At 40.1% G+C, this 72,089-nt stretch overlaps 3 protein-coding genes and 1 long non-coding RNA gene across 5 annotated transcripts; 3 read left to right on the top strand and 1 right to left on the bottom strand.

Annotated features, from left to right (window-relative positions):
• The first annotated feature begins 9,672 nt into the window (after positions 1–9,672).
• Positions 9,673–13,384, top strand: LOC130718425 (uncharacterized). The gene is made up of 2 exons (XR_009012622.1): positions 9,673–9,778; positions 12,516–13,384. It is a non-coding gene; the product is annotated as an uncharacterized LOC130718425 (long non-coding RNA).
• A 19,834-nt stretch (positions 13,385–33,218) lies between these two features.
• Positions 33,219–35,396, bottom strand: LOC130719429 (uncharacterized). Its single transcript, XM_057570058.1, has 2 exons — positions 34,086–35,396; positions 33,219–33,962 (listed from the first exon to the last, which is right to left on the bottom strand). The coding sequence occupies exons 1-2, from the start codon at positions 35,394–35,396 to the stop codon at positions 33,219–33,221; spliced, it is 2,055 nt and encodes a 684-aa protein (XP_057426041.1).
• A 17,113-nt stretch (positions 35,397–52,509) lies between these two features.
• On the top strand, positions 52,510–55,114 carry LOC130719428 (telomere repeat-binding protein 4-like). Its single transcript, XM_057570056.1, has 4 exons — positions 52,510–52,641; positions 52,802–53,091; positions 53,171–53,237; positions 55,055–55,114. Exons 1-4 carry the CDS (start codon positions 52,618–52,620, stop codon positions 55,112–55,114), a joined length of 441 nt encoding a protein of 146 aa, XP_057426039.1. The 5' UTR covers positions 52,510–52,617.
• On the top strand, positions 54,642–60,065 carry LOC130716855 (uncharacterized). Of its 2 annotated transcripts, none has more exons than XM_057566873.1 (5): positions 54,642–54,793; positions 55,055–55,624; positions 55,717–57,039; positions 58,530–58,644; positions 59,673–60,065. In XM_057566873.1, exons 2-5 carry the CDS (start codon positions 55,163–55,165, stop codon positions 59,900–59,902), a joined length of 2,130 nt encoding a protein of 709 aa, XP_057422856.1. In that variant the 5' UTR covers positions 54,642–54,793; positions 55,055–55,162; the 3' UTR covers positions 59,903–60,065. The 2 variants fall into 2 exon arrangements, with proteins under 2 accessions (XP_057422856.1, XP_057422855.1); XM_057566872.1 differs by lacking the exon at positions 54,642–54,793 and adding an exon at positions 54,802–54,977.
• The last annotated feature ends 12,024 nt before the right edge of the window (positions 60,066–72,089 follow it).

The following is a 72,089-nucleotide window of genomic DNA, read 5'->3' as shown; positions in this document are numbered from 1 at the left end:
ACATCTGTTCGCGTGTGCCAGAATTTCAGGCCTCATGTTATTAATTTTTGTACCATGACTAGTCAAGGTTTCCAAGATCAAATCTCAGGACTATCTCACCAAGACTAAGAGCAAGTTTGTGAAAATGGTGGCAAGAAGAGCTTAGAAGAAATATTGGAGAGCTTCATCAACTGCACGGTGAGCAACTATAAGAACCAAGAGGTGGCTATCAAGAACTTGGAGAGTAAATTTGGCCAGCTGACCAAGCAAATAGCCGAGATACCTCAAGGTAAGTTTTCTCCCGATTCTTTAATCTTATGTAAACAAGAAAATTCTGCTGTGGTTACGACTAGGAGTGGGAGAGTGTTACTTGAGACAAAAAAACAAGTTAAGGGAGAGAAAAATGAGAAAGTGGAGCAAGAATATGAGGGTGCTACGGAGAAGAGAGTGAGTGAACCTGTGAAAGAAAGAGTTGTGAGCACTCCTTCTCCTGAACTTAGCAAGATTCCATTCCCCAAGGCTTTGTTTAAGAAAAATCTGGATAAACAGTTTTCTAAGTTTTTGGTGGTTCTTAAGAAACTCCACATCAATATTCCTTTTTCTGAAGCCTTGGCGCAAATGCCTATCTACGCTAAGTTCATGAAGGATATCCTAAGTAAAAGAAGGAAGTTGAGTGAGGTTGATGAAACTATCATGATGACCGAGGAGTGTAGTGTCATTTTGCAAAGAAAAATGCCTAAGAAGAGAACGGATCCTGGGAGTTTTACTATCCCAGTGGATATTGAGGGGTTGACTGTTGTTGAAGCCTTGTGCGACTTAGGAGCGAGCATCAACTTGATGCCGCTTAGCATGTTTAGGAGGTTGAACTTAGGTGAGGTTACCCCAACTATGATCTCTTTGCAAATGGCGAACCGATCCCTAAAAACACCATATGGGATTGTGGAAGATGTGATGGTTAAGGTTGATAAGTATGTGTTCCATGTGGAATTTGTGGTGCTGGACATGGAGGAGGATGCAAAGATTCCTCTCATTCTAGGATGACCCTTCTTATCCACTGGTAGGGCTAAGATTGATGTTGATAAGGGTCAGCTCATTCTCCGAGTTGGTAAGGACAAGGTATGTAACACCCCGATTTCGGTGGCGTCACTTTAGTAACCAAAATAAACTTAATGCGGAAAAAACGTGAATATTTTTTTTTTATAATAACTAAGACAAGACTGAATTAAATAAAACCCAAATGCGAAAAGTAATAAAACTAATATACAATATATAAACAGCCCCCGCTGTAAGTAACAACCTCGTCACGAGTAACCTCCAGTGACGGAAAGAAAACTGTAACGCCCGTAGGCAATATGTACAAACCAAATAAAAAGGTGAAGTGTCCGCAACACCATCCCTCAAAACTGAGAATAAGTCAGCCCAGATGGCCTAAAACAAGACCTCCTAAGTCCAACCAACTCCCTGTGATTCCCGTAAAGAAACCACACAAAAAGCTATAGGTGGGAAACTACCCTGTTCCCAAAGGAACAAATGATGTTCAGAGCTAGGACTCTACTCCTACACTAATCCCATCCCGAGGAGCTCACACTAACACTCAATCCTACATGCTAGCATGATCGTCGTCCGAATTCGAAATCCAGAACGACCTAGTCTACATACATCATCTGTCCTCCTCTCGCAACCGCGATACGCTCCAGTTCCTGCATCTCAACCCTAGTTCCTCCCGAAGGATGAACCATCATGAATCAGCCCGCCAAAGACATCTGACAAAGGGCGTTTGTTCGCCAAAGCACACACAGAAGACGCGAGGGTCAACTCCAAAGAATTATGTAAATAATAGCACCGATAGATACAGATAATAGAATAGCCACTTAGGCTTATAGCTAGGGATAACATCCTAGGGTTGCATATTTCACAATGAATATAAAAGACGATAATAACAATTAGCATGCATCAAATAGGATTAACAATTATCAATCACACTCAGCAACTAAGTCAGTATGCATGCTGCATGAAATGATATGGCGGTTAACCCAGTTAACCAAATGCATTCCGGAAAAGGGATGGACATCAAACGAATCAATCCTAGCACCAGCAACGGTGGGACCATTTCTGCCCGCGTGCCTCTTACACCACACAAAGGTAGCCAGATCTGCTACTAAGAGTAGCCTAACAGCGCTCTTACGCGGAAATCCGGGTCTTATGACCATTTTGGAATCCACCGAGGTCCGGTAATCACGCCGTGTATTAACCTCCTATGTGTGCATGAATGCAATGTGATTAGCCAAACAACGTCTCCGACCTCACTCGACACGTCGCCACGTGTTCTAGGTAAATTAATGTCTCTAAAAGCTTACCCTAAGGAAAAAGTCGATTCTGCGACAAAATACAATAATCATAAAATGAGTGCAACCACTCACGATAACTCTTCGAGTCATCAATGCTCTCACGAAGTCTCACGCTTCAGTGGAGTCTCACACATTCACAAAGTCTCACGCTTCAGTGAAGTTTTATGCTTTCACAAGGTCTCTCGCCTCAGTGAATTTACACACTTGCACGAAGTCTCACGCTTCAGTGAAGTTTCATGCTCATCACAAGGTCTCACGCCTTAGTGAAGATCACGCATTCACAAGGTCTCACGCCTCAGTGAAGCTCCATGCTGTTCACGAGGTCTCACGCCTCAGTGAAGATCCATGCTTTCCACAAGGTCTCACGCCTCAGTGGAGTATCCCGCATTCACAAGGTCTCACGCCTCAGTGAAGCTTCTCGGCTCATCCCTTGGATGGCTAAACCAACTGCTCCCAGAGCACAGGAGTATCAACATACTCACAACTTCTTAACATTCTCATTACTTGGGATCCGACGACACTTCTCGCTTTCCACAACTAAGATTTGCATCCAAAGCTTCCTTTCGAGGTTAACGCCATTACTTAAAGATTTAGAGGCTGTTTAATGTCTTATGAGTTTTCTTTTCAAAATAATATCCTTTTAGTCTTATCGCAAATCCTATAAGTTCTCGGGATCTCCAAATCCCCAAATGACTCCAGAGAATGTCTCGATCCATAAACATCATAACAAGGCCCGAATCTCATTCGTCCTATCAAGCTTCCTCCAAAACTCTCAAAATAAAATCGGCATGACCTGCCCGCTATCCTCACCATTCAGAATCTCAGTTTCTAGTGCAAAGCATATTTAAATCATCACAATCAACAACATGTCATATATCCATAAATCTCATCATAAACACTTAACACCTAGCGTATAAAGCATGCACCACACATCCAAGATTACCCACATAGCACATAGCATGTAAGTCAATCTCAAAAACATTCAGTAGATGAATCATCTACATTGTCAGCCGAAGCCTCAGAAAACATTTTCCAATCACACACAATCCAGTGCATAAACAATAAACAATGTCGAAAACATCGACCCTAAGCATTAACTAGAGATTCAGTGAGAAGCCCTCACCTGTAGATTCTCCAGGACGATCTCCTAACACTTGTTCACAATCAAAGGCTTGCTCCTCTGGGAATTCCTCAAAATCACCTTTAGAGCAAAACCACAGAAATACTATCAGAATCTATCGAAAACTAAGCTATCGATACTTACTAAGGTTACTCGAAGTAATCTATACTCTAAGGTACGATAATCTAGCGCGAAAAGACAAGTTTTCGGAAAAGGAAATTTCCTCCTCCCCTTTAATAGGTTCGGCCACTTTAGGTAATTAGGAGACTCGATTTTTCTTCGATCAAACTTGGTTCCTATACTATCATTAGCCGTAACTAAGGGTATTCTGAACTCGGAAAAATTATCGGATCAAAAACTGTCGCAGGGGTATTTTGGTCATGATTTTTAACTTAGAAATTTCAAAACTGAAATCCCAAAAACCAAATTTTGCAGGGACGTCACCAACGGCGTTTATGACAACTAATCCTACTAGCACTAAGCTAAGGCGATAGTTTTCAGCCTAAAGGTTGAAGCTTTACTCCAAAAACTCTAAAAATGGGTATTTTAGGCTAAAATTGATTCCGGCGGAATTCCGGCGACATAACGGAAAATCTAACCCGGCAGAAGTGATCTTGGGCACATAAGGAAGAGGTTTAGAATCAGAAATGAAAGATTCAGGATAGTTTTGCAAAAACCCATAAACTATCGGCTCAGAAAAGTCTACAGAAAAGCTATGGAAAAAGCGATCAGAGGTAAGGATTAGCGACTATACCTCGAAACCTTGAAGCAGCAACTAACGGATCAACGATCAAGCAAGTAATGAAGAGAATTCTTCTTCCTTCTTCCTTGGATGAACTCGCGGCCTTGAGGAGAGAAAATGGAGGAGTTTTGTGTTTTTTTCTCACTTGTTTGCTATATATAGAAGATGGAAATTCGCGGGAAAATGAAAGTTTCGCGAATCTGATTTTTCCGGCGTCATTCTCCGTGAATTCTAAGATAGGTTTTGGCGAAAGAATTCCAAAACTAAAATGAGGTCTCCTTATATTTTTGGCAACTAAAGCATAGTCGGTGTAAAACTATTTTACCCGATAAGTTGCTTTTTGCATCGAATGTCGGAATGGAAAACTTCCTTCTGAAGAAAGATTGAAATCATCAAGAGAAATGGGTGTACGCGTGTAGAATCTTCATTTGAAGCTCTGAATAGAAAAAGTCCCCATAGTCGGGTGATTCTAGGGTTTTGAAATACCAGGGATTCGGTTTCGGCAAACTTCCGATGATTGGAATCGGACGTTCGTAGATCCTAGAGTTTCGCCTCGAAACGATTTTGATATATGGAAAAAGAGAAGTTCTAACATTTCTCTGAAGATTTTTGGAATTAACTTCCATCGTGCCTAAAAGTGAAAATTAGCTATATACTAGGGTTTCTGACCTAGGTTAAGCGTATAACGATCGTACTATAACTTTTATCGATCATGATGTAATCCTTTGACTTTTCCTGAACTTTCTCCTTCATAAATTTATTTCATTTGGTAAACTCTAGTTCAGGTTTCCCTTCACAATACATCAACACTAATCGTAAATGGAAATCTCTTCCACTGATCCTAAGCTTAAAATCTTGGGTCTTACAAGGTAAGATTTTCGATTTTCAATTCTAATTTGCAAACTAACCTTAATGATGATTTTGTTTGTGATATGATCAAAAGCTTGTCCAGATCTTCAAAAGAGACCCCCAAAGTGTAGGAAAAAGATGTTGAGCCTAATCAAGCTCTCATCAAGCTTGTTAGTGAAAACAAGTATGGGGGGTCTAAAGATGAGAATTTCCAAGCCCACATGGCCCGATTCATTCAAGCTAGTCACCTTGTAAAGATGGAAGGTGTGACTAGTGATGAGCTCAAGATTAAGCTCTTCCCTCACTCCTTGGACGGGGGAGCAAGGATTTGGTACGATGGTTTAGATGATACCCTCTCTTGGGAGGAATTGTTTCAAAGGTTTTGTGCAAGGTTCCTACCTTGCAAATGTGGAAGAAAGATTTATGGTAAGGAATTTCCTTCCTAACACCAAAGGAAGGAGAGTCCACCTAGGACAATAACTTAGGGCTGCTTGGGAGACAACCCAAGTCTTGTTTTTTTTGGCTTGTTTGTTTGTTGCATTTTGAAGGGAGAGAGAGCATGCAACTCATTAGTGGGAGGCGGTTCTATAGCCTCTGTGCTTGACTTGGAGAGGAGGTGTATCTCTTTCCTTTAAGTTAATTCATGCATTTTTAGCATATTTTCTCTTTGTAGATCTTCATTTTTCTATTTGATCATGCATTGTTTAGTTAGAGTCGTTTTTTGGTCTTCACTTCCCTATACTCACATGTTTTTTCCCATAGTTATGCTCTCTAACATGTTGCTGGTTTTGAAAATGTTTTTGTGAATACTTGTGTTGTCTTTTGGGGATGAGTGATTGCCTGCTTTGGGGAAGAGAGGAGGAGACTTCGGTCTTCCGAGTGTTTCTTGAGGATAGAGTTGGTTTGAGTCCATAAGGGTCCATCTTTGACCCTTCACCATAAAATTTCCCTGGAGGATCCTGACTCACTCGTACTTCTTGGTTCTGTATGATTCCACTCTTTGCATGCTTTGTGATCCTTGTCTTATTCTTGAGACTTGTAGGATTTTGAGCTTCTGAGTTTGTTGGCTTGTACATTACCCTTAGCTGTCCCATTTGAGCCTTGTTGGAGAATTTGTTGTAGCCAAATGATTGGGACGGATGTTTGGTTGGAATTTGGGGAGTGTTGGTCATTGAATTGTTGTGGAGCTGAAAAAATTTGTGAAATAGACTCTTGCCCCAAGTGAAAAAATTGAAAAAGAAAAAAAAAGAACTTCTAAACAAAAGTTGAAGTTGCAAAAAGAAAAAAAGAGAAAAGAAAGTTGAAAGGTCAAGAAACTTGTGCTTAAAAAGATTGCTGTTGAAAGCTCCGGGTTACTTAATTTGGACCACACTCATTGTGCTTTAAAGCCTAGTCATCCTTAGGGACCAACCACCGTCATGTTTAACCAAGACAACATCTCAACCCTTTGAAGTTCTTTGAATTGTGCTTGCTTGATCTCTGTTGCTATTGAGTGAATGATATCCAGAGCCTATGAACTGCTTGTGTGCTCAGTGCACTAAATATATATCTCATCCTAGGAATTTTAGATCTATATGCTTCTCATGATGGACTCTACACTCTCCTTTGTCTAAAAGTTGCATGAAGTGGGTTGTTGGGTCTTTCTCTTGGAACCAGCTGTAGTTGCTTTATCCCCCAGTTTTGTGATAAGTATTCGTTGTTGGGCACTTGTTTTGGGAGCATTTCTTGCGCTTGAGGGCAAGCGAGTGTTGTTTACGCTCGAGGGCGAGCTGTCGTTGAGTATAGTGATGTGATGACCCTATTTTAGTAGTGTTTTTAAGGTCATTTCTTAGTTAGTTTTGAGTCTTTTTGTTGAGTCTCATGTAGTGTTTCATGCATTCTCATGCATTTTTATCTTTATTGGTGTTTTTACTTTGTTTTGGTAATTTTATAGTTTTATAGGGACCTTTATTGCATTTTAAGTAAGTTTAGGACTTGCATATCTTTTCTACTTGAATTGAGGGTCTTTTGTGCTAATAAACTCTTGGAAATCCTAGATATTTTCCTTGCTTTGTTCCCAAGGCATGCTCACCATTGTTCTTCACACACTTATATTTCAATTGCTTGTTAATTAATCACCTAAACAATCAACCTTAAAACTGAATTTTATTTACTTTCCAACCTTGAACTTGATTCTTAAACCGAATTTACATCCCAATTCCATGTGGTTCGATAAATCAAAACCGGGTAGATTCTGCGCACTTGCAGATTGACCAACACTCTGTTCCCTCCAGGAAAAGTTAGGATGATTCCTCCACCCTGAATTGTAGGTGTTGGAATAAGGATTACTTTGGGGATTGCCCAAAGCCTTGACTTCCTCATCAAAATTTGCTCTGCAATCTTCACTGGCATGAGGACAACCACCTTATCCACAATGGATACTATCCACATTAGATATATTGGCTGCCTGGAACTGTCGTTGCATAGCTGTCATTTGTTGAGATAATTGCTTGTTTGAAGCAATCATCCTATCATACGCTTCTATTTCCGGTACACCCCTTCTGTTTTGGCGGTCATTAGTAGAGTTCAATGCACTTGCAGTCATTTTCTTGATTAAGTTCCAACCTGATTGAGTTGAAAGAGCATCGAATTTGCCACTAGTTGCTGCTTCCAAGTTTGATCTGGCAGAATCAGCCAAGCCATCATAAAACCTCTCCACCTGCTCTCCCAAAGTGAGGTTGTGCTGAGGGAACTTCCTTAACAGTTTCTTGAACCGCTCTAGAGCTTCATAGAGATTCTCAGTATCTTGCTGTTTAAAAACCTGGATGTTGTTCTTCAGCTTCCTCAGCAAGGTATGAGGGAAAAACTTTTTAGTAAATTTCTTAGCTAAATCTTCCCAAGTTCTTATGCTACTTTGAGTTGGGAGTTGAGCCACTCCTCGGCTGTGTCCTGTAATGAAAAAGGAAAGAGGTTCAAACGGACAAGCTCGGCATTGGGAAGACGTGCAGTACTGCAGTTCCGAATGAACCGCTCTAGGTGAGCATGGGCATCTTCAGTAGCAGATCCTCCATATTGATGTTGACTGATAAGGTTGATGAGTGCAGGTCTGAGTTCAAAGTTCTGAGCCTCGGCATCATGAGGGGCTATACTTCCTGGGTAATCATAACTCATGACAGGTTCATTCAGATCCTTGAGGGAGCGGTTGGCCTCCTCTAGTTCTCTTTCTTGTTGGATTCGGCGCAAGGCTTCTTGCACCCGTTCCTCTTGAGTCCTTGCGAACTCCGCTCGGAGTCGCGCTTCCAATTCAACATTTGTTTCAGCTGCCATTGCAGATGTAAGAGCTCTTCTTTGTTGTGCGCGCTAACCGGTAAGGAAAGGTGCGGTCGATTTCCGGATAAAAAAGCAATACCTCTGGATCAACTGTACCTCGCATACACTGAACACACTAATAAGATGCACCCGTTCTGTAAATATCAAATAACAAAAATAAAATAACAAAAACAAAAAATCTAAACAAAAGAGATTAATTAAAACTAGTATTGGAAAGACAATCCCCGGCGACGGCGCCAAAAACTTGCCCGTAGTGTACAAAGTTGCTCGTAGTGTAAAATTATCTCTTCCGTACTAGAGCCAATCTAAGTATCAAAGATACAATGATAAACCCTAGCAGAGCATAAATATGGAAATGATGTAATAAAGAGAGAATATTCTCATTAATGATAGTAAAGTTGTCAGATACAAGGTAAGAACTTCCCTTTTATAGAGGGTTGGTCATCATCTAGATTGTTCTTACATTTGGGCCTTACAATCAAGGCCCAAATCCCTATGCAAATAAGACAAAACCAAAGGAATCTTCCAGCTAACAGATGGGGTCCACTAGTAAGACCGTTCACCATCAGGTCAGTCATTATCGCATGTGGCCCTTATCAAACCGGTATCTCGCCCTAATCCGTAAGTGTCCTGGGCGGGCATGAAGTAGCTCATGTCCCGCCCAGTCCACAAGCCTCCAAGACATGAGGCTCAAGATACTTGAGTTGAAATGTCTTTACCGTGTCTTCTAATAGTTCAATCGCCTACTTCTGGACGAGGAATTTGGCCATTCTATTTGTTTGATGAAACTGTTGACACGTTTAGCTGTATAAGTTACTTTTTTATGTCGCCTGGCGGTCCTCCATCAGATGTCAATCAACCGTCAATCAAATCCCTTTTTACTGACACACGTTTCCCCATTTTCCCGGATTTTGCCATCATTACTAATGAATGTGTCATGCGTGCGTCTCTAGGAGTCACGTTGTTTTGTGTAAACCTAGGATCGTGGGGTACCTTTTCGCCTTTTGATCTTTGTGGATCCCCTTTTTGTTCGGGCTTAATTAAGAAAATATTAATAAGTTAATTAAGGATAAATATTTGAATGATCAAATGATTTAATTTATTTTGATTCCTTGACCATGTGTCAATAATAAAAAGAAAGGCTTTGCCAAGCAAAAAAAAAAGTGCTTCATTAGAGGGCTTTGGCCCATTTTGTGCAATTAACCATGAACTAAAAAAAAAAAAAAAGAAGTCAGAATTGGGATCCATGAGCCCCACCTTTAAGGCAAGTGGTCCTCCTATAAGTACAAGGTCTTTGATCTTTCTCAAAGAAAAAACCTAAGATTGAATACACAAATCATTACTAAAAAAAAATAGAAACTTGGTCTGATAAAAGAAAACAGAAGCGTGTTTGGTTTGAGGATTGTGAGTGGTGTTTGTGGCTTTGTTAAGGTATTTTCCCTTCCCTCATCACTCTACCATGTCCTTAATCTTCTCTAAATAAATATGTAATTTCTTCTTGCTACTTGTTTCGTTCTTTCCCTTTTTTTTCATGCCTATTTGCTATTCCTTTTCCATTCTTAGTGCAATAAAAAATAAAGAGAAGATTACGTATGTAAGCTAAAAACAACTAAAGAAACTAAGTTAAGCTAAAAATAACTAAATCAGCAAGCAACAGTGATGACCGCAGAAAGAGGATGACGCCCTCGCCGAGTCACCGCCGAGAATGGTGGCTTGGTGTCGTGGCGGTGTGTTTTCAGGCCACTTCCACTAACCCTCGCCGGAACACCGCCGAAAGGTAGTGGCTTCGGCGCCGTGGTTGTGTTGCAGCTCCGACCCACCTCTTTCTCACTGGATCTCCTCTGCCTCCGTTGGAATCGCCTCTAACATATGTCAGACTAAAGCATCCCTTGAAGATCCGAGTGGCCCCCGCCGGACCGCCGTCGAAAGACGGTGTTTATCGGTGTTGTGGCTACTCCCTCCTTTGATTTCGACGAGCCCCCGCCATGGCTGCGGCCTTGGTGTTGTGTCGACGTCACCCCAGCGCCGGCTACCGTAGCTGCGCACGCGCGCAAGAGAAGGCCGGCAGCGTTTGGGTTTCAGAGGCCAGAAGAAAAGAAATAGAGAAAGAAAGCAGAACTGAATGGTAACAGAGAGATAGAGAGAGCGTAAGAAGGGAAACAAAAGAAACTGATTAAAAAAAAGAGTGGGGTTTACTTCCTTATATGTTTACCCTACTTATTTTCTATCAATTTTTTATAAACCTAAGTAACGTGTGTGGATCCTCTACTGCAGCTAGTCTCTATATCCGTCTCCTGCAACATTTTGGGCTGTTGGATTAATCTAATGGTCAAGATATTTCAAACATTAAAAAACATATTTAATTAAATTGAAGTCACGCACGTGAGTTTTTGAGTGAGGGTTTGAAGCCCAAGAAGAGCAAGGACGTAATCACCATAGGCGCGAATACGGAAGCACGTCAATCTTAGAAACTGCACAGTAGCCGCCAGTAGCTTTAGAATCATTCCCCTCCGCCGAGCAAGCAGCCAAGCACCACCAAGCAAGCGTCGAGCATCATCACCCTTACGTTAACGGTGAACCCAAATTTGCCCAGCACCACTTCCTCCTCGTCATCCATTATTTTCTGCGTTAGAATCATTCCCCTCCGCCGAGCAAGCAGCCAAGCACCACCAAGCGACGATACCAGCACCGAGCATCATCACCCTTACGTTAACGGTGAACCCAAATTTTCCAAGCACCACTTCCTCCTCGCCATCCATTATTTGCTGCGTGAATGTATGACTAATATATTCTTTGCTCTGTTTTTGTTTCTCTAATGTATTTTTTGATTTGATAATTAAGGGATACGATGCATACCAAATTTATTCTTTCTTGTGCCATTATTTACCATTCTTAATTTGAGATAGGATGCAAGAAGATTGGAAGCCAAAAGTTGGTATGGTTTTTGACAGTGTTGAGGAGGCTTGGAAGTTTTGGGTCGAATATGGGAGAAGAGTTGGGTTTGGAGTGAGAAAACAATATGTACACAACAACAAAGATGGTTATCCTACTTCTTGCAGGTTTGTTTGCTGCAAAGAAGGCTTGAGAAGGCCAGACAAACGAGACTATAAAATGACTCATCCAAGATCGGAGACTAGAACAAATTGTGAAGCACGGTTAGGGCTTAAAAGTATGTGCGAAAAATTAACCGTGCATGGTTTTGTGGAGGAACATAATCATATTTTTCATCTACAAGAAACAACTCATATGTTGCCATGCAACCGGAAAGTTTCAGAAGTTCAGTGCTATCAAATTGATTTTGCAGATGATGCTTGTCTACAACAAAGAAAGTCATTTGAATTGAACTGAACTATTTTCCACCCAAAGCTCATACTGTGATTCACCTAACAGAACATACAAAACATGATGAACAATTCAACTGCTGAAAAACAAAGAATGAATAGGCTCAATTGCATAGACCAGTACAAGGACAAACCAATGTAACTCTAAAACTAACTCAAAATCAACATGCAAATGGGTTTGCCCAGAAACGCACAAAAAGAAAAAAAAAATTCATATTGGGGGTGAGAATGGATGGCATACCAGAGAAGGTTCAAAGAGGACCTTTTTTCCTTCAACTGGGTGGGGAATGGAATCGATTTCCCACCGTTTCCATTTCAACAATATACACAGTTTCTGCTCGCCGCTCCAGGACAGATTCGGTGAGGTTCGTTGCGGTCTCGATGTCGATGGGGTTCTTCACTCCCATATCGCGATTGCAAGACAGATTCAATGAGGTTTGTTTCCTGCGATGTCGCCGCCGGACAGAGGTTCATTTCGGCGTTTCCGATGATGCGTCCCGGGCAACGAAGTCACGTGCGTGACTTTAATTTGATTAAAAATATTTTTAAATGTTTGAAATATCTTGACTATTAGATTAATCCAACAACCCAAAATATTGCAAGAGAGAGATTTAGAGACTAGCTGCAGCAGAGAATCCGGATCCCTAAGTAACCCGATCTGATTATGCTACTGGCCTTGGTCCATCTTCTTGAGATGCAATAAAGTAACACAAGAAAGGGGGCTTTGAATTGTGTTCTTGAAAATTACTTTTTAAAACTTTGTTTTATGAAAAGAATATTAGTTCTTAGGCAAAACGTTTAAGAGTGACTTTTCACAAACTGTTTAGTGCAGCGGAAGTAAAACAGCAAACAGAACAGAACGATCAGCACACAGAAATTTATACTGGTTCACCCTAAACAATTGGGCTACGTCCAGTACTTGGCCACCACCAATATTTTCACTAGCAAGTATCAAGGACTTCTCCAATACAAGTATTATCCATGACTTCTCCAAGTATTATCACGGACTTCTCCGAGTATTCTGCAGGACTCCTCCTATAAGTATTGTACAGGACTTCTCCTAAATCTTTACAAAGATTTATGATACTCTACAATGGTTCTCTTCTTTCAAGAGTGAGGATAGAGACTTTATGGCACTGGAACTCTAAGTGTTTGGGTTCAGATTTGACTATTGAATTCACTTCAGAGTTACTACAATAGTGTGAAAAGAATAAAAGATGTGACTCTTTTAAGGTACGAGGTTTTCTCTTCCACTGGGCAGAATTTATGACTTGTGTTTGACACTTGGGAATATCTGCTCAAGCTTTGAATGTTATTGAGAAGTTTGAATATGAATGCTTGAATGCTTGGATTCTCAGAGTTAATTATTCTAGTCTTCAGATCTTCAAGGATCCCTTAAATACTTTCTTTCTAGTGTTGTAGCCGTTGTGAGACACAATCCAACCGTTGAGATAGTCGTTGAGTTTTGATATCAGACTGTTGATTCAATTGGCTTGGTTGGTAGCTTCATTAAATGTTGCTTCTGAAGCAAGTCTATCCTTTAGCTTGAAAGGTGATGTTTGTCAGCTAGTAGGTGGTGATCGACTTTGGGTTACTTTTCAGATAAGAGACAATTTGGCAATTTGATGTTGACGGCTTGTACTTTTCCTCGTTGGTCAGCGTGCCTTTTGCTAAAGCAAGTTTTGTCTTCATCTGATTTAGTTTGAATGAAATTCAAGTGATTGTCATAAGATTTGAATGTGAGACAACTGGTTGAAATCAAACTGAATCTTTGGCGCTCAAAATATTGCTTGAAATATATGACTGATGATGTGTCATTGAACGATCAGAATTTTCAGCTAGGGTACAGTAGTTGCAAGGTTCCTTCTTTTCCTGGAGAAAAATTTCTTCTTAATAAGTGACAGAACGTTGAGGCGTGTGATATAGAGCCAAGTTTCTCCTGTAATTAAGAATGTTATCAGTGAATAAATTTTCAAAGAAACTTCTATTATAAAATTGTTATGATCAAAATAAGATTTTAAAAACGTTATGATGCGTTTGAACTTAACAATCTCCCCCTTTTTGATAATGACAATTTTTATGGAAAGAGGTAATTGATATGATAAACTCCCCCTGAGTTTGATAAGATTTAAAAAAAAAGATTGAGCTTGAGAGTTTGAAAGAGAATTAAAATTCTAAGTGTACTCCCCCTAAGATTGATAGTGCTTTACGTTTGATAGCACTTAGCACCTAATTAAAATCCTTCATCCTAACTCTTTCTCTCTTCTCCCCCTTTGGCATTATTAAAAAGAAACATGCATTGAGAAATGATCTAGCATTTATAGGAGAATTAGAATACGATAGAAAGAAGGTGCAAGAAATTAAAGTGCAAATTGTTCAGAAATTTAAACAACATAGGACGATAAGGAGAGAAATTGGCCATTAGCCAAAATGATTCAGGAGTAGGTCAATCTTGGAAGCCAGATCATAAAAGAGGTTGTTCATCTGATTCTTGTGATCTTCAAAGTCGCTCCGGCGAACAAATTGAGCCTCTAGAGGTTGCTCCATGTTCCCCTGTTCATGCCCTTGATCATTGTCAGCATCAGAAAGAGTGAGATCTTCTTCAGCACTTGCATTGACCAGCGGAGCTGAACATTCACCTTCATCATGAAGCTTGCCTTTCCCTTTGATAATGTGAAGTTTTTCTGGACGTAGGAGAATTTCTGGAATGTTCCTTGGCAGCAGGACATAGACCCAGTTTCCCAAGACAATGATTAAAGCAGTGACTCTGTTCAGGAGAGAGTAGGACATTGTACCAACATATCCTTCAGCGGCACAAACTTGCCATTCATCCCAGTCCGGTACCTTGCTGGCCTCCAAGTGAAACTTGTAGCCAACTTCTGAAGGTTTCTTCCATGAAAAGGACACGGAACGGTTTGGTGATTTTTCAATCTTCTTAACCAGTCTCTCTTGAAAGGCCTTGGCAGGTGCCTTGGACGATCCTGCAGTGCGTCTGCGTTTAATGGCAGAGGACACTAGCGTCTGAAGACGCCTCTTTCTCACTTGAGAAAGGATGCAGATATTGCCTGGCTTAGAGTTGTGATTGCGAGGGCTTTCAAGTGTTGAGCCTTGTTGATGCTTTTGGAAGGGTTGATCTATTGGAGTGGTCAGGGTTAATGGAAAGAAGTTGAACAATTGGGACCTTGGTTTGGATTTTGCAACAATGTGTTCTTCATCAGAGGAATCCATAGTGGTGATGGGAGAGAATTTAGGTGAACTGTGATCACTGGGATTCACAGTGAGTTCTTCTTGGTTCAGGGTAAGGGAGAGTGATTTTGGTGAGTGGTGTGGTTGAGGTGAAGTGGTGTTGTGGTGAGGGTCATATGAATCATCAAATAATGAATTGACAAATTCTTGATTTGAGATTTCAGCGTTTACCTCATAGTGTGGAAAGTTGATGTCCATGGTTTTGGCAATGGTGTTGTGAATGAGGAGATCTTCATTGTTGACTGGTTCATCAGGTTCATTGGCTAGAATTTTCCGTTTGTTGTAGGTGGGTTGCTGAACTGGTATAGTGGATTCACCATCATACTGCTTTCTTAAGCGTTTAAGCTTCTTCTTAGGTTCTGCAAGTTTGCCAGCAGGAGATCTTTGCCCAGATCTTGTTCTAGAAGCAATTGGATTGGAGCCAGTCTGTACAGGAACCCCGCCTTTAGTGATTCTGATTGAACGTTCCTTAGTGCCTACCTTTAACACTTCCCTGGACTGTTCCGACTCGTCCTCAGGGAACGGTGCAATTCGCAAAGCAGGATTTACAGATCTCTTGCTTGGAACGGTGCTTGCTTGTGCATCCAGTGCCTTCAAGGTTTTCACCTTCTTTTTGACTACCTTGTTTGCTTGTTCTCTTTATCTTTCAGCTCTTCTCTTTTTGGTCAGGAACTCATCAGGAACTTCTGAATCATGATACTCAATGTTCATTTTTCCTACATCTCCTAGCTTGATAGGAGTGGGCCAGATGATGTCATCCTCTATCCTTTCTTCCTTGTTTTCTAGGAAATCCTTAGTGATTCATTTCTTCTCAAAGATAACAGTTAGTAGAGACCCAAAAGGAAGAAATCCCTTTCCCATATCCAGAAAGTTGATCAAATAGTTCCAGATTAAGTGAGCCGGATTCACCTTCACTCTTTTCATAATCTTGTAAATTGCATACCTTGCATGTGCATTGACATGTCCTCTTGCACCGTCCTTGGGAAGAACCACCTTGCTAATCACAGCGTTGGTGAATTTGAGCTCATCCCTGAGATTGCTCACTTCCACTAGTAAAGGATCTTCCTGATCTTTCCAGATGCACCGGTAGTCTTCTGTCTTTGTGATACGCCCAAGTTGATGCAAGGGCTGAAATGGATCGTCTAGGATTGATCTTGGATGATGAGAACTCTGAAATGTGAGAAAGAAGAAGAAGAATTTCGAGATAGAAGGGAAATGGACAGAAAAGAGGGGAAGTTTTAGTGAAATGGAAGATGAAGACTTCACACAAAGGTGGTGGCAAACCCTTGATAAGCCTAATTCTTGAATCACTCAAGAACTATGAGAATCACTCTCACAAATCTGAATCACTCAGAAAAAAATACTAATTCATTCATAATCTGTGTATTACATTGAAGGAGTGGTCCTTATAAAGAAGAAGGAAATTCAGCCTAGTTACAAAAAATGATGAGGTGTAATTTCTCTAGAAAAATCCTAGGCTAGGAGTTACAAATTAAAATAGGAAGATAGTGATATGCTTCAGCCCTGAACGTGTATTTAGTGGCTGATTGCTTCATGTAACTCCCTTTCTTGATTGTTATTCTGACCAGGGAACATAGCATTCAATGCTCTTTATGCACTTAATTTCCTTGTCTTTGTAACTCCATTCTTGCCTTTGAAAGCTCTTCAATCCTTTGACTTTGCTGATGTAACTCCTCCATTCAGAACTTATTCAAATTCAAACACATTCAAAGAGTTTTAAGAAAGGAATGGGTCCCTCCCTTTAAGCCCTTCATGCGCCCCATGCACACACACACCACTTGAAGTGGATTAAACACACTAAAATAAAATTCAGCAACATAATGCATTTGGATCCAACTTATTCAATTGGTCATTTGCATCTTTATTGAAATAAAATAAAACAAAGCATCACATGGCAGCCCCTATGCGTGGGCTGGCTCTTCTTCTTGGGCCTGAATGATCATCATGATTTTTGGTTCCATCTCTTCTACCACTTTGTCTTCAAGAATGGTTGCCACTACTTGCTGAAGAGTCTCTTTGGCCTTTTTAGCTCTAGCCCTTGTCATTGGTCCTCCAAGTCCTTTTAGTGCTCCATGACCCTTGTCCTTGTCCTTGTCCTCATCATTCTCTTTGACCACCACAAGGGAGTGTATCTCTCACCATCATTTAGACTAACATTGAGAGCCTCTGCAACATCTTGTAGGGTAACATCAATGATTCTGTTGAAGGCGCTTGACTTGATTGTTTCACGATTCTTCACCACAGCGCAGTCATAAAATTCTTTTACAAGAGGCGCACATAGACTTCGCGTTGTGCAACATTGTACACTGTTTCCCAGTCTTGATAGAGAAGGTCTAGAAGTCCATCCATCTTCACACATGTGAACAGCTTCATATCAAGGTATCTTGGTGTAACAAGAGTATTATCACCCAGCTTCTCTGTCTTCACAACACCTATTTCCTTGTTCTGAACAGATCGATACAGGTTGATCTTTTCAGATCTTTTCCTTAGAATCTCCATTTCAATCTGTGAATGGGGTGCCTTTCCACCTTTCTTAGAAGGGGCCTTAGCGGCGGTTGCAAGAACTCCGACCATTAAGTTTTGGAGGAGAGAAAATTTGCAGAGAGGAAGTTTTCTTTTCTTGGAGGAGAGAGAGTGTGTGTTGCAAATGAGATAGCGTGAGGTAGAAAAAAAAATCTTAGATAGATATGTGGATGTGGAATATGGAATGACGGTTTTGGAAGGAAGTGCAAAAGGTAGTTTTACTTGAAAGGAGAAAATATTAAACAATTGAGTCGTGGTTACACGCGCGATAAAAGCTGACAGAGTAACTGTTGAGCATTGAATGTGATGTGACTTTTCAGAAAAGAACTGTTGAAGCACGTGCCACGGATATGATGACGTTGAACTTTTCACAATATCAATTTCCATGAGTCACTGAACAATAATGATAGAAGCATGTGGTACGATGCCTCATGTAAACAGTTAGTCTAGACTTGTGAACTGTACTTAGTTCATTCATCGAACGGTACCTGCAAAATAGTAAACTTGCACTTCTATATATTTAATTTGCACAGTGCATATTGATTCTTTCCCTTAGGTCAGAGAATCTTCCTTCAAGTAGAGGTTTGGTTAAGATGTCAGCAAGTTGATCTTCAGTATGAACATAAGACATATCGATGTGTCCTTTCCCAACTAGATCTCTTATGAAATGATGTTTAATTTCAATGTGCTTTGTCCTTGAGTGTTGAACTGGATTCTTCGCAATATTTATAGCGCTTGTATTGTCACATAGCAGAGGTATGTGATTTTCCTGAATGTTGTAATCTTCAAGTTGATGCTTGATCCATAGAAGTTGAGTGCAACATGAGCTTGCTGCTACGTACTCAACTTCAGCAGTGGATAATGATATGGTACTTTGCCTTTTGCTAGACCAAGAAACTAAACAGTTTCCTAGGAAGTGGCATCCCCACTGGTGCTTTTTCGTTCTACTCTATCTCCAGCATAATCAGCATCACAATATCCACTTAACCTGAAATCACTACCTTTCTCATATAGCAGACCAAGATTAGCAGCACTAAGATGAGATTGTTGAGGATTTACCTGGAATCTGGCGCATAGGCAAATGCTGAACATAATGTCAGGTCTGCTTGAGGTAAGGTACAGTAGAGATCCTATCATCCCTCGGTACGATGTTGGATCAACCGGTGAGCTTTCATCATTCTTGTCAAGAACTGTGTTTGGATACATAGGAGTACTCATCTTGCTTGAGTTATGCATGTTGTACTTTTTGAGCATATCTTTGATGTATTTGGTCTGATGTATATAGATCTTGTCTTTTTCTTGCTTGATTGGAAGACCGAGAAATAATTTCAGTTCTCCCATCATACTCATCTCGAATTCGCTTTGCATGAGAGTTGAAAATTCCTTGCATAGGTTATCACTAGTAGCTCCAAAGATGATATCATCAACGTACAGTTGTACGAGAATGTAGTCGTCTTTCAGTTGCTTTCTGAAGAGAGTGTTGTCGATCTGTCCTCTGGAGAAACCGTTATTCATGAGAAAGCTGCTTAAGCGATCATACCATGCTCTTGGTGCTTGTTTTAATCCATAGAGAGCTTTCTTGAGTTTGAACACGTGCTTAGAAGAGGATGGTTCCTCAAATCCTGAAGGTTGCTTCACATAGACTTCTTCTTCTATTACTCCATTTAGAAAAGCACTTTTGACATCCATTTGGTACAGTTTGATGGAGTGTTGACATGCGAAGGCTAGGAGAATACGGATTGCTTCAATTTTGGCTACTGGAGCAAAGGTTTCTGTGTAGTCAATTCCTTCTTGTTGATTGTATCCTTGAGCTACAAGTCTTGCTTTGTTTCTCGTCACTTTTCCATTTTCATCCATCTTGTTTCTGAAAACCCACTTGGTACCAATGATTGATTTGCCTTTTGGCTTGGGTACAAGTGTCCAGACTTCACTTCTTTCAAATTGATTCAGTTCTTCTTGCATAGCTAGAATCCATCCTTCATCTTGTAAGGCTTCTTCTACAGTTTTGGGTTCAATTTCTGAAATGAAAGCACTGTTGGAATCTTCTCTGAAAGCTGACCTTGTTTTGACTTTTTCTGAGACGCTTCCAATAATTTGTTCTGGTGGATGATCTGATTTGTATTTCCAATCCCTTGGTAAAGAGATACCGCTGGAAGTCATGACTTGATCAGACTGTTCTTGATTTTCTGAAGGTGGAGCAATGGACTGTACTATTGGTGAGTTGTCTGAGGGTTGAACTTCTTTGGAGATTCCCTCATCTTCTTGATCAGAAAGGTCAAGGTTTAGAGAGTCTCTTTCTAAACGGTCAGTTGATTCGGTTGAGTGATCATCAAACTTGACATTTATGGATTCTTCTACAGCTTTCGTCCTTGAGTTGAAAACTCTGTATGCTTTGGAATGAGTAGAGTATCCCAAAAGAATTCCTTGATCAGATTTGTTATCGAACTTTCCAATGTTGTCTTTAGTGTTGAGAATGAAGCATTTGTATCCAAAGGGATGAAAGTACGCAACAGTTGGACGTCTTCCACGCCATAGCTTGTACGGAGTCTTCTTCATCATAGACCGCATGGATATTCTATTATGAATGTAGCAAGCAGTTTCAATGGCTTCAGCCCAAAAGTACTTGGGTAGAGAGGTTTCACTTAGCATTGTTCTCGCCATTTCTTGAAGTGATCTATTCTTTCGTTCAGCAACACCGTTTTGTTGAGGAGTTCTAGGAGCAGAAAATTGATGAGTGATGCCTTCTTGTTCACAGAACTGTTCAAAGTCTTCATTTACAAATTCTTCTCCTCGATCACTGCGGATGGTTGAGATGCAGTAACCTTTTTCGTTCTGTACTCTTTTGCTGAACATTTTGAATGCTCGAAAGGTTTCATCCTTGTTTGTTAGGAAGAATACCCAACAGAATCTCGTGTAGTCATCGATTATGACAAGACAATATCTTCTTCCAGAAATACTAGCTACTCTAGTAGGACCAAACAAATCCATATGTAACAAATCCAGAGGTTTGCTGGTGCTAACAAAGTTTTTAGCACGAGAGGAGGTACGATGTTGTTTGCTTTGAACACAAGCAGAACATGTAACATCAGATTTGATATTAAGTTTTGGCAAACCACATACTAAGTCATTACTTATGATTTTAGTAATGGTCCTTAAGGAAGCATGCCCTAGCTTCCTATGCCAAAGCCAAGTATTGTCCTCTGATGATACTAGACATGTTACATTTTGACTTGCTAGGTTTTCCAAGTTCTTCTTATATAGATTCCCTTGTCTCTGAGCTTCAAAGATGATCTTGTCATCGGTATCAGTGACACTACACTTCACTTTATTGAAGGAAACAATGAACCCACTATCACATAATTGACTTATGTTAAGTAGATTATATTTTAATCCTTCAATCAACAGAACATTACTAATTACAGGAAGAGGTTCCTTACCAACATTACCTTCACCAATGATGAGTCCTTTCTGATTTCCTCCAAAGGTAACCGATCCACCATTTCTTTTTGTTTGGATCTTTGGGAACATAGACTTTTCTCCCATCATGTGACGCGAGCATCCACTGTCCAGGTACCATTGTTGGCGTTTCCTTCGTTCTGTTAAGTAGATCTGCAACAGAGATAATTGAATTTTTAGGTACCCAGATTTTCTTGGGTCCTGAGGGGTTAGCAGTCACTTTTGAGGGAACGTTCTTCTCATAAGAAGATTTTCGTTCAGCTCGCTCAATCTTACAGTTTACAACAAATTTGCTTTGATCAGACTCAGATGATACAAAAGATATATCAGACATGCATTCACTAGATGAAGATGATTCACTATCAAATCCTAGTCCACTTTTATCATACAGTTCACGATTATTTCCACAAAGTTTAACTAGATTATCATGTCCTATAGTGAATATGGATAGATCATCTATTAGTACTTTAATTCTTTTCTTAATAGAAGTCCCTTCCTTAACAGAGTCGTGTTCTTTCAAAGCAATATTCTCCTTAAGTACATGATTCTTTTCTATTAAAACTTTTTCATGCTCAAGTTGTAATTTAGCAAACTGTTTCTTCAAAGCTTTGTATTTTTCAGATAGAGTATATGAATGTTCAAGTAATTCGTTGAATTCTTCTTTAAGGTTTTCAGGTTTTACCTCATCATCATCTTCATCCTCCGAGCTTTCTGTAGAAGCCATAAGAGCAAAGAGTGCATCATCATCTTCGTCTTCACCTTCATCTTCTGAACCGTCCTCGGATTCATCCCATCCAGCAGCTAGTGCTTTCTTTTTCTTGTAGAAGGGCTTCTTGCCTGATTTCTTTGCAAGTTTTGGACAGTCAGTCTTGATGTGTCCTGGCTTCTTGCACTCGAAGCAGGTGATGTTGCTTTTGTCCAAGTTTGAGCCACCTTTACTTTTGTGAGTGAACGGTTTCTTCTTCAAGCTTGAATCTCTTTTGTTGTCCTTCCTTGAAGTACCTTTTCCTTTCTGTTGTTTGATCCACATACGCTTGAACTTTCTGTTGAAAAGGGCTTGTTCATCGTCTGACATTTCTTCTGAGGATTCTTCTTCTTCAGATTGTTCTTTTGTTTGGATGACCTTTGAACTGTTTTCTTTGAAAGCAATGTTCTTTTGCTTCTTCAGTCCTTCGTCATGAGCTAGCTCTATTTCATGAACCTTTAGGGATCCCAGAAGATCTTCCAATCTCAAGGTGCTGAGATCTTTAGCTTCTTGAATGGTTGTGACCTTGGGTCTCCATCTTCTGGGAAGGCATCTTAGAATCTTTGTGATTTGATCAACATTTTCATACTTGCGATCAAGATTCCTAAGCCCATTGACAATGGTTTGGAATCTTCCAAACATGTCATCAATGCTTTCACTTTCCTTCATCTTGAAGGTTTCATATTCAGCCACAAGTAGACTTACTTTGGCTTGTCTGACATTTGCCGTACCTTCATATGCCAACCCTAGAGCTTCCCAGACTTCTTTGGCCGTTGCTAAGCCATCAACCTTATCCAACTGAGATTTGCTTAAAGCACATAGTAGGAATAGCTTAGCTCTAGCATTAAGTTGATAATCCTTGCGTTGTGCTTCTGTCAGTTGATCCTTCTTTATTGGTTCTCCAGCATCATCTTTGTGAACGATGTTGCCATTTTCAATGATGTCCCAGAGCCTGTAGTTTGTGGATTCAATGAATAGTTGCATGTAAGTTTTCCAATAAGGATACTCAGTTCCATCAAAGAATGGAGGCTTGTTGGTGGATGAGCCTGTAGCTATTGCTAAATCTTCTGCCATGGATCTTTACTCTACACCTGTTAAGTTGTTAGTTTCTAGAGACTAAGCTCTGATGCCAATTGAGATGCAATAAAGTAACACAAGAAAGGGGGGTTTGAATTGTGTTCTTGAAAATTACTTTTTAAAACTTTGTTTTATGAAAAGAATATTAGTTCTTAGGCAAAACATTTAAGAGTGACTTTTCACAAACTGTTTAGTGCAGCAGAAGTAAAACAGTAAACAGAACAGAACGATCAGCACACAGAAATTTATACTGGTTCACCCTAAACAATTGGGCTACGTCCAGTACTTGGCCACCACCAAGATTTTCACTAGCAAGTATCAAGGACTTCTCCAATACAAGTATTATCCAGGACTTCTCCAAGTATTATCACGGACTTCTCAAAGTATTCTGCAGGACTCCTCCTATAAGTATTGTACAGGACTTCTCCTAAATCTTTACAAAGATTTATGATACTCTACAATGGTTCTCTTCTTTCAAGAGTGAGGGTAGAGACTTTATGGCACTGGAACTCTAATGTAAGATCAAGTTTTGATCGTGTAGTACAACTCTTATGTTTTGATGATTACAAGTTAACATTTGAGTATGAACAATTATGGTACTCTAACGTGTTTTTCTGAGTGTGCTATTTACAGGCTCTGACCTCAATTCAATCTCACACACATCAGAAGCACTGTGCATAAAGAGTGACCCAAGCAACGCTTTCGCAACATCTATGTTCACCCTGAACAATAGAAATGCTTCAGAAGATCTGAAGTTATACAAGCTCTGATAAGGACTCAGTCACTAGAAGTTCTGAAGATCTAGAAGTTCTGATAACCAAGAAACACTGAAGGTTCAAATGTTCTGATGGTGTAGAAGACTCTGAAGATCCAGAAGCTGAATAGTGGAAACTCTGATGTCCAGAAGCAAGAAACTCTGAAGACCATGTACTTCCCTCTGAGTTCAGAATCAGAAGATACAACGGTCAGAGGATCTGTGCTTTCCCTCTGACTCTGATCAACCGGCTTCACAAGTTCCAACATGAAGCATTCCCCTGATCAGAAGTCTCCTAGGTTTAAAGGTCAAGTCACTATCCAAGTACAAAAGCAACTGTTCCTTCCTAACGACCTACCTAACGTTCTCAGCCACAGCAGAAGCTGGAATTTCCAGAACTGCCCTCCAACGGTAGCATTTCCATGCAGCGTTCAAACCCTAATCCTTGGAGTATAAATAGAGGCTGAAGTTTGAAAGATGCAGTTGGAAGAATTTACACAAGCACAAGCTATATTCAAAAACCTTCAAGCATTCTTTCATCTGAAATCATTGTGTTTACTATTAGCTTTTCAGAAGCAAATCTCTTGTAAACATTCTTTGTTAAACAGTTTGTTTAGTTACCTTTAGGAGATCAAGGTTGATCGGATCCTAGAGAAGACTAAGAGAGTGAATCTTAGTGTGAGCTAAGTCAGTGTAATTGTTAGTCACTTGTAGGTTTCAAGTGCAGTTGTAACGCTTTACCTGATTAGTGGATTGCCTTCATTCTAAGAAGGATGAAATCACCTTGACGGGTGGATTGGATTAGCTTGAGGGATTTATCAAGTGAACCAGGATAAAAATCCTTGTGTGCTTTTCTATCTCTTATCTTTAGCACTTAAGTTCTCGAAAGATTTGCTAGAATCTTTAAGGTGGAAGTTTTTACTTGAAAACGTTATTCAAACCCCCCCCCCCTTCTACCGTTTTTCATACCTTCATCTAAGTGTTTGGGTTCAGATTTGACTATTGAATTCACTTCAGAGTTACTACAATAGTGTGAAAAGAATAAAAGATGTGACTCTTTTAAGGTACGAGGTTTTCTCTTCCACTGGGCAGAATTTATGACTTGTGTTTGACACTTGGGAATATCTGCTCAAGCTTTGAATGCTGTTGAGAAGTTTGAATATGAATGCTTGAATGCTTGGATTCTCAGAGTTAATTCTTCTAGTCTTCAGATCTTCAAGGATCCCTTAAATACTTGCTTGCTAGTGTTGTAGTCGTTGTGAGACACAATCCAACCGTTGAGATAGCCGTTGAGTTTTGATATCGGACCGTTGATTCAATTGGCTTGGTTGGTAGCTTCATTAAATGTTGCTTCTGAAGCAAGTCTATCCTTTAGCTTGAAAGGTGATGTTTGTCAGCTAGTAGGTGGTGATAGACTTTGGGCTACTTTTCAGATAAGAGACAATTTGACAATTTGATGTTGACGGCTTGTACTTTTCCTCGTTGGTCAGCGTGCCTTTTGCTAAAGCAAGTTTTGTCTTCATCTGATTTAGTTTGAATGAAATTCAAGTGATTGTCATAAGATTTGAATGTGAGACAACTGGTTGAAATTAAACTGAATCTTTGGCGCTCAAAATATTGCTTGAAATATATGACTGATGATGTGTCATTGAACGATCTGAATTTTCAGCTAGGGTACAGTCAAGGTTCCTTCTTTTCCTGGAGAAAATTTTCTTCTTAATAAGTGACAGAACGTTGAGGCGTGTGATATAGAGCCAAGTTTCTCCTTTAATTAAGAATGTTATCAGTGAATAAATTTTCAAAGAAACTTCTATTATAAAATTGTTATGATCAAAATAAGATTTTAAAAACGTTATGATGCGTTTGAACTTAACACTTCTTTCCCGTTTTTTTATTCTTTCTTTTCTTTCTGCCTAGGTTCTTTTTATACGGTCTGAGGCCTTTTTTTTTTATGAGCCCATGCACTACTAAAAACAATGTCTGATGGGCCTTTTCTTTTATTACTCCTTTGGATATAATTAACTTTTAAGATGTGAATATTTAGGGGGCTGTATTTGCTCCTTTGGTTTTACCTAATTAATTGTTTTCTCAAGAAAATTCCAAAATATGTTTTCTTCAATGATGTCAAGAATTCATAATGAAATGCTAAGGTTAAACCCTCTTTGCAAATAAAATTAAAAGAAACAAATAACAATTTTTTCTCAAAATAAATTAATCTTTTAGAAAACTAAAAATATCACAACCAACTCATGTTTTTTACCAAGAACTACGTAGCCTTGATTTCTCTGTTAATAGAGAATACGTAGGCCCGGGGCCACTCCCACCAGGCATTCCAAACAAAAAATCTAAATTTTGTTCTTATTTGTAGAATAATATTTTCATTACACTAGCAACTTGTAAATATTCTTTTTAAAAATAAGATAAAAGACACTTTCTTAACGGTCAAAATAAATGATTTAGAAAGCTAAGAAATCTTGCATAATTGACCATAGGTAACCGTTTCTTAACGGACGTTGTAGGGCGCTAACGCCCTATACGTAACCGACTCTCGAATCTAGATTTGGTTTCTATTATTTGGGTTCTCTTATGTTCTCCCTAAAAACATTAGTGGCGACTCTTCTGATAATTCATTATCTTTAATGCGTCGTCCCGCCGCGACCCTTGTTGCAACAATCATTTTTCAAAATCTTTTCAAAAAAATTCAAAATCTTTCTCACAACCCGTCGGTTCACACTCTTTCCACTCATTCTCTCTCTTCTTTTTTCAACTATAAAACCTCCCTCCTTCCTTCTTCACTTTTTACATTCTACAAAGTTCAAACTCTCGCTCTTTTTCCTCTGAAGATCATTCTCTCCCAGTTTTTGGTTAAGTTTGCTTGCTCCGGCCGCCGTCATTGCGCGGTGTTTCTCTTTAGCCCACGCTCTCGTCATCCAATCTCACGACCCCTCCTCCGGTGAGTTTCGGTTCTTTTTCTCTTGTTTTGTTGTTTTTGGTTTCTTTTCCTCCATTCTTGACCCTGTTCATATTCTGTCTTCAAACCTTCATATCTTCATATGAGACTACCCAATATGTCTTTAAATAGTGTTAGCATTTCTTCTCTAGAGATTTCTTCTCCTTCATCAGGCGATGAAAAGTCCTCTCCGTCTGTTGTTGTCATCTCTGATTCTCCCACTGTTCAAGATGAGTCCGGTCCCACCGGCTCTATTGATTCTGTCCTTTCTTCCAACGATGGCATTTCGTTGCCTGAATGGCGAACAAATGTACATTTGGTTGAAGATAAATGCCTGTGGCGCTCCATTTGGGGTAGCGTTGGGAGTAGGGGTGTACAAGGGACGGGTTGGGACGGGTTTTGGTTAATCATAACCCGGCCCTAAATATTGACCGGGCCAATTCATAGACCCTAACCCGTCCTTAGACCCGAAGTAACCCGACATTATGCGGTCCAATTTAGGACGGATCTATGTAGGACGGGACCGGGTTAGCCCGAGGGACAATTAGTCTAAGATTATTTGATACTAATTGTAAAATTTAAAGATAATAACATACTTAAAGAGTCATAAGTTGGAACTATTTTTTAGAAGAAAGAACTTGAAAGGATCCAATTCTTTCATAATCTATTGCACTTGAGAGGTTTACATTTTGTTTGGTCTATATACACGTGTCACTCATTTTGTTTGATCATTCTTCACTTGTCTCACATGTGCATAATACACACATATGATTTTCTCTTGTTAGAGCATGAAAGTGTCCATAGTTTGATGAATGTTTATTTAATTTATAAGGTAGATGTTAAACATTTTAATCTCATCCACATGGTAAGATAAATTTGAGCACCATGTATCACATTTTAATTATTATAATAAATTAAAATTTTATAAAATATATATGTGGGACGGGCCGGGTGACCCGAGTGTCAACCCGAACCCGACCCTACCCGAAGTCGTGTAGCTCAAAGATCAACCCGGCCCTAAAGGCTTGGGCCGGGACGGGTTGGCGGGTAGGGCCGGGTCTTGTACACCCCTAGTTGGGAGCATCAACTCCTATCGCATAACCGCCCAAGGGTTTACGAAAATGAATCCCGCCACTTCATGTAACGATGATTTGCAGCTAAATATTCTTCCCTGTGGCGATGATGACTGTGTTTCTATGTTTCTTTGCGAAAGGAAACGTCAGATGAGTCGCCCGATTTTTTCTATGTGTATGGTTATCTCTTCACTAATCTTAACATTAAACTTTCTTTTTCTCCCTTCATATGTCACGTTCTTTCATTTTTGAATGTAGCGCCTTGCCAACTTCAGCCTAATGCCTGGGGCTTTATTCGTTGTTTTGAGTGTTTTGAAATTCTGTGTGAACATCTGAGTTTAGCACCAACTTACCCTTTATTTTTTCTCTTCTATAAATCTGTCACCAAAAAACCTACTTCGATTAAGTGGGTTCCACTTCTTGCTCGTAAGAAAATGAGCCGATTCACCGCCCTGAAGAGTCATTATAAAGTCTGGCAGAGAAAATTCTTCAAGATTGTTGAATCGCCCGAGATAAGTAATTTATTTCGGGACTCCAATAACTGTCCTCTTTTCCCCTTTTATTGGACCAAAAATCCTCGCCGGAAAATCTCTGTTTCTGCTGATGCTCTAGAGGATTCCGAGCGAGGGGTCGCCACCTATCTTCAATCATTTCCCGTATTTTCTGGTCATGATCTGATTGAGGCGTCCAAGGCTGGCACTCTGGATCAATTTTTTAGTAAGTTACATATCTTTGCGTGTAGTTTTCATTGTATCACCTATTCTTTATTCTCAACTTATCTTTTTTCCTTGTGCAGCTACGATGGGAAAAGGTCGATCTGATGCTAATCCTTTGAAAATAAAAGAGTACCTCGCCCTAGCTGCTGCTGAGATTGAGAAAAAGAAGGCTGCTGCCGAGATTGATAAGAAGAGGAAACAGGATTCCCGTCTTGATGGTGGATCCGATGCAGGAAATGAAAAGGATCCCAAACGTCAGAAGAATTCTGGAGCCTCTGAGAAAGGCGCTCAAGAGGCTAACCAATCCGGTCCGACTCCAAAGGTCAAACCGATTGCTGAGAAAAAGAAGGGAGATGGTAATCTCCCGCCACCCTGCCAAGATCCAAATTCGCCAATCGTCCGCCTCGACACACCTTTTGTTCATGCTGGCTCTAGCTCAGCCGTTGGAGGCGATTCTCCTCCAGTCTTGTTGAGTTTGACTGATCCACACTTTAATGGGTTAGAATTTATGAACCGGACTTTTGACAATCGGCTCCACCAAGACATTGCAGGTCAGGGTGCCCCAAACATTGCCTCGATGGCCATTCATCATGCTCTTTCAGCGGCCAGTAATGTGGCGAGCATGGTGCAGTATGTGAAGGATATCCACACATCCAAACATCGCCTTGAAAAGAAGGTGAATGAATGGAAATATGGTTATGAACGGATGAAAGCTGATGCTGATGCCGCCAATAAGCGTTGGAAAGAGTCTGAGGATAAGTGCTTCAAGGTTGCGGCAGAGTTGGCAACCTCTGAATTGCTTCTTCAAAAGACTAAGTCTTTGAAGGACACTATTGATGCCAAGCATACTGCTGCTTAGGATAAGCGCTAAAAGATGGCGGACAAGTATGATCGCCTGAAAGACTCTATCCTTGGGCGCGCCTCCCACCGATTTGCTCAAGTCTTTGTCAAAGCTAAGGAGCAGATTAGTGTTGTGGAGCCTGGGTTTGACCTCTCCCGTATTGGATTTCTGAAGGAGATTAAGGATGGCCAAGTGGTTGGCGATGATGATGTTGATCTTGACCTCCTTTCCAAGTTTGATTCTAAAAGCGAGTCGGAGGAGGAAAATGGTGAAAATGGCAATGGCGAGGGTAAGAATGGCGAGGAAGAAGAAAAGGATCCCAATGCCACTGTGAATCAAGACAACACCACCAACGACGAAGGCCTTGCTTAGTTTTATGTTTTTTCTACTTGTATTTTCTTCTTAGGGCTATGCCCATTCCGATCATTATCTTGTAATGGGCTCCGCCCTATTTTGTTTTGGATGTATGGGCCGCGCCCCTTTTTATTTTAATGAAGTTTATTTCCTTCAATTATGTTGTTGCTTTTGGTTGTTTGTTATTTACTAAGTCTTTAAGGTTTAGGTTTATGCTACCTTAGTCAAATTATCGACGAGGCTTGGTTTCTAGTGGCCACTAGAATTTCCAAGGCTTTGTGCACTCAGTGGCGATGCTTTCTTATTCCGAAAGACTTATTCGTGGTAGCTTGTACCTTGAGGCGGTTCATTCCACCTGATATTTTTAAACATGTAAACTAATAAAAAAACTAAGTCATTTTGAAAAGAAAGATTGAAAATTTTCGTTGATTTTTTGAAACATGGGAACTATTGTCCCTTGATTTACATTTGCCGCCTCATTAAAAACCTTATAAAGGAAAAAAGAGTGCGACTTCTTTCATTTTCGTTGCTTCTCTTAGCTGAAATATTGCTTTAAGTGCAAGGTGTTCCACGTTTGTGGAACCCTCTTTCCATTCAATTGTTCCAGCTTATAAGCTCCATTTCCAATGTCCCCAATCACCCTGTAAGGTCCGTCCCAATTGGGCGAGAGTTTGTTGTGTTTGTTAGGTAACGTTCTTTTCCGGAGCACTAAATCTCCCGCCTTCATTGTTCTTGACACTACCTTTGTTGCAAACTTTCTGGCGACCTTTACTTTTCCAGCCTCATTCCTCAAGTGTGCCTCCCTTTGTTCTTCAGGCAACATGATTAGGTTTGCAATCAGATTTTCTCCGTTGTCAGTTTCACTGAACCTGGCTACCCGCTAGCTTTGATTATCAACTTCTACTGGAAGCGTAGCATCAATTCCATAAGTTAAACGGTATGGTCGTTTCTCCCGTACTTGTCTGCTCAGTTGTGTTGTACGCCCATAACACGTCTGGTGGTTCTGCCGCCCAAAGACCTTTGCCTCGTCTAACTTCTTCTTCAAGCCATTTAAAATTACTTTATTAGCTGATTCCGCTTGCCCATTGGTCCGAGGGTGCTCTACTGACGCAAACCGCATCTCAATCCCAAAGTCTGCACAAAACTCTCTTGTCAAATTACTAGTAAATTGAGTCCCATTGTCCATCACCAACGCCATGGGAACACCAAATCTGCATATTATCCTTCGCCATAGAAAATTTCTGACTTTAGCGGCGGTAATGGTTGCCAATGCCTCCACTTCTATCCATTTAGTGAAATAATCCACCGCCACAATAATGTACTTCATTTGCGCCTTTGCTACTAGAAATGGACCTAGTATGTCCGTTCCCCACATAGCAAAGGGCCAAGGTGCCATCATGGTTGTTAAGTGTTCTGGCGGGGCTTTATGCAAATCAGAGAAAACTTGATACTTAACACATTTTTTAACATATTCTAAACAGTCTTTCTTTATTGTCGGCCAGTAAAATCCCGCCCTCAGTACTTTCACTGCTAAAGATTGCCCTCCTATGTGGCTAGAAAAAACTCCTCGTGAACTTCTGCCATAATCCCCTGGGCATCCTTAGTGTCCACACATTTGAGTAATGGTGACATTATTCCCCGCTTGTACAGTTCATCGCCTACTAGTGTGTAGAAGCTGGCCTCTCTGCGCTTCTCTCTTGTGTTTAAATCGTCTTCTCTTGTGGGATTTTGAAGAAAATTTTTAATTGGCTCCATCCACGCGGATTCCCCTTCTGTTATAGCCTTTACCGCCTTTATCTTTATCTCAACAAGGTCAATACTGGGGCGAGGAAGAGTTTCTTGAATGATTGTCTGGTAATTGCCCAATCGTCCCGTGCTAGCCAACTTTGCCAATACATCTGCCCGCTCATTTGGGCTTCTTGGAATGTGTTATATCCTGACTTTTTCAATCACCATCATTAGCCTATGCACAATTTCCAAGTATTTGGAAAGTTGTGGGTCCTTCACTTGGTACTCTCCTTTTACCTGTTTATCACCAACTGTGAATCGCCTTTGATGAACAGCTTCCGAACTCCCAACTCAACGGCGAGCCTTAAATCGGCTATCAGTGCTTCATATTCTGCTTGGTTGTTGCTTGCCCTGAATTCAAATTTCAAAGATTGCTCGATGACCATATTATCCGGGCTTTCAATTGTTATTCCCGCCCCACTTCCTTTGTCGTTGGAAGCACCATCAACAGACAAGATCCACTCTCCAGTCATTCCCTCGCCTTCTGTAGGCGTCATTTCCGCCACAAAGTCAATCAAACTTTGGATTGTAACAGTTCCTCTTGGCTCATACTGGATGTCATATTCAGACAATTCTACTGACCAACTGACTAACCGCCCTGACAAGTCAGGTTTTTGTAGTACTTGCCGCAGTGGAATATCAATTTCAACCTTCACTTGGAAACTTTGAAAGTATGGCCGGAGGCGTCTTGCCGTTTTCAGAATTTCCAAAGCAGCCTTTTCAATTTTTTGGTATCGCAGTTCGGCGCTTTGCAAGGTATGGCTAACAAAATAAATGATCTTATACTTTTTCTCCTCCTCTTGGAGCAATACTGTGCTAACTGCTTTGTCCGTGACCGCCAAGTAAAGGATCAAAGGAACATCCGGTGTAGGCATGGATAACACAGGCGGCGTGGCCAATAACTTTTTTAACTCGATAAAGGCTTGCTCGCATGCTTCTTTCCATTGGAATGTTGAGTTCTTTTTTAAGCATGTGAAGAATGGGGCCGCTCTATCTCCCGCCATTGGTAAAAAAACGAGCTAATGCCGCCAAACGTCCCGTTAATCGTTGCACCTCCTTGACATTGGCTGGACTCTTCATTTCCAGAATCGCCTTGCATTTATCTGGGTTTACTTTTATTCCTCTTGATGTTATCATGAACCCTAAGAATTTTCCCCCTTGGATCCCAAAGGCACATTTTTCAGGATTCTTGTATTTTCTTAATTGAGCGAATGCTTCTTTTAGATCTTCACCATGTTCACCCGCCCTGGAAGATTTGACAATCATATCATCGACATATACTTCCATGTTCCTTCCCACTCGGTTTGCAAAAAATTTGTCCATCAGGCGCTGATAAGTGGCACCCGCATTTTTCAAGCCAAAAGGCATGGTTTTGTAGCAATAATTAGCCTGGTTGGTCATGAACGTCGTGCTTTCCTCATATGGGGGATGCATCATGATTTGATTATACCTAGAATAGGCATCCATGAGGCTCAGAAGTTCATTTCCAGAAGCCTCGTCTACCAACTTATCAACATTAGGGAGGGGATAAGAATCTTTTGGACACACTTTGTTAAGACTTGTGTAATCCGTACACATTCTCCACTTCCCATTAGCTTTTTTGACCATCACTACATTGGCGAGCCATGTAGGATACTGTACTTCACGAATAAACTGAGTTTTAATTAATTTATCGGTTTCTACTTGCACCGCCTTATCCTTTTCTTCACTCATTCGTCGCCTTGTCTGCATGACTAGTTTCACTCCTGCTCGTATAGCCAACTTGTGAGTGATCATACTAGGATCAATTCCTGGTACATCATTGATCGTCCAAGCAAATAGATCCAAGTTATCACCTAACAGGGCGATCAACCGGTTTTCTTAATCCTATGACAAGCTACTGTCGATCTTTAATACCTTATCTTTGACTTTTGCGGATTTAGTTTCTTCCAAAGGCTGCGGGCGGAAATCGCCAGCGTCGTCTCTTGGGTCCAGAGTAAACCCTTCCTATGGGAAAATTTCTGTAATTCGATGACTCTCCTTGGCGGCCTTTCTTCCATAACTCCTAAGATAGCACTCCCTTGCTGCATTCTGATCCACACGCAAAATTCCAATTTTCCTGTTGCACGCCAGATACTTTATGGTTAAGTGGGCTGTTGATATCACAGCACATAACTTGTTGAGAGTGTCTCGCCCCAAGAGGGCGTTATAATTTGCACGACATGCTAATACCAAATACTTGACTTGGAATTTTTTGACAAATTCCCCCTCTCCAAAAGCAGTTGGGATTTCCACATAGCCTCGCACATTGACACGATCGCCGGTGAATCCAACCAAAGTCCCTGAATATGGTTTTAAATCTGATTCTTTTAGGCCCAGGCAATCGAATGCATCACCATAAATAATGTCAGCCGAGGATCCCTGGTCCAAAAACACTTTCTTTGTTTTGTAATTGTTGACTCTGATTGTTACCACTATCGGATCATTGTCATGTGGGATTACATGAGCAAAATCCTGAGGGGAGAATGTGATTGGTGAGTGATTCAACCAGCATGCTCCTTCATATGCCTCGTGCACTGAGTTCACCGCCGCTACATATCTCTTTCTGGCTTTGCTGGAGATCTCACCGCCACCAAATCCGCCTGCGATAGATGAACATTCACCCACAGGATCGCCTAATTCTTCCACCACTTCCTTGCCTTTTCCTTTGTCGCCCTGAGTCACCTTGGCGGGCTCTTGTGCTGAAGCATCCTTAACAAAATTTGCCAAATGTCCTGCCTTAAATAATCGATCGATCTCTCGCCGCAAGGCTCAACAGTTATTAGTGGTGTGTCCTAAAGCTTGGTGAAATTCACACCACCTGTTAGTATCGACATTAGATGGTGGTCGCCTAGGCGGTGGTGGATATTGCACAACATTCGTCTGACCCACAGCCCTCAGTATTGTGCTCAAAGGCGCATTTAGTTTGGTGAGTGGGGCTGTATTTGGTGAGGCAGCTGGCTGAGTCACCTGAGTTGGGGAAGCTCCTTGGGAATTCCTGTGCCAAGTGTTGCTTTGGAATCCCAGTTTTGAATTCTGATATGGGCCGGGCCTTGGTTGGCGGGGAGTGAATGTTGGCCTTACGTCTTTTCCCGCCTTGGGCTTTTCTGGTGGAACAGTGCCTGGTGGGGCACCTTTTCTCCAATCTTCTCTCTCCTTCTTGTTTTGATCATCTTGCTCTATCAAGATAAATTCTTGAACTCTGGCTCGGAGGTCCATCATATCACGCGCCGAGCGCCTTGTCAAATCAAGATTCAAAGGTCTTGCCCGAAGTCCGTTTTTGAAGGACGCCACACATACATCTAGACTATCCTCCTCCAGTTGAACAACCATCTTGCTGAATCGCGCCATGTATGTTTTAAGTTTCTCACCCGGTTGTTGATGTATATTGTTTAGATCAAATATGGTTGCTTTTGTGGTCTTGTTGGCTGAGCATTGAGTTAAGAACTTAGTAGATAAATCAGTGAAACTGTCAATTGAGAAAGGTGGCTGCTTAATAAACCATTGCATCGCCATGCCCTTAAATGTTGATGGCAACAATCTACATTTCACATCATTTGTCGCCCCGCCAATAACCATTTTGGTGTTGAAGTACCTCAAATGCTCCATCGGATCAGAGTCGCCTGAATAGGCGTCCAATGTCATTGTTTGCAAATGTTCGGGTATTTCAACCGCTGTGACGGCGGGTACGAAAGGTTGGAATTCAACTACATCCTCAGCCTCTAGACGTTGTCCACGCTTGAAATCTCTCATTTGGTTCAAATGTTCATTCTGACGTTGAACATTTTGCAAAGTATCCAGCATATGCTTTAAAGCTACTGGCGTGATGCCTGTTATCACCTCTTGTTCTTTCACATGGTTGCTAGCCTTTAAGTCATCCGGATTTATGTGTACGGGCGTCGTTGGCCACCGCCGGACACCTGGATCTGACTTAGCCAGCAGATCTGAAGGTTTACCCGGAGTTGGTTCTGTCGCCGGTGACGGTTGTGACCGCGCCACCGAGTGAACACCCTCCGAGGAAGCCTCCTGCTCTGGTTCAGAATGTATGACATGGTTATCATCTCGATTGCCGCCGCGTCGGCCGTGACGACCCCCACCTCTACGGCGGAAGTCACGACGACCTACACCACACGAACGAGTCTCCATCAACCGTAACACTCACCTTCTACGTCACGTGTAGATCTAGGTCAGAGCCACAGACGACACCAATGTTCTGTACTAGAGCCAATCTAAGTATCAAAGATACAATGATAAACCCTAGCAGAGCATAAATATGGAAATGATGTAATAAAGAGAGAATATTCTCATTAATGATAGTAAAGTTGTTAGATACAAGGTAAGAACTTCCCTTTTATAGAGGGTGTGGTCATCATCTAGATTGTTCTTACATTTGAGCCTTACAATCAAGGCCCAAATCCCTATGCAAATAAGACAAACCCAAATGAATCTTCCAGCTAACAGATGGGGTCCACTAGTAAGATGGTTCACCATCAGGCCAGTCATCATCGCATGTGGCCCTTATCAAACCGGTATCTCGCCCTAATCCGTAAGTGTCCTGGGTGGGCATGAAGTAGCTCATGTCCCGCCCAGTCCATTATCGATCCCTCGAGAATTGTAATTCAATTGTAGTTTCTATTAATTCTCTTATTTAGACTTATAAAAAGTAAAAACCAATTTCAGATTTTTGAAGTAGTGATGTTGAAAGCAATAAGTAACACGGAAAATTAAATAGATTTGAGAATTCAGTTGGGAAAATAGCACTCGGGTATGTTTCACCTATTTGTCCTATGCTTCAATTTTAACAGTATTTATATGAACTCAATAAACCTCTCTTCGGCGATTTAGCCTTTATTCTAGGATGTTGATAACTCACACGCCCTAGACTTCTAATTCAATTACTAAGTCTGTTTTACGAGCACCTAGACCAGGGAATTGAAGATTAAGTTCTAATTAAACTAGCCAACGCAACTAGGTTCTACTCTTGAATCAAGCAGTAGGGAACGCCTAATCGAATCGAATCCTTATTTCCCTAATTCCTAATCAGCTTCCGTTCTAATAGAAATTAGCAAGTTCCTTGCGCGACTCAAGAATAAACAATATAAATTGATTCAATTACGAAGATTGGAAAAGAGAATTCATATAAATAACGGTTCAAATCAAAACATCATTTAAAACGGATTCACAACCCAAGTACTAAAAGAAGTTCCTAGCATGACCATAATCAAGAATTCAAGAGAAAGAAAATATCACCTAAAACCTCCAGTAGAAACCTTGAAAAAACTCTCAAAACCGTAAGAAGTTTGTGCTCAATTTCCATCACCAAAAGCTTCCAATCACGTTCAATATATATCTCTATATATTGCTAAACCAAACCTTTAAATATATTGCTTTTCCGCCTGTTCCCAAGTGCAGTACACTTTTTGGCAATTCAACACCCTGCCACGTGTTAGCTTCGTATTGGGCTATGGTTAAAGTGGGACATCAAGTGCTACGCAACCTACAGCCTTATAGTGGACCTTGGTCAAGCTTGTGCCACGTGGAGGACAGAGAAACAGGGGCCATCAATCTCCTGGGCGTGCATGGGAACTCTCGTGGATCATCAGCACCGAATCAGATCTTTTTTCCTGATTTCCTCTTTTCTTTTTATTCTGAAAATCCTAACTAAAATAAAATAAAAATATCAAAATAAATCAAATAAAATACTAGAAAGATAATAATCCAAAAATAAACAACCTAAATCCTAACTACATATATAATTTAAAAAGTACTAATTAATGATAGATAAAATCTAACAAATCAAAATAAAAACTCCTAAAATCCTAAAATAATTAAAAATATGAAAATTACATAAAAATACCATAAAAACTAATTAAAACTCAGAATATAAATTAAAAATAAAATAAAAGACCCACAAAAATACCCTTACATCCCTGGGTCAACAGTGTATTATGAATTTCTTTTGTAAAATAGTTTTCATTTCTTTTTGTCTCTAACTCTATAAGTTTAAAAGATCCCACCATCCCCAGTAACTCCTTAATATGGTCTCGACCCACTAAAAGCGACAAGGACTCGAACCTCGGTTCGTCCTGTCAAACATTCTCTCAAAATCCCATCACTAGTATGGCATAACTTCCCGTTTTCCCACACTCTGACGTTCCACAGATATATGTATAATTACACAATATAGTTAGTACAATCCAACAAAACATGAGCACATATATCAACATCACTAATGATTAACCACTTAGCACGTATAACATGTGAATTAATCAACAACAACCCTAACAATAATCAAGCAACAACACAAATGTCGGCCGAAGCCCCAGAAAACGGAGACACACGTCTTTATTGATTAACAACGGCCGAAGCCTCAGAAAACCATTTCCAGATCAGCTTAATCAATCTTAAGCATAAACAAATAGCAAGTCGGAGTTATCGACGCATAAGTCATTATCTAGCAAGTAAGTTGCCCTCACCTCCGGGTCGTCCAGCTTGATACGGCAGGGTTCCTTCACTTGCTTCTCCAACAGCTCCTAAGGTTTCCACAGTCAAACCCTTTGAGCAAACACAACATAATTCAATCAAAACAAGTCAATACTAACCGAGCAATATTTACTAACGTCAGACGAAGCATTAGAAGCTTCAGAGTACGATAATCTAACACGAGAAGACGAGTTTTCGCGGAAAAAGAAATTTTCCTCCCCCCAAAGGGTGCTCTTGGTCGTGGCACTATTTATAGTTTTCTGGCGTTTTTTCTTCGATCAAATTTGATTCCTAGGTTATCATATGTCATATCTAGGGTGAATTAATGCCCGGAAAAATTATCAGGTGGAAAACTGACATAGGGATAATTTGGTCAAGGTTTTAAGCTCAAAAACTCAAAGTTGAAATTTTGAAAAATAAAATTAATGAGGTTGTTGACAACGTCGTTTATAGAAACTAATCCTACTGGCGCTAAGCTAAGTCGTGGATCTTTGATTTAAAAAAGCAAACCCTCAGTGAAAAAATGGGTTTTTTTGTCTGTTTTCAATCTCTACGACGATCCGACAAGAATCGGCAGACATCGGCGGAGTAATTACGACGTATGAATGGTAGGGATGAAGTTTTGAAAGAGAAATTGAGTTATTTGGACCATTCTACAAAAAGCTCAAAACTTTGAGCACCGAAAGAGATGTAGAAAAGCGATAGAAAAGACGATCAAAGGTAAGAATTAGGATGAATACCTCGATGTCGATCCGTAGCAACTGACAGCACGACGATCAGTCAAGAAATGACGAGAATCTTCCTCCTCCCTCTCTTCCTCCTTGCTCGCGGGTTTGGGTGGGTGAATGGGTAAGATATTTTGATTTTTTTGCTATTTATAGGAGAGAGAAAACGCGGGAAATTGAATATTTCGCGATTTCGATTTTTCAAGTACATTCCTCTGTGGATTCTAAGTGAGTTTCTGGCGACAGAATTCTAGAACTCAAAACAGGTTTCTTGGATTTGAAGTGAACGATCCAAAAGCGGTATGAATCAATTTAACCCGAAAAACTACTTTTTTGCAGCTGACATGGGATGAAGAAACTTCCTTCTGAAGAAATGTTTCAATCGTCGAAGGAAATAAGATTACGCAAATGGAAACTTCGTTAGAAGCTCCGAATAGAAAAAGTCTTCATCCAGGGCTTATTTTTAAGTCCTTAAGAAGATTTTTTGAATGGAAGTCCTTAAGAAGATAGAATTTAGCTTCGTCGGACTTTCGAGAAGTGAAACCTATCGTGCATACAGTCTAGAGTTCCGTATCGAAACACTGGTCATAGGAAAAATAAAGAGAGATTCTTATTTTTCTAAATATTTTGAATTTCGCTCAAACAGTGCTTTAAGAGCGGAAATAACCTTTTACGAACGCTCTCTCCCTAAGGCGGAAGTGAAAAAGGCTCGTGCTATAACTTAAACTGACTATAATACCATTCTTAGTCCTGCACTAAACTTTCTCCTTCATTAAGTCTTCCAATTCTGCAAACACTTGTTCAGGTTCCTTTCATGATTCATCGAAATTTAAGCGTGAATAGAAGACTAATTATTTAATCTATAAACTAGGGTCTTACAGCCAGTGTTTTAAGACTCGGCTCGGACCGGCCGGTCCGACCGGTTGCACAGGGACTCGGTGACTTGACCGGTCCAAGCCACACATCCGATCGGTTGTGCATGCCACTCGGCTGGAACCGGTTTGAACCGGCCGGTTCGATGCTTAACTCGGTGACTCGGCCGATTTTCAGTCAGACCAGCGAGTCACCCATTTTATTTTTTTAATTATTTTCCTTTATTCTGTTAATGGATCATGCATGTGGGCTTTTCTTTTCCTAACAAGTTTTTATTTATTACAGTGGGCCTTTCATTTTTTCTTTTGAAATTTTGTTGACACTAGTTAGTTACAGCTTGATTATAGTGGGCCTTTGATTTTTTATCCCATACTGGAACCTATACCCAAGACCCGCAATGGTACTCAGTTTAAATATGAAGTTTTCTGGAATGACCATGTGGAGTGCAATAGCATAGTGGCTACAAGATGGCAGGAACCTAGGGCACATCAAGACCAGTGGATATACACTACAGAGAATGAAAGCATGCAAGAGGACTCTAACTAAGTGGAGCAAAGAGACGTTCAAAGCAGCAGATAAAGAAATTACAAAGCTGAAGTAGCAACCACATGATATCCAATGCAACAACAACATGAATGATCAGTGGGAGGCGGTGGAGGCGGAGGAGGCATCGGAGGAGTCAGTTGCTCAGGTTGTTCGCGACGCGGCCTTCCCCTCACACGACGAGGCGGTGAACCGCGCCTCTACTTCAACGTCTCGCTACGTCGACGACGGCGAGCCTCCATCGGATTTCAACCGCGAACCAGAAATTCAACCAAAAAACACGAGAATCAGAGGAAATTGCACAGAATTCCGAACTTCTCTCAACCAAAAATAGTAATCCACGTAGTCTAGGAATCGAAATCTACCGATCCCCACAGACGGCGCCAAATGTTCCAGCCAAGAACATAGAAAGAAGGTATAGTACCTAGGGTAAGAGGATTGTAATGAGAGAATCTAGAGAGAGAGCGTGTAACCGCTTAGAGAGAGAGCGTAACTGAATCGTGAGTTTATTATTCATGAAATGAGCTAAGAGTCATTTACAATTGGTAACCGACCCCTATTTATAGGCTGGGGGTTGGGCCTGACATTTCTAATTGCCCTTAGTGGGCCGGTTGGGCCTCTCGGAGGAGGCCCATACCCTGGTTGATGCGTCGCTTTGGGCAAGCATCCCTGGGCGAGGGCCCCTGGGGTCTCGCCCAGTTGAATACTAAATATATACCTTAGAGGATGTATCTTATGAGAAAGGTGATGTTATGTGAGAACATGAGAGTAAATCACAACCGTTAGTGTAACACCCCGAATTTCAGGGGTTACGGTAACAACTTGATAAAGTACATATGCAATGTTTTCCAAAATGATTTTCAACCATGCGTATATTTTTTTCTTTTCGAAGTATTCCCAAAACATGACATGCATACTCCCAACTGTAAATAAATTTACATCAAACCTTGAACAAGGCGAGTACCCGAAACCCCAAATATAAATTTCTAAAATCATTATGCAAGCTTAAACCAATAACGGTAAGCTCTCTAACCCAAGGCTCTAGCCCTACACCCGACTCTATTCTTCGAGTCATCCACAGTTCTTCAGGTCCTCATCTCCCCTCGCACAAAGGTTAAGCTCCATCAAAGATTCTCCATCGCCTAATAGCCTTAAGCGCCCAAACAACAAGTAGCAAGCAGAAAGGGTTAACTCTATGCAATTACCACGTATAAAAGGGAAACGCATGCTATCAAAGTTTAAGTGCGTAACATGACACATAAGCTAGCAACTTAATTCAAGATAGATAACGACATATATCCAACAACCTAAATTTAATTCAGATATCAACAACATAGATTTAAATCAGATATCAGCAAAATCAACAACATAAAATCAAACCAGATATCCACAACCTCAACAATATAAAATCAAATCATATGGCAATAACCTCAAATCAGATATCAACAACCTTAAAAATATAACATCAAATCAGATATCAACAACTTCAACAATATAACATCAGATCAGATATCAACAACTTCAACAATATACATCAAATCAGATATCAACAATCCTCAACAATATAACATCAAATCAGATATCGACAACCTCAACAATATAATCAATCCATATAACCCAATATATAAGTGCTCTGTAGTACAACTATGTGCTACTACCAAGACAAGTCAAATTAAAAAACCTCTCGCAAGACGGGACAATCACCTGGAACGAAAACCATTGATCTGCCACTTAATAACGCCACGAAGGCCACACAGTACGCCACGAAGGCCACATAGTCGGTCAAATCAAAAACGTCTCGCATGACGGGACAATCACGTAGAACGAAAATCACTGATCTGCCACTTAATAACGCCACGAAGGCCACACAGTACGCCACGAATGCCACACAGTCGGTCAAATCAAAAGCGTCTCGCAAGACGGGACAATCACATGGAACGAAAACCACTGATCTGCCACTTAATAACGCCACGAAGGCCACACAGTCCGCCACAAAGGCCACACAGTACAATCCAACAACGCATATGCACAAATATCAACAATTTCAAATCCAATAATCAAGACAGAGTAACCCTATGTTACTCTTAATATAACAAGCATTCGTCAATTCAGTTCCATATCCGCACAAACACATCAAGCTCTATTGAGCGATGAATCAATAATTCAGTGCTGGAAAACTTAACCCTGTCATATCAACAAGAAAGCAGTAATGACAGAAACCAGTAAACGGCCGAAGCCTTTCAGAAAATGGAGACACACGTCTCAATAAGTTCACTCGGCCGAAGCCTCCAGAAAACATTTTCCCAGTTCAACACAACAGCCATAATCAAATGTCAATCAATTTCAACACCTTCATCTCAAACGCATGCAGTGCGATAAAAGCATGCAAGACTCAAAAACGCGCTAAAACTGAGTTACCCTTACCTTAGCCAATTTCCTGCCTAAACTGCAACTACAATCCAATCACATCCTTGCTTTCCCGTGTCGACTCGCTTCTTTTTGTCATTTGGCTTCGTCGCCAAGCGCTTCCGTTATTCATACCCTTCATAAGTAGACAAAGCGTAATTACTAATTGAGCTACCTACTTTCCAAGTCTAATTCCTCACTCGGGAATCCAAACCTAACTGCTCTATCTCTAACCAAATATGTTATCTCAAACATTCATTAACAAAAGAGATAATATCCAAACTCTTATTCCCTAACACTTCCAAAAACTTGTTCGACTTTCAAAACCTTTCGCAATCGCTTTCTAACGAATAAATGAGCGTAAAACTCAAACGTCATCTATTTTCATAAACGGATAAACAACGTACGTAAGTAAAGTCCAAAAGGGGTTTTCCTACTCCAAAACATTGTAACATCTTTTTAAAATAAAAGGTTTTCTCATCTATTCTCCAAAGCAACTCTTAGCACTTGAAATAACTAATTTTGTCAAACAATTATAAACTGTACAGCGACTTTGGCTAATTTTTAAATATGTCAAATGCACTCCGAAAAATATAATATTTTTATTATGGGTTTTTTAACATGTTTTCTAAATCCTTGTAAATTTTCAAGTCGAAATTCGAAGTACAAAATAAGGAAAAAATAAAATACTAACAGCAGTTCGCGAGAAACGGGACAGCTTAACCCGTGCTCACTAAAATGCGCATAACTTGAGCAACACAAGTCGAAACGACATGATACCAGCGGCAAACGTTTTCTAACGAAAAGATCTCCAATTCTTATGAAGACAACTTCTTCAAATTCAGTTGTTAACACAGCTTAAGAATGAGTTCAAGAGTTCGAAATCCTGCCAAGTTTATTTTATTCTAACAACCTAGCTATTGTAATGTAGTTCATGCCCATTTCATTAATCACAAAAAGGGGTAAAAGACAGAATTAATTATAACAGTTACAGCAGCACCTTGATACATTTTCTAAACATGAAATCCAATTTCTATTTTCCCCAAATCAGAAATCATATAACCTAAGACTATCATGTCCAAAATTGACAAGAGGAAACACCTCTTAGGAGTAGTTTGGTCTCAGATTTGAGAAGAGGAGGTCGAGGGCTCTCAAAAGCCATGTCCTGCAGATTCTCCAGCGGAGGTCTCGCCGGAGAAGACGGTGGTTGGCGGCGGCTCACGGCGGAGGGCGGCGGAACAACAAATTGATGGAGGGGTTTTGTTGCGGATGATGAGGGGAGTTCAATGGTGGTGTTGATTTCTTCAAAAGCTTAGTGGTTCGCCAGAGATCGGAGATTGAAGGTGGATGAAGTTAGGGTTTCATGGTGGCTCTATTTCTCTGGTTTCGTTGCTTCACGTCGCTCCTGAAGGTGGTGGTGCTCGCGGCTGAGCCAGCAAGAGGAATGGTGGTGTTGTGCGTGAGGGAGAGAGCTCAGGGTGGTGGCGGCTTGTTCTTGAGAGAGGAACCAGAACAAGAACGGTGGTGGTACTGGTTCAGTCAAGGAGAGAAGATGCTGCACGGTGGTGGTGGTGGTGTTTGGCCTTGGGTGGCGGCTACCAAGAGGAGGAGAAGAAGATGTTGTGGTGTGGCACTTGCAGAAGAGAAAGAAAAAGAAGAAGAAAATGGTCTGGTGTAGAAAAGAGAAGGAACACGTGAAGAAGAAGAAAATGTTGTGGGGGAAGAGAGAGAGAGCGTCGAGTGTTTAGTGAGTGAGGGAAGAAAATAATATCTGATTGGGTGTAGGTGGGTCCCACATGGAGAGAGAAAGTGATAGGAAAAGATATTTTGAATGAGTGGTTGTGGGGAAAAAAGAATAAAGAATATTCCTTTGAGGTAAGGCTATCACAGGTAACTAAGAAAGGTAACCTGTTAGTACAGGTCATCCCTTAATACTAGAAAGTGATAACTAAAGTATGTGAGCTAACTTAGGAATATTAATTCCTAAAATTAATAATAAATAGTAAAGTAAAATTTAATTAAAATATTATTCTTACTTCCAAAGAACCCTACAAAATAAACATATAAATAATATAATAGAAACACTCAATTGATTAATAAAACGAAATAAATAAATAATCTAGTTATTTATTTCAGGGTCTTACAATACTACCCTCCAAAAAGAAAGTTTCGTCATCGAAACTTATTGTCTCGATGACCATTCCCTCACATTTCCTTCCAACCTACACGTAGTGTCAGAACGCTACATGAACAATCAGACAAGTGTCGTCATACTCTCATGCTAACAGCTCAACCATAATACTCACAACCATAAACATCATGCTAATACTATTCTATTCTCATCAGAAGCCTCTTCTACCAATAGTCTCACACTCAATATCTATTGACCAATAGCTCGTAAGAAAATTATCTTCTTAGAATCTAACAATCCATCAAAGAATCTCCTTTTCGAACTACCTTCATTCAAACCATAAAGTCAACGCTCGGCGACGAAGCCTGGAGGATCGTCGGGCCCGACCAATCCTGTGGGTGTAACCCTCTTAAATGCTCCTATCTGGTTGAGATCAATCAGAGGATGGAGATGTACGACTTGGGCTTTGGCAAGGAAGAAGCCTCGGCCACGTTCAGAAGCGACAGCAACAGCAGCCTCTGACCTCAATCTTTCTTCTAAGGACTTCGCGTCAAGAAGGGCTTGAGTCTTCGCTGAGGATAGAAGATCATCTTTTATCGCCAGGTCAGATCGAAGGTTTTCAAGGTCGGCCTCCGTCAAAGCTATTTGGTCTGCAAGAGTTTTCTCCAATTAAGAAATCCTCCTATCGTGGAACTCTAAGCTAACTTCAGAACGAGCGGACTGCTCGGCTAGTTCTTTGGAAAAGGAGTTTTCCTTGGCGATCAGTTAAGCGGCGAGCACTTTGCGATCCTCAGCAAGTTGAGAATTGAGAGCGCGGAGGCGCGCCACTTCGGATCGTAATTCGTCGGCATCCTGGGCGGAGCGCCTATAGCAGTGGAACACGTGGAGCACTCCCGCCACAGCCCCTTCAGAGACATTATCCAAACCACGCTGCTTAACAACTTCATCCATTCGCGCCATTTGGGCTAATGACAAAGTTAGAGAATACGGGAATCCCCGACTCACAGACCCTGAGGAGAGGGTGGAAGTATGAACAGGTGGAGGAGGGGCGTTGGCGGAAGACTTCAGGTTTGGACCAAGCGGCGACGAGATGACTGTTGGACGGGAAAGTGAGCCGTCGACAAGATTGTGTTGGGCCGGAATGGTCCTTGAAGGCTCGTCGGAATTCAACCTTTTTGGGGAAGGGAAAGGATCCTCCTCGCCAAGGGGTCTTTTCCGCCCGCCTGGATTCTCAACAGGGACGCCTTGTCGCCTTTCAAATTTATTCGAGGGGGAAATGAGACGTTATTTTTCTTCTCAAAGGCCACCAGAAGCTCCTCATCGGCACAGTGAGTTTGCCCTGAAAATAAAAAAAGAAAAGAAGAAGGAGAAGGTAAGCTGGTAGAAAATAGAAAGAACGATGGGGGTAGAAGAGGAAGGTTTACCAATCACGCGAGAGCAGTCTGAAACAGCGAGACGGGCCAGAAAGTCGATGACAACCTTGTGTTCAAGAGTGAGGGAGTCCTCGGACGGGTCGATAATCTGGCGCGCGCCCTGAGTCCAATAGAAAGGAAATCGAGCGGTGCCATCTCTGTGTGTGAAAACCTTAGGATATTCGTGGGACACCACAACCCTGAAGAATTTCCGACTAAATCGACGGTGATGCTAGGCCAGATAGGGTTGAAGCGCTGGCGACCAGGCCTAGCTTCCAGGGAAACCCAGCTGCGTTGCGGGGAGGGCTGGACAGATACGCGATAAAAATAAAAGAAGGTCGAAGGTTCAGGTTCCTGGTGAATTGCGTCGCAGAGAATTTCGAAACGCCTGAGGAAGGCCCAACTGTTGGGATGAAGTTGACTAGGAGCCACATTGATATTGTGAAGAACGGAGCAGATAAAAGGGGAAAAAGGAAATTTAATCTTCAAATTTGTAAACATATACCCATACACGTAAAAGAAGTGAGGAGCACTCACGAAGTCATCTTTGGGACGAAGCCAAGGGCGTTCAAGGGGTGAGCAGGCACTGACATACATGAGCTTGTCAAGAGGTTTCTCATGACAAAATCCGCCGGATTCTGTGGAAATCTCCCAAATGGACGATTCTTTTTCCAAACTTGACCGTTGGTTAGGCATTGTCCCGGCGGGCAAAGCCCTCGCGGCGGGAGCACTTAGAGTTTTCCAAGTCCTCGTTCGGAAGGCAATGGCGTCTTTTTCTTCAAGAGGGACGCCTCCTGGAGGGGCGGGGGAACAGGAGGAACGCACCGGAGAGGGGTGGCAGCGACGACATTACGTTTGGAACTTTTGGTCTGGCGCTTTGGAGTCATTGAAGAGGGATTGCAAGGAACAAAGGTAATTTTAACACTGGACAAGTTCGTGTAAGGGTGAAGAAGCGAAGGTTCGTAATTGTAAAGGAACGAAAGGGGTTAGTACGATAATGCTGTTATAAGCGGGGAGTGACGTGCAGAGGGGAACGTGTAAGAAGAAGTTGTGGACGGTTACCGAGAGATGTGGAGGAAAGAGAGAGGTTGTGCCCCATGACGTCAGAAAATGACATGATTGTAGTTGCGCAATTCTGGGGAGTGAGGAAGACGCATTAAATGAAAAGCTGCAACGGTTGCTGCTGATTGGTTAAAATTCAAATTGTCAAAGTTGTGACGTGACTGGAAGGGACATGTCAAAGGTAGCGGTTGAGATTTTGAGGATTCACTGACCCTGACGTCACTTCGAGGCTCGACGCGTGGGATGGACACAACACGCGACAGTGTCACAATTCAAGGCGCATGCATAACTATGCTGAGGTGGGCGGACTAGAAGCCGCCGCCACAAGCCTGCTTGTGGACTGGGGTCGCCCGGAAGAAGAGGGCGCTGCTGAAGGTCCAAAGTGTCGATTGCAAAAGGCTTTATTTACCAGGCCATGTTGGTCATTGTTCTTCACTTCTAGATTTTAAGTTTTTAAGTTTTAGTCAGTATCCTTATGGGATCTCGCCTTATTTCTTACTTAAAGACACATTTAGCTCTCATGCTTCGAGCTCGGTGTCTTGTGGACTAGGCGAGACTCCAGGGTCCCTCGCCCAGGAGACCTGACCGTGGGCGGGGGACGTGCCATGATCTTGGGCCTCCCTTCCCGAGGCCCAACTGGCCCATTTGGACAGATTAAGGGCGCCAAAGCCCAACTCCACCTCTACAAATAGGAGGGGAATACCAATTGTAAAGGACTTTTTTAGCTCATTTGAGAAATAATAGCATTGAAATTCAGTTATATTCTCTCTCTCTCTCTAAGCGGTTAGAGTTTCTCTCTCTAAGCATTCACATCACTTGGGTACTACCTTCCCTCTCTATGTTCTAGCACGGAACAATAAAAGACACAGTTAATCGGTTGTGTATGCAAGCAGATTTGAACCCGTGAACAGAACCTGCTTAGAACAGAGAAACATTGGTTATAACTAAAAGTTGTACATATTTACCACCACCATGCCACCACGTTTTCATAATTGAAAATGGAGAAAACGTTTTTGTTTTCACAAATTAGCCTATTTTAGAAAATATTTCCTTTGAAAATATTTTCAAAAATCAAACCAAACATGTTTTCTACCTTATTTTCTATTTTTAGTGAAAATGGAAATAGAAAATAGGCAAACCAAACAGGCTCTAAACTTTCTCATTATTGAATTTACATTTTCACTCACTACGAATGCCTAACTTGCTTAATATTAGACCAACATTTTGTTAGTCATAGTCTCCTTCCAATCCAATTGATTGTTTCATCATTACCAGCAAAAAATATACTAAAGACAAACAGAAAAAAAAATCAGAACAAAGAGAAGGTAGGTAAAAATATGAAATTCATTGAATAGAAAGGAAGAAAATGTAACAAGGAGAGAGTTTTTCCTTTTTCCTATGTCATGTCCTATTGACATTTCTAGATACATTCATAAATGCAATTGAAACTAACAAAAAATAAAAGAACAGTGTTAGAACTAACAACCTTATTGCATCAAATCATTTACAATAGAGTGGTCAAACAACAGAGTGGTCAAACATTTTCTATTTCTATTTTCTGAAAATAGTTTTCATTTTCTATTTATATTTCCTTTTTTTTTTGTCAAACCTAATGTTGTTTCTGACCCCAACCAAAATGAAATTGCAATAAATGATCTCTGGGATTCCTGGACAACAATGTACATACACCCAACCACCGGTAACATTCACGCCAAATATCCAACGAAATCAGACATGAAAACATAAGATGAGCAGTTGATTCCATATCCAAACAAAAGAGCTTGCAAATTGTAAGATCCCGAATTAAATAATTAGATTATTTATTTACTTTCGTCGTGTTGATTAATTAAGTAATTATATTTTATTGTTTTATGTTATTTTCATGACTCGAATCCTATTACGAGTCACGAAAACTATTTATATAATAATTAAGTTCAGATTATGTTTAAGGTTGACACTGTAGTCAGCTTAAGTAATAGCACGAGCCATATTCGCACCCGACTATGGTCGAGAGTGTCCCAAAAAGGCTATATCCGCTCCTAGAGCATTGTTTAAGAGAATTTTAGAATTGAAGGGTGAATAAGAACCTCTAGGTATTTTTCCCATGACCAGTGTTTCGATACGAAACCCTGGATTGTACGCTTGTTAGGTTTTGCTTCCCAGAAGTCCGTCGAAGCTAGACTTTAACTTCGCGGGGACTTTAATTAAGACCCTGAATGAAGAGTTTTTTTATTCGGAGCTTCTAACGAAGTTTCCATCCTCGGTGTCACAATTCTTTTAGCAATTGCGACATTTCTTCAGAAGGAAGTTTCTCCATCCGACGTCGACTGCAAAAAGTAGTTTTCGGTGTAAATCGACTCACACCGTCTTTGAGACGTTTTCCTCAATTAAAAGAACCTTGATTTGAGTTTCGACATTCTGTCGCCGAATACTCAATTTTTATCAGCAGATGAAAGTACCAAAACGACCGGAACCGCGAAATCTCGATTTTTCGGATTTTCCCCTCACCTATAAAAAGGGAAAAAATGAGAAATTTCTCATTTTCTCCCAAGAAGTGGCCGAAGCTTAGAGAGAGAGAGAGAGAGAGAGAGAGAGAGAGAGAGAGTGTGGAGCAGAGCTTTTTCATCCTTTGCCCGATCGTCCTGATTTCGGAAGCTACGCGTAGGCACAGAGGTAGGGATGCTTAATCTTACTTTTATTTCTGCTTTCTGTCGACTTATTCTATCTCTTTCTGTGCTCAAAGTTTTGAGCTTTTTGTAAAAATGTTTGATTACCTCGATTTTTCTTTCCAACTCTCTTCTACTACAACCCAACATGCTATAATTACTGTCGGATCGTTCGGATTTTCACCGAGTCGCCGTAGATCTGAAAAACTGACTAAAAACCCATTTTTCTTCGCATGTGCTTACTTTCTTATCAAAAAGTCGCAACCAAGCTTAGTGTCCTTGAGATTAAGTGCTATAAACGTCGTTGTGAACAACCCCATCAATTTTTTTTTTTCAGAATTTCAACTTTGAGTTTTCGGTCATTAATTCTTGACCAAAATACCCCTAAGTCGTATTTTCAGTCGTTAAATATTTCTAAGAGTTTCCCTGGCCTAGATATCACATACGAATACCTAGGAATTAAATTAGATCGAAGAAAAGTTCGGGAAACCCGATTTTTGGTAGTGGCCGAAACTTTTTGGAGCTGTACCGTGTCAAAAAATAATTTTTGGGTTTGTATGGCCTGAGCCATAGCGTAGCCCTCTTTGTTATCGAAATTTTGGCTCTGGTTTTATGTCATTCCGAGTTCTGTAGCTCGAGTTATGCGCATTTTAGCGAAAACATGTCTTATTGTCCATTTGTGCCTAAATGTCGAACTCTAGAGCTTCGAAAGCTTCTTTTCGGGTTATGATAGAGTTATTAGATGTATTGTTTCTTAGCAACTAAGCAATGATACTTTGCTTAAGGTTTGGAACGAGTTGAGCTGAGAAAGAGACTTTGGAGCAATTGGTGAGGTTTCACAACTGAGGAGGACGCCTGAGGAACTTGCTGAGTTCGGGAGCTTTATTTTGGATTGGATTGGGATGTTGAGCTTGGATGGAGAAATTGGCTAAGGTAAGGGTAACTCAGTTTTAGAGCGTCTTTGAGTCTTGCATGCTTTTATCGCACTGCATGCGTTTGAGATGAAGATGTTTATATTGATTGACATTGGATTATGATTATTGTGCTGAATTGGGAAAATGTTTTCTGGAAGCTTCGGCCGAGTGAACTTATTGAGACGTGTGTCTCCGTTTTCTGAGAGGCTTTGGCCGTTTACTGGTTTCCGTCATTACTGCTTTCTAGTGGATATGACATGATTATGTTTTATAGCACTGAATTATTGTTTCATCGCTCAATAGAGCTTGATGTGTTTATGCTTGTTAAAATTATGAATAACATGTGGTTACTCTAAGTTGATTATTGGTTTGGAGATGTTTTGACTTGCTTGAAGTGGCAGTGGAGTGGATATTTTCACATGATTGTCTCGTCTTTCGAGGCGTTATCAAGTGGTAGTGGAGCGGATATTTTCACATGACTATCTCGTCTTTCGGGGCGTTATCAAGTGGTAGTGGAGTGGATATTTTCACATGACTATCCCGTCTTTCGAGGCGTTACTTAGTGACAGTGGAGTGGATATTTTCACAAGACTGTCCCGTCTTGCGAGACGTTATCAAGTGGTAATGGAGTGGATATTTTCACATGACTATCCCGTCCTTCGAGGCGTTATCAAGTGGCAGTGGAGTGGATGTTTTCATATGACTGTCCCGTCTTGCGAGACGTTATTGTTTGATTGATATTGTGGGGCCTTCGTGACATATTAAGTGGCAGATCAATGGTTTTCGTTCCAGGTGACTGTCCCGTCTTGCGAGACGCATTTGATTTAACACGTCTTGGTAGTAACACATAGTTGTACTACAGGGCACTTATATATTGGATTTGATTTGATTTGATTTATATTGTTAAGGTTGTGGATATATGATTTGAGGTTATATTGTTGAAGTTGTTGATATCTGATTTAATGTTATATTGTTGAGGTTATTGATATCTAATTTGATGTTATATTGTTGAGGTTATTGATATCTGATTTGATGTTCTATTGCTGAGGTTGTTGATATCTGATTTGATGTTGTATTGTTGAGGTTATTGATATCTGATTTGATGTTATATTGTTGAGGTTGTTGATATCTGATTTGATGTTATATTGTTGATTTTATTGTTATCTGATTTAAACCTAGGGTGTTAAGTTGTGGATATCTGAGTAAATATATGTTGTTAAGTTATTGATATCTGAGTTAAAACCATATCGTTGATTTTGCTGATATGTTGATATATGATTTGATTTCATGTTGGTAGATATACGGTATCATCTATCCTGAATTAAATTGGTAGCTTATTTACCATGACATGTATTAGATTTGAATAACATGCTTTTCTCTTTTATATGTGGTAGTTGTATGAAGTTAACCCTTTCTATTTGCTACTTGTTGTTTGGGCGCTTAACGCTATTAGGCGATGGAGAATCTTCGATGGAGCTTGACCTTCGTACGAGTCGGAGAGAAGAACTTGAAGAACTGTGGATGACTCGAAGAATAGAGTCGGGTGTAGGGCTAGAGCCTTGGGTTATAGAGCTTACCGTTATTGGTTTAAGCTTGCATAATGAGTTTAGAAATTTATATTTAGGGTTGTAGATACTCGCCTTGTTCTAGGTTTAATGTAAATTTATTTACAGTTGGGAGTATGTATGACATGTTTTGGAAATACTTCGAAAAGAAAAAAATATACTCGTGTTTATACATTCTTTTGGAAAATATTGCATATTTACTTTAATAGGTTACTAAAGTGACACCCGAAATTCGGGGTGTTACACAAATTGTTTCTTCTTGAGTCTGTAAGACCTTGCGCTTCTACAAATTCAAAAGACAAGGTATTCTATCCAATAGAAGCCTCCACGAAAATGCCTTAACATTGGATGGTGTTTTTGATTCCACACCCGGGCAAAGATATGATCATGAGGTAATAACATCGGTGCCTGCAAAAAAGAATAAAAATAGTTAACTGTAAAACCACCATATGTGCCTGAGAGCCAACACCATTTATGCAGACTGGTATATCTTGCAAAGAAAATCTCGATTATCTTAGTTTCACGTTGAAGCCGAGTTCTGTTCTAGCTTCTCTAGCTGTTTGTGTTGGTGGCGGTCCTTCTTCCCAATGCGAAACATCCGAACCTATTGGGTGAGCCAAACTTGATGATAAAGTTTCTTTCCATCTCTATATTAGTTAATTGACAAGAAATGAAATTTCTTTCATTTTTGATTTGATTGTAAATGGATTTTGCTTATGAATAAGCTCTATTCAGTTGAATTTAATAAATATCATCATTTGATTTTTCTAGGTCCCCGAAACCCCTGTCCTAGATTTATGGATTATTGGTACCTTACTTGACCCATCCTTGCTGACAAATCTGGGCAACCTAGTTGAAAATAAGCATGAGTCCACTTCTTACCCCACCGACACAACAGTTGACAATTATGCACAACGCCGAACTAGGAGGCCATTTACTGTGGTTCCTGTAAGTCAGAAGACCAAGCGCGCCGATTATGCACAAGATCAGACCAAGAGGCCATTTACTGTGTATGAGGTAGAAGCACTTGTTCACGCAGTTGAAGAACTTGGAACTGGAAGGTACTACAATGTTATCAATAACAGCTTTACCTCAAGATACACATCAGAACTAGATTGCTTATATGTTTACATTATGTAGGAGGTGGTGTGATGCTAAGTTGCGATCTTTTGAGAATGCGGACCACAGGACTAATGTAGACTTAATGGTACATTTTTTTCTCTCCTTCCCTCCAGACAGTTCCTTTCAACTTTAGATATAACTTTACATGGTTAATGGAATTCTAAGTGCTTGTTTGGTTTGAGAAAACATTTTCTGTTTTCATTTTCTATTTCTATTTCCTTTTTTTTTTTCCTTTCTGGTCAAACCTAATGTTATCTGCTACACACTTGCACAGTTACACGTTTTTTGTGCATAACAAATTAAATAAAAGACACAGTTAATCAGTGACTAGAACCTGCTTAGAACAGAGAAACATTGGGTATAACTAAAAGTTGTACATATTTACCACCACCATGCCACCGCGTTTTCATAATTGAAAATGGAGAAAATGATAATTTTTTGTTTTCACAAATCAGCCTATTTTAGAAAATATTTCCTTTAATGACCGGTCTACCACTCTGCATCCAATTCATTCGTGTCATGTACCATCCCAAAACTAATCCTAGCCCGTTCAGTAATGCAGTCCAATTTGATAACTGTACACCCACCTTTCTCACTTCTTATAGGCTAGAAAGTGACTCATAGATCCTTTTCAGTTCCAAAATTCCAATAGCATATATAACAAGGCTTTCTTCACAATTCATTTATCCTTTTACATGAATCTACTGATCAAGTTCAACTTAATAATGGATTTACTTGCATTAATTTTTTTACACCACCCTCTAGCACTGCCTTTTGCACATAGAGGCCAATGAATTGAAGACAACTTACCACAAAAATATACAAGACGAGTATGGTTTTTTCGTAAACATCAGAACACAAACATACTATCAGACTATTACAAAATGTTCAACCTTTCTGAAATATAACACTACATCTTAAAAAACAAACTAAATTGAATTTGTTTTCGAACCCATAACAACAACAATGTTAATTTAAACACCACCTTGCATGCCCTCGAAATTTAAGACATTGACATTATTAATTAGCAATAATAACACCGAAAGAGATCATATCCTCACATTAAAAAACTACAAATAACAAATTCGCATTGAAAAATTAACAGAAAATTACCAATTACTAATTTGTCATTTTTCTGTTTATTTTTCAATGCGAATTGTTATTTGTAGTTTTTTAATGTGAGGATATGATATCTTTCGGTGTTATTATTGCTAATTAATAATGTCAATGTTAATTTAAAGGTTAAACACCACTTTTTAGTAGTTTTTTTTGTATTAGGTCTTGTAATTAGGAACGAATAACAAATAACATTTCTCTATAATACGTGAACCATCACTAAAAAATTGGTGGATTAGCCCAAATCGATATATTTCCATGATGTAGGGATTTAGTTTTAAGAAAATTTATTTAGGGTTAGGGACCCATTTAATTTAATTGATAGTTTCCTCTTGTGGTCTGATAAATATTTGAGTCCATAAGGCTAAACAAGTCTTTTCGCAAACTATATACTATAATGTGTCTCAGAATCTAGTTTCTTTTCTAGTTTGAGTCTTGGGCGACACGAAAAAGAGAAGAAACTCTCTTTGGAGGGAGACATTGGACTTCGCGCACAGCAAATCTGAACCGTCCACTTCCTCAATCGTACGGATCTCGTCTCTCAGCAAAAACTCTTCCTTTTCCCCCTTCACTCACTCACTGCGGTTTTAATCCATCCATCATCATAAACCCTAGCCTTGCCGAAATAACTCACTCTCACTCTTTTCTTCTCTTTCTCCCTCTCAACAATCTCACCCTTCCCGTTCTGCTTCCGATTTCACACTTTCGTGTTCGTTCAATCCTCAATTTTTTTTTTGTCGATTTCTTTGTTTTTTTTTTAATTCTATTGTTTCTATTTCTATGCAGGAACGTTCGATTTTCCGGTCGATCATGATAGTGATGGCATGCAGATGCAACCATGGGTAGTAGGTACGGATAAAAACCCGGTTGGACTCCAAAAACAAGCGTACGGCAATGCCGGTGGTGGGGATGAGGCGCTCGACGAGGGTGTTTGGGGTGGTTATGAAGGGACCCGACTCGGCTCGGGTTCTCCGCTCCGGCCGCCGGTTGTGGCCAGAACAATCCAAGGCTAAGAGACCTGACGAAGGGGACCATTTGTCCAAGTCCGCCAAAAACGACGTCGTTTCAGAGATCAAGATCAAGCGGGAGGTAGAGAGGCAGGGGAAAAGGGGTCGTGATTCCAGGTTTGGTATTGTGTATACTCGAAAGCGGAGGAGGGTTAGGGTTGCTGCCGCTCCCGGGCTTGCGGTATTCGTGAGACCCTGTGCTGGAAAGAGTGGCTTCTTTTCGAGTGTGTTGGTTTCGGTGTTGAGGTACATTGCAAGGTTAAAAGTCACACTAAAGGACCTCTCCGCCTTTTTCCTGTCTGAACCAGTTCATGGCGCTTTTGCGTCGCGGGGTGTACAGTTTTTGCAGGTAAATTATATCTTGATACAAGTCTTGTAATTTACAACTATAAAATCACGGGTTGCTAATAGAACTATTTCTGATTTTTTATAATCATTCAGGGTCCTCCTACTGCCAACATTGGAATATGCCAGTTCTTTGGAATCACACATTTCATGCCAATTTTCTGTGTGGACTTTACGGCTGTTCCTCTTTATTTTGAGTCTCTTCATTCTGGGATGCTTTTAAAATCTCTGTTTAGGTCATTTGTTTTGGTCAGTAATCCGATAAACGTACATAGTGATTATGGAGATGTTGAGGTGGAAGTTGATTTCCCAGAACATGAGAGCAAGCTGCAGATTTCATGCGATGACTTCAAGAGAGAACCTTCTGATAGTGGTACTGTCACACCTGATGTTGAAATCAATGAAAGTTCTTCCTTGCATTCCTCCGTCAGGGGTACCAGTGTAGCTGGACGAAATGGGCTATATAGAAACATTATACACTCGAGAAGCATTCAGAAGAGGAGAAGTTCACTCAGGAAAAGGAAAACACGTTACTCTTTAGCAGTGAGTTTAAAGAGATGTAATGGCGCATTAGCTTCTGATTTATTGGGAGGTATGGAAAGCAATAGCAAGAGGAGAAGTTTGCGTAATGTTAGCACAGCTGTGAACTTGAGACATGCAAGTTCTGCTAGATTGGATTCCGCAGAAGAACAAGGTTCATCATCACTCTGTTCTGCAAACATTTTGATCATGGAGTCAGACCAATGTTACAGGGTAGAGGGAGCGATTATCACTTTAGAGATGTCTGCTTCTTCAAGAGAATGGATTCTCGTGGTGAAGAAAGATGGGTTGACAAGATGCTCTTTCAAAGCAGAAAAGGTGATGCAACCCTGCTCTTCCAATCGACTCACCCATGTGATAGCGTTTCCATTGGACAATAGGTGGAAGCTGGAGTTTGTGAATCGAAAGGACTGGGCTGTCTTTAAACACCTATATAAGGAGTGTTCTGATCGAAATATCGCTGCTCCTGTTTCTAAATGTATTCCGGTGCCAGGTGTGCGAGAGGTGTCTTCCTATGCAGAAGAAAACAGTGTTCTCTTTCATAGACCAGATACTTATATATCTGTCTATGGTGATGAGTTAACTAGAGCAATGACAAGGAGAACTGCAAATTATGACATGGATTCTGAAGATGGGGAATGGCTTAGTAGCAAGTTCAATAATGAATTTCAAGAACATGTTTCAGAGGATAATTTTGAGTTGATTATTGATGCATTGGAGAAGGTTTATTATTGTAATCCAGATGATTGCTTTGATAAACAAACTGCTGTTAATGCTTGTCTAGGTTATGGTAGCAAGGAAGTTGTAGAAGCTGTATATACCTATTGGATGGGCAAACGGAAGCAGCAAAGGCGTTCTTTGCTGGTTAAGGTTTTCCAGGTAAATAGTGCATTAAGTTTTACTTATTGAATTGTGTGCTTGGAGTTTGTTAAGTCTACATTACCTGTTCTACGGTGTATAATATGTTTACTGTTAAGTAGTTATTTATTCATAGTCTAATTACCTGTTCTACGGTGTATAATATATTTACTGTTAAGTAGTTATTTATTCATAGTCTAATGCTTCTTGGTTGTTGTGTCGTCTCTTGCTCATAAACAAGAGACAGTTGGGGGGGGGTGTATTTTAGGGTTTCGCTTCGGAATTCACTGATAAAGGTTTGGTTTGAAGAGGATCAGGAGGAAGAGATCTACAACTGTGATAGTTAAAATGATAGAGGAGGACCTGAATCTATAAGATGATGATTGATGTTTCCTACATGTTTTAGTCAGTTTTAAGTCTTAAAGGCTTAATCTTGTTGGTTACCTTGACTTTTGCTGGAATAACTTCTACGTTTCGTTTAAGACACCTTTTACTTTTTGTTGAAAATTATAAATTATAAATATTAGGAATTTGAGTGCTTATATCATTTTGACCATTTAAATATGCATGTGGTATAAATAAATTATATAAACAGTATAAAAAGTTTTGCACTGCGGCCATGTCGCCATGTGCTGTGCACCGACATAGCAATTTCGGGGACGGGCGTGCTTATATCCTGTTCTGCAAACACTGATTGTACTTATATTAGCCTGTGATTGTGCTCATATGGGTTTGAGTCCACTTTGTTTTTTGTGTCTCATAGCAGCACCCTTGGTTCCTTCCTATATGAAGGTCACTTTCATTACTTGTTGTGAGGTTGCAAATAGGTTATCATTAAGAATTGGAAAATATGAAAATTTCATGAAAATGTGCTCCTTCCTTATGAAAAGTCTGGTATTTTGTTTTGTTTGAAATCAGAATCACTACATTTCTGAAATGATATATATATATATATATTTAATTTGTAGTGGTAGAAAAGCATTAAGTCATTGAGCATAATAGAAGTTTATTCAGGCAATTATTGCTATTTGTTTAGAGGTCTTTTTTAGTTGATGTTCATATTGTGTTTGCCTTTGGTGTTCGAACAATAAAAGCTCATTCAGTTATAGGTCCTGTTAGGAAATATTGTAAGACATATCTATCCTCAAGCCATTCAGCCCTTTGAAAATCTAGATATTGTAATTTGGACTTCATTTGTTTTCTAATTCAAGTAATAATTTAATTTATGAACTGAACTATTAAAGTGCTTTATATTCATGAGCTATGCTATGACTTCTTTTAGAATGTGCCATATTTCATATTCTATACTAGTGTCACTTATATGTTCTTTTGTTATCTAATATATTGTGAATGTCGATACCTAGCTAATGTAATTTGCCTTTATCACATCTATATAGCTTTTCCCTCTCTCAATCATAGCCTGTGTATATTGTATCATATGGGAGCGGGGGAGGGTGTTGTTAAACTCAGCACTACACTGCGTGTTTATTATCTAATTGACATGGTTTCAGGGCCATCAATCAAAAAGAACTCCACTTATCCCTAAGCCTTTGCTGCGAAAGAAGAGGTCCTTCAAGAGACAGCCAAGTCAGTTGGGTAGAAGTAATCCACCAAGTGTGTTGCAAGGTAATTTAATGGCTCTTCATGTAAGATCTGATGAGGATTGCTTCTGTTAAATGTTGTGAATTTGAATGTGTTAACCTTCATGATGGTTTCTATTGAAATTTGATGCTCTGTTATTTCCTTGATCCTTTTTGGTGTCTGTATATAAGGGTCTTTCTTTTGTTGCTTTTCTTACGCAATACAAATCTAAAATTTGATCTGTTACCTGAAGGTCTTCTTTAGTGGCTGGTTTTTTGAATAAATGATTCAGTCATTTTCTGTTTGAATAATTTCATTTTCTATGGACTGTGGAGTATGTATCATAATCATATCGTATATCTTATAACTGCATGTACATATTCTTCAAATACAAGCTTACTTGGCACTGTTGTCAAAAATAAGTATACTAGTAGGATTGTGACCATCCTTTGAGTTTTCCCTTTCATCCAATCCCATTCCCACCTCTATCAGATGGGATTGCTGGGTAATATTGTCTAGTTGTAAAATCAAAGAGCTTCTCCTAGTTTTTGACCTGTGAGCTGAATCACGCTGTATACACCGGGTCAATAAACTTTAACGCTCTTTAATTTGACTTAGTTTCATCCTGCCCTCACTGAACCCATCAACCTCCACTTTGGTTACTCAGTCCCATATGCCCTTACTCTCTAAAACTGTTATTAGTCATCTTCAACTTCTCTGTTTCCAGTCATTGCGCTCACCAGCCACACAGGTTGCTGTCTCTTTACCGACTACACAAATTTATGGGTTTGGAGACCTCTTCTCTTCAAGTTCTTGCTTGATGTTCTCTCCTCACACTCTTTTCACATCTACTAAACAATTATATAATCTACTTTTTTTCTTACCCCACCTCTCTTGCTATTGTCTCTTTTTTCACTTTTCTCCTAAACTGAACAATGTGGACAAGTATAATTGTAGTTTTCTATAAGAACTGTTAAAACTTAAAAGACTGCTGTTGATGTTATTGGGATATTGTAGATGGGTTTCTCATTTATCTTCATGTTGTAAATGTCTCATGTTGTATTCATTTTCAGCTATTGCAGCTGAACATGATTCCTTGGAAGAGGCTGCAGTGAGGAGGATGGAAGAAGCTAAAGCCTCTGTAAACAAATCCATGGAAATAGCTATAGAAAAACGCAAGAGGGCTCAGGCTCTTGCTGAAAATGCAGATTTGGCAACCTACAAGGCTACAATGTTAATTAGAATAGCCGAAGCAGCTGTCGCATCAGAAGCAGACGCGGTTGCAGGATACTTCCTTGACTGACTGACGGTTAGATCGAATTCCCGATGCTAATTATTTTATTACTGGCAGAAGAGTTGCTACCGTCTTATGTAAACACTGTACAGATTTCTTTTTGTATGTACAACAGCACGGATTGAAATCAAGACCTCACCAATCTTTTGTATGAGTAGATTCGTTGATTTCCTTTCCTGGGAAGAAAGAATTTTAAGAAAATGGAAATGCAAAAAAGGGAAAGAAATACAGAAATTTTTAAGCTCATTGCAACCTCGATCTACTACTGATTAGATAAAGCTGAAAACATGTATACAGAAACAAACTACTCTCTAAAAGGGCCCCAGAAGCATTTGAAAAGGTATAGAAAATTAAACATTTCGGACTTTGTATTTTATTTTTGGTAATTCTATTTGGTGAATGGTCGCGTTCAATGAAAAAAATATATTGACCGCAGTAAGGTTTGAACTGTGAACCCTAACATTTGAAACTGATGCGTTTGATTAAAAGTTTTGTTTTTAGTTTAGTTATAATGACAAACATCAAAACTGAATTGTATGAAAACATTTTGTTGAAAACTGTAAATGAGAAAACTGATTAACATTGATTTGTAAAAGCTACAGATTCAAGAGATTACATCAGTATTTATAGAAGAGCACTTAGCTTGTTGATCAAGCTAACAATCCTAACTGATTCTGTTATGACAGCTGTTATGACAGCTCAGCATAACTAACTATGACAGCTAACACTAACTAACCCTATAACTGACTGCATACACAGTCAGCAAGCTAACTAACAGTAGCTTCTCTTACACGTTACATAGTGTACTCTAATAGACCCCCTCAAACTCAAGGTGGTGAGGAAAGGATTTTCTCAGCCACATGGAGTTTGGAACGAAGAAGCTCAAACCGGGTTGGAGAAAGAGCCTTGGTAAAAATATCTGCAAGCTGGTCTTCAGAAGGAATATGGTGAACAAAGAGAGAGCCATTCAGCACCTTTTCCCTGACAAAAAAGATATCAAGCTCCATATGCTTTGTTCTGGTGTGCAGAACAGGGTTGTGTGTTAAAGCCACAGCCCCCATGTTGTCACAGAAAACTCTAGGAGAAGAAAAGGGGACCTTGAGCTCTTGCAACAAAGATTGTATCCAAAGTAACTCAGCAGAAGTATTGGCAAGGCTCCTGTATTCAGCCTCAGTACTGGACCTAGCAACTAAGGTTTGCTTTTTGGAACTCCAAGACACCAAGTTAGGACCAAAAAACACACAAGATCCTGAGGTGGACCTTCTGTCATCAGGGTCAGAACCCCAATCAGCATCACAAAATGCAACAAGAGGAACTGTAGAGGACAAGGAACAAGGATTGAGGTGAAGACCATGATGAATAGTACCCTTAAGATACCTTAAAATACGTTTGACAGCCTTCCAATGATCTTCTAAGGGCTGGCTAAGAAACTGGCAAACTTTATTCACAGCAAAACTGATTTCTGGCCTTGTGAGAGTAGCATACTGCAGGGCACCAACAATGGACCTGTACAAGGTTGGATCTGCAAAATAATCAGACCCATACTTGCTCAACTTGGCACCACCAATCATAGGAGTAGAAATACCCTTTGCTTCCCCCATTTCAGCTCTTTCAAGTAAATCATGTATGTACTTGGTTTGAGTTAAAAGCAAGGACCTATCTTTCAAGTGATGAACCTGAACTCCAAGAAAATAATCAAGCTGACCCAGTTGCTTCAGAGAAAATTCAGAGTCAAGATTCTGCACTACTTGCTGTACCAAAGGCAGAGAATTGCCAGTAATGATGATATCATCCACATAAACAAGAATGTATATGACTGAACCTTTTATGTAAAAAGTAAACAAGGATGGATCACACTTGCTAGGTGTGAACCCATACTTAACTAAGGCTGACTTTAACCTTTCAAACCATGCTCTAGGGGCCTGTTTGAGGCCATAGAGAGCTTTGTGTAGCTTGCACACAAGTGTAGTATCTGAATTCTGAAAACCAGTAGGTTGAGTCATATAAACCTCCTCTTGGAGAGCTCCATTAAGAAAGGCATTATTCACATCTAATTGGTGAATATGCCACTGCTTGGTGATGGCCAAAGTGAGAATAAGTCTGATTGTAATAGGTTTGACCACTGGTGAAAATGTTTCTGAATAGTCAAAGCCTTTAACTTGATGATATCCTTTGGCAACAAGCCTAGCTTTATACCTATTAATGGTTCCATCTGCATTCTCTTTAATTCTAAATACCCATTTGCATCCAATAGGCTTCCTATCCTTAGGAAGAGGGACTAAAGTCCAGGTACCATTAGCCATCAAAGCATCATATTCTGCCTGCATTGCAGTTTGCCATTTGGGATCCTTAAGAGCCTGTTTGGTAGTTGTTGGTTCTGCCTGAGTAAGAAGCAAGGTGGGGAACAATCTAGGCAGGACAATGCCAGACTTGGCCCTTGTCTGCATAGGGTGAACATTCCCAACTGGTTGAGGAACAGAACCAGCAGAAGAAGATGTAGATGACTGATGTCCTTGGGCTGCTGAACCAGAAGAAGCTGAGGGCAAGGGAGAATGCATGGGCTGCTGCTGGACAGAAGAAACACTGTCTGCATTGTGCTCAGGAGAAGGTGCAGAAATAGCAGCAGCAGTATTAGGTTGCTGAATGTGTGCAGCAGCAGGTATGAGAGGAATAACAGAAGACAATCCTTGTCCAGAAGTTGCACTCTCATTAGGATTAAACAGTGCATGATAGGGGTATGTAAACTCATCAAAAATGACATCCTTGGAGATGTATATCTTGCCTTCATTGTCCATGCACTTGTAACCCTGATGCGTAGAAGAGTATCCAATAAACACACAAAGCTTGGATCTCAAAGACAACTTGGAGTGAGTATAAGGTCTGAGATGTGGATAACAAGCACAGCCAAAGACCTTGAGAAGCTTATAATCAGGTTGCACCTTGAAGAGCTTAAAGTAAGGACTAACATTGCCCAAAACTGAGGTAGGCAATCTGTTGATGAGAAACACAGCTGCAAGGAAAGCATGATCCCAAAACTGATATGGCAAATGAGCATGTGCTAGCAAGGAAAGACCTGTTTCAATTATATGGCGATGCTTGCGCTCTACACTACCATTTTGATGATGTGTGTAGGGACAAGTAAGCCTATGAACAATCCCTAACTTAGTGAAATAGGGTGTTAAAGGCTTAAATTCTGTTCCATTATCAGTTTGAACTGATTTAAGTTTTAAACTGAATTTTAACTCAACCATGGCTTGAAACTGAAGGAAAACAGAACATGTATCAGACTTCTTCTTAATGGGAAAAATCCAAGTAAAGCGAGAATAGGCATCAACACAAGTAAGAAAGTATGAAAATCCACAAGAGGACTCAATGGAAGCTGGTCCCCATAAATCAGCAAACACAAGTTCCAAAGGAGAATGATAAACAGTACTAGAAGAATGAGAAGGTAGTCTATGTGATTTAGAGAGACAACAAGCTGAACAAACTGTAAATTTTGCTCTATTAGGTACTGGAATATTACAACTATTGAGAGCTGAATGCAAAGCCTCATGATGAGGATGTCCTAGTCTAGAATGCCATAAACCATAAGAGGTTGGGCAGACAATAGTAGATGATTTATTACTAGAACTAGGAATAGTAGAACTAGGGAAAACAGCTGACAAGGCAGAAACTGAATCTGAAACAGCAACTGGAGGCAAGGAACTTGGAACTTGAACAGAAGATCTCTTGGAAAGAGAAGGAGTGTGCATGCCTTCAAAGACATACAAGCCATCTGGACCAACATGACCTTTAAGAAGAACCCTAGATGTGACCTGACATTTCACAACACAAAAAGAGGAGTGAAACTCAAAGTAAACATTATTATCTCTTGCAAATTTACTCACACTAACCAGATTTTTGGTTATATCAGGAACTAAAAGCAGATTTTTGAGAGTGAGTGTGGTGTTAGTATGATAGGGAGAGGGAAAGGAAGCAGATCCTATAGAGAGGATTGGCAAACCTTGTCCATTCCCCATGAAGATGTGATCATTACCAGCAAGAGAAACACTATCTGAGACAACTGATGCATCATTAGTCACATGGTGAGTTGCACCAGAATCAGGGAACCAAGTGCTCAGATTTGCTGAGGCAGAAGAGCCTCCTGCTTGTGATGAACCTGTGATCATAGCTTGAGGTGGTCTTGCATTGTAATTTCCAGGTCTGTGCCCTACACTTGTGAACTGAGAAGAGGATGAATTATTCCAAGGTGTACCAGCAAAAGGATGAAAACCAAACTGCTGAGGACCAAAAGGAAATCCTGGAAAAGAGGAACCAGGTCCAGAGTATTGTTGTTGTCCAAACTGAGTTGGATTGCCAAATTGAGGAGAACCACAGTAAGGAGAGAAACCAAACTGAGGCATAGGAACCATAGGGAAATTAGGAAATTGCATTCCATAGCCTGAGTTCATGCCAGACATGCCAATAGAAGGAGTGGAAGATGCACGATGATAGCAGATACTGGCATCATGACCATACTTCTTGCAGATCTGACATTGCACACTGCGATTGTTGCCTCTGCCTCCGCCACGTCCATTGTAGCCACCGCGAGAGTTGTTGCCTCCGCCACGTCCATTATAACCACCACGACCACGCGAATCAGAGAAACCACTGCGCTCATCACCGCGCTCATCAAAGGAGCGCTCCTCATAGGAAGAATCGACGGAACTGGAAGCATAATTTGCCTCAGAAGGCACCGGCGACGGCGCCGACGATGGAGGTTGCGTCGCTGGCGGCGGCGAAGCCTGCGTCAGCAGCGCCGATGGAGAATTCGCAGTAACCTGACGAGATCGAGCGCGATCTAGCCGCGCTTCATGCGCGATAATCATTGCTTCGATCTGCGAGATTGAACTCGGTGTTTCACGATTATAGACAATCGTTTGGAGATGACTGTAATCCTCTGGCAAACCATCAAAAATTGCTTCCAATTGTTCACGATAGGAGATTGGATCTCCAATAGTGATCAACGCATTAACGATCGACTTGATACGTTTGAGATACTCGGAACACGACTTCGATCCCTTGGAGATGGATCGAATTTCAGATCGCAATTGCGTTGACTGTGCGAGAGAGTGTGCTTGGAAGAAATCGAGCACTGCCTCCCACACTTGCCACGACTGAGAACAGTTCACCACCGTAGGAAGCACCGATGGCGAAAGAGACGAGAGTAACCACGTGAACAGAGCAGAGTCTTGCTGCTCCCAGATTTGATATGCAGGATTCTCCACTGCATTCACACGATCTTCTTCACTGAGAAATCGTGGTGGAATCTCAGGACGAGCAAGATAACTCTGCAATCGATGCGTACGAACGATCCCTTCCACATGCTGCTTCCATGAAAGGAAATTCGTATCATCAAGCTTCAGTGAAAGCTTGTGAACAAGAGTTGAGGAACTCAACTGTGGTTGAGCCACTGCAACTGGAACGGGAATCGGAATCTCAGGAGCTTCTTCAGCCATGGTGAAGAAAATGAAGAAGAAAAATTTGAGAAGAGAGACCTCAAGGATCGTACCCTGCTCTTGATACCATGTTGAAAACTGTAAATGAGAAAACTGATTAACATTGATTTGTAAAAGCTACAGATTCAAGAGATTACATCAGTATTTATAGAAGAGCACTTAGCTTGTTGATCAAGCTAACAATCCTAACTGATTCTGTTATGACAGCTGTTATGACAGCTCAGCATAACTAACTATGACAGCTAACACTAACTAACCCTATAACTGACTGCATACACAGTCAGCAAGCTAACTAACAGTAGCTTCTCTTACACGTTACATAGTGTACTCTAATACATTTGGAGATTAATAGAGAAGAAAAACTTGCAATTTTGCATCTTTTGATCATATTAAGAATGACCAATTTCTTGTGCTGATCATTCTTGGCTTATTAAAGCAAGTTTGACACATTTCTTCCATAGAGCATCTTTATTTCCACATTCACTAAAGTTTATACACTTTATTTTATATCATTTTTTACAATTTGTTTTAGTGCCACATCATCTAAATCACTTTACTAATATTTTACTCCAACCCAACAATTCTTAAAAACATCTTTAATGGACCCCATAATCAACATTATACTCAATACTTTTTAGGCTTAATTGCACTTTTGGTCCCCCAACTATTGCCTTATTGCGAAAATCGTCCCCAAACTTTAAAATTAGCAAAAAAATGTCCTCCAACTATACCTGTTGATGCACTTTTGGTTTGTTGTTTGCCTTATGTGAGAAAACTAACGTGAGAAGCTGATGTGGCTCCCTCACGCACATCTCACGTGACTTTCTTTAAAGAGCTTGATGACTGGACAAGTCACATGTTTCTCACAAAACTCTAAAAGACTCAAACGGTCATCTCCCTCCTCCATCGTCTTCTTCACCATGGAACATTTTTAGTGTCACGTGAGAAGCATGTGACTTGTCCAGTCATCAAGCTCTTTGAAGAAAGTCACGTGAGACACGTTTGAGGGAGCCACATCAGCTTCTCACGTTAGTTTTCTCACGGAAGGCAAACGGCAGACCAAAAGTGCAACAACATGTATAGTTGGAGGACATTTTTTTTGCTAATTTTGAAGTTTTGGGACGATTTTCATAGGAAGGCAATAGTTGAAGGACCAAAAGTGCAATTAAGCCTACTTTTTAACTTTTTTTTAACAATATAAAACTATTTGTTATGAATAGGATGACCATTGGACCAAGTTCATGTACTCTATACTCGGCCCATTGACTACTATAAATATAGAGGACGTTGCATCAACCAACCCATCCCCATTCACACATTTTCTCTAGACTTGCTTCTCTCTTCCTCTTCTCTTCTATATACTTGTTCTGCTTACTATTATTTACAACACGCTATCAGCACGATTGTACTCTTGTCTCTCTGCCTTGGCTTTGATCAGTTTTTCTTTTGGCTTTACGAGCTCATCTCAGTTTGTTTGGGTTGCTGATCTTCATCTCAATTTGTTTGGGTCCCTTAACTCACAACACAACGTTGAAAGCCATTCTAATATTTTTATCCTATTCCCGTCATCATTCTGTGCTATTATCATTTTACACACACACACACATATATATATATATATATTGATTACTAAGTACATATTACAGGTCAAAGATCCTATTAGTCCAGAAGAACTGTGGTGAAATTTTTATTATGAATCCTGAAGATTCAGATTCTACAAGTCTAGTAGAACTGTAGTGACATTTTTATTATGTATCTTAAAGATTCAAATCCTTCAGAAAGATCGAAGTAAAATTTTCTTATGAATCGTGAAGATTCATTAGAACACCTGGAAGAAAAATTTCTTATGAATCCTGAAGATTTGCCAGAAGTTCTGGAAGATTTTTTTTTTATGAATCCTAAAGATTCATCAGAAGATCTGGAAGACATTTTTTGTTATGAATCCGAAAGATTCATTAGAACATCCGGAAGAAAAATTTCTTATGGATCCCAAAGATTCATAATGTAATATGCATGAACTATGAGTCCAGAAGTATCATAGTATTATATACAATATGATCCCAAAAGCAAAAGGAAGAGTGAAAAAAAAAAGTGAAAAAAAAGCACATATTAGAAAAAGAAACGAGAATATTCTTGTTTCAAACATTTCTTGAATAGAAACATATAGGCCATGTATATACAAATTACATGCCAGACACAAGTTTATTTATCAGGTATATACCAAATTTTCATGTTTCAAATTTTTTTTTTCCCATGTATATACAAAATTGTATCGTTGGTAAATGGATCAAGTTACTATGAGTTTTTCTTCCCTTTAAATCTGTCTAAATAAAAAAAAAAGTAATTTTGTCATTCATTAGGAATCAATTAGTCTTTATACTCCCGTAAAAAAAAAAATTAGTCTTTATACTATTGATTATGATTTAAGTGCATTCTTTTCCATTGTTATTTTTTTTAACAACTTTAGCCGTGATTGATACTCCACCTAAAGTCAATTTGATTAGTTTTAATTCATTATGATTATTTCAAAAAAAATTCATTTAATGAGATTGATGGAATATCATTGACATTATATTTCCTAATTACTAGTGTTTTTTTACCCGCGCGTTGCACATGGAATATGTCTATTGTATTTGATACGTCAATTAATACCTTGATTATTAAAAATATATTAAACAACAGATGAAATAAAAAAGTTAGAAATGCTAAGCAAAATGGACATAAAGACTTCTCTTCTAAGCCTGATTGAGATCAACAGGAACTCGTTTCACCTTCTTACCCATAATATTGTATTTGATACGTCAGTATGAATCATTTTTCAAGTTCGCCACTAAATTTCGATAAGTAAAATTAACTAATTCAAGATAGAGGATTAGGACCATGTCCAATTAACAAATATGATGGAATGAAAATAGATTGAAGGAAAATATTAGTAGTAACAAAATGACATACAATTAAAATCCTGGACTATTTGGAAAGCTAGGTGTTTAAAAAAGGCTGAATAATCCTTCCCTTTCTAAAAAAAACGTATTGTGTGTTTAAGACTAAGGTTTTAGAATCCGAGTATTAATTTGGCTTCTAGTGTTTCTTACCCATGCGTTACACGACGATTTTTTCTTTTATTATTTAAACATGTATCAATGATTTATAATAAAATTGATGTACTAAAATCAATATTGCAATATTTTCTACTTGCTTGATCTAAGAGACTTAAAAAACTATGAGCATTCAAAAAAAAAAAAACCACAATGAACATTAAATATCACCTAATCTCCAAAGTTTCACACAACTTTTGTATATTTTACCCCTAAAATTATTTTATAAATTATGAAAAATTATTTTCTTGTTGAAATGTTCCTCCTCGTAGGAGAATTTAATTCTTGTAATAATTTGTACAATAAATGAAAGTGAACTATATTGTTATGCAGTACAAAATTAACATTAAACTATATTATAAACCGATGAAATCTTATTTATTTTTATATTACTTTTATGTAGAAGTATTTTCATGTAAAATGCTTCTCCCGTGGGAGCTTTTAACGTTCTAATTTAAATATGAATAATATAGATTATATATAAGTATTTATGTTTTTATGTGTTTTTATATTGTACATTAGTTATGTTTATCTTTCGTTGTAGAGTCTTTATTTCGACAAGTTTTTTTTTATTTAAACAAATCGAAAACAAAATATTCACGTTTTTTCGCTTTATTTTCTTTTTGGTTACTAAAGTGACGCCACCGAAATCGGGGTGGTACATTGTGGTATCAGAGCTTGTCGAGTCTTTCGGGAGTCTTGGGGAATAGGTCTTCTGTGCTAGGTTGTGTGACTCTGCAAAGAGTGAAAATTGATTGTCTGCCAAGCGTTTCGCTAACTATACAATATGATTAAGCAGTTTGTTTGACTTAACAGAACATGGTGAATTCTAACCAACTAGCTGAGATGATGGCCACTATGGCCCAAACTTTGACTGCCCAAGCTAATGACAATGCTATGAGACGTGCTGCTGAGGAAGCACGTGACCAACATCAGCGTCAGAGAGAAGTGACTCTGGACCAGAACAAGGGATTGAATGACTTTAGGAGACAAGATCCTCCTAAATTCACCGGTGGAACCGATCCTGATAAAGCAGACCTTTGGATCCAAGAGATTGAGAAGATTTTCGGTGTGCTGCAGACTGCTGAAGGTGCCAAGGTAGGCATGGCCACTTATCTGCTACTTGGTGATGCTGAGTACTGGTGGAGAGGCACCAGGGGAATTATGGAAGCCAATAACGAGGAGATTAACTGGAACTCCTTTCGAACTGCATTCCTGGAAAAGTATTTTCCAACTAGTGCTCGGGATGAGCGAGAGACACAGTTTCTGACACTCCGTCAGGGGAGCCTATCTATACCTGAGTATGCTTATAAACTGGAGTCTTTGGCAAAACACTTCCAATTCTTCAACGATCATGTTGATGAGTGCTACACGTGTAAGCGTTTTGTCAATGGACTGAGGCCTGATATCGAGGACTCTGTGAGGCCATTGGGAATCATGCGTTTTCAGTCATTAGTTGAGAAAGCCACAGAGGTGGAACTGATGACGAACAAGAGGTTGAACCGTGCTGGAACTGGAGGACCAGTGAGATCAGGTTCTCAAAACTATCAAGGTAGAGATAAATTTCAGAGCAAGAAGTCGTATCAACGTCCTACTTGGAGAGGATTTACCCCAGGATCTTACAGACCTATGACTGGTACCACTGGTGGTTCTGGAAATCAGACTTCGAACAGGGATATGACTTGCTTCAAATGTGGAAAGTTGGGGCACTATACTAATGCTTGCACAGATACGAGACCCCAGTGCTTTAATTGCAACAAGTTGGGACACACTGCCAGTCAGTGTAAGGAACCCAAGACTGAACCGTCTATTAACACTGCTCGAGGAAAGCGCCATGCTGCTAAAGCAAGAGTTTACACCATGCATGGTGAAGAGGCTGAAGGAGTTGACGGTCTGATAAGAGAAAATTGCGAGATTGACGGTAATTTCCTAACTGTACTTTTCGATTCCGGTGCAACGCATTCGTTTATCTCTAGGGAATGCGTGACCAGACTGAAACTTCCTGTTACTGCTTTGAGCTTTGATCTTATTGTTACCACACCTGCTAAAACCCTACTTGCTAATGCTACATGCATGTACTGTCCGGTGACATATAGAGATATAGTCTTTCATGCTAACCTAGTATGCATAATTCTCAAGAACTTAGATGTTATCCTAGGAATGGATTGGTTATCTCATTACCATTGTCTTTTGTACTGCAACCGAAAGAGAGTGGTATTTCCTGACTCGGATCTTTTCGAGTATCTATCCGCCAATCACATTAGTGTCTCTTTGAACGAAGGATCTCAAGAGTATTCCGTGTTGCTAAACTTAGAGGGCAAAGGGAACCCGGAAGTGAACAATATTCCAGTTATGCGAGACTTCACTGACGTTTTTCCTGGTGATGTACCTGGATTGCCTCCTTTACGCGACATCGAGTTTGCTATTGACATCGTACCGGGAACAAGGCCGATTTCGATTGCACCATATCGTATGGCACCTGCGAAGTTAGTGGAATTGAAGTCTCAGATAGAGGATCTTCTGTCGAAAGGATTTATCCGACCAAACGTTTTGCCTTGGGAAGCGCCAGTCTTATTGGTGAAGAAGAAGGATGGGAGATCTAGATTGTGTGTCGATTACCGACAACTTAACAAAGCAACCGTCAAGAATAGGTATCCGTTACCTGGAATTGATGATTTGATGGATCAACTTCGAGGAGCTGCGATATTCTCAAAGATAGACCTGAAGTCGGACTACCATCAGATCAGAGTTAAGACTGAGGATATTCAGAAGACTGCATTCAGAACTCGCTATGGACACTATGAGTATTTGGTGATGCCATTTGGAGTGACAAATGCACCTGCTATTTTCATGGACTACATGAACAAGACTTTTCATGTATTCCTAGATCGATTCGTCGTGGTGTTTATTGACGACATTCTAATTTACTCAAAGGATGCTAAGGACCATGAGGAGCACCTGCGTCAGGTTTTGCAAGTGGTGAGGGAGAAGGAGTTGTACGCCAACCCTTCCAAGTGCGAATTTTGGCTTGAAGAAGTCAAATTCTTAGGCCATGTGATCTCTAAAGAAGGTATAGCTGTGGACCCAGCAAAGGTAGAGACCGTGTTGGCATGGGAACAACCAAGGACTGTGACTGAAATCAGAAGTTTTGTCGGTTTGGCGAGATATTATCGCCGTTTCATCAAGAACTTTGCCAAGATTGTTGGACCTTTGACTCAACTCACGAGAAAGGATCAACCTTTTGCTTGGACCGAAGCGTGCGAAACGAGTTTCCAGACGATGAAGGAACGTTTGACGACGTCACATGTACTCGTTCTGCCACAACCAGAGGAACCGTATGAGGTTTACTGTGATGCTTCGCATCAGGGTTTAGGATGTGTGCTGATGCAACATCAGAAAGTAGTGGCTTATGCTTCACGACAGTTGAAGATTCACGAGAAGAACTATCCGACTCATGACTTGGAGCTAGCTGCCATCGTGTTTCCACTGAAAATCTGGAGACATTACTTATATGGATGCACTTTCACTATATTCAGTGATCATAAGAGTTTGAAGTACTTGTTTGATCAAAAGGAGCTGAACATGAGACAACGACGATGGATG

The sequence above is a fragment of the Lotus japonicus genome, chromosome 5, assembly GCF_012489685.1.
Source record: "Lotus japonicus ecotype B-129 chromosome 5, LjGifu_v1.2".
NCBI lineage: Eukaryota > Viridiplantae > Streptophyta > Magnoliopsida > Fabales > Fabaceae > Lotus > Lotus japonicus.
Note: the sequence above shows the minus strand (reverse complement) of the source record. Positions and strands in the feature narration are given on the sequence as shown.

Bases quoted from the DNA above. Each gene is read 5' to 3' on its own strand.
- LOC130719428 (XM_057570056.1), top strand. From the start codon at position 52,618: ATGCGAAACATCCGAACCTATTGG. The intron at 52,642-52,801 runs GTGAGCCAAACT...TGATTTTTCTAG, and splicing joins GAAACATCCGAACCTATTGG to GTCCCCGAAACCCCTGTCCT. The intron at 53,092-53,170 runs GTACTACAATGT...TACATTATGTAG, and splicing joins GAAGAACTTGGAACTGGAAG to GAGGTGGTGTGATGCTAAGT.
- LOC130719429 (XM_057570058.1), bottom strand. From the start codon at position 35,396: ATGGAGACTCGTTCGTGTGGTGTAGGTCGTCGTGACTTCCGCCGTAGA. The intron at 33,963-34,085 runs GTCGATACTAAC...AATTTTGTTAAG, and splicing joins CTAGGCGACCACCATCTAAT to GATGCTTCAGCACAAGAGCC.
- LOC130716855 (XM_057566873.1), top strand. From the start codon at position 55,163: ATGCCGGTGGTGGGGATGAGGCGCTCGACGAGGGTGTTTGGGGTGGTT. The intron at 55,625-55,716 runs GTAAATTATATC...ATAATCATTCAG, and splicing joins GGGGTGTACAGTTTTTGCAG to GGTCCTCCTACTGCCAACAT. The intron at 57,040-58,529 runs GTAAATAGTGCA...ACATGGTTTCAG, and splicing joins TGCTGGTTAAGGTTTTCCAG to GGCCATCAATCAAAAAGAAC.